Source organism: Macrobrachium nipponense, chromosome 7 (assembly GCF_015104395.2).
Source record: "Macrobrachium nipponense isolate FS-2020 chromosome 7, ASM1510439v2, whole genome shotgun sequence".
In the NCBI taxonomy this organism is placed as follows: domain Eukaryota; kingdom Metazoa; phylum Arthropoda; class Malacostraca; order Decapoda; family Palaemonidae; genus Macrobrachium; species Macrobrachium nipponense.
This window is the reverse complement of record NC_061109.1, coordinates 52,852,553-52,924,641: the sequence shown is the minus strand read 5'-3', so window position 1 is coordinate 52,924,641 and position 72,089 is coordinate 52,852,553. Positions and strand designations below refer to the sequence as shown.

The 72,089-nt window shown below is 46.6% G+C and overlaps 1 long non-coding RNA gene across 1 annotated transcript; it reads left to right on the top strand.

The window, feature by feature from the left end:
* Positions 1–20,627: 20,627 nt before the first annotated feature.
* LOC135217231 (uncharacterized) lies at positions 20,628–54,828 on the top strand. Its single transcript, XR_010315087.1, has 3 exons — positions 20,628–21,136; positions 45,119–45,244; positions 54,808–54,828. It is a non-coding gene; the product is annotated as an uncharacterized LOC135217231 (long non-coding RNA).
* The last annotated feature ends 17,261 nt before the right edge of the window (positions 54,829–72,089 follow it).

The following is a 72,089-nucleotide window of genomic DNA, read 5'->3' as shown; positions in this document are numbered from 1 at the left end:
AAGCACCCGAGCAAGTCACGTGACCTTCGCCTTAAAAGGGTTATGCCAAGAGACTAAACAAATAATTTGTTCGTCACAAATGCCAGAAGGCAAGTGATGACTCTCTTAAGGCATGTGCCCAACAGGCGAAAGTCAATTGCCTCTAGAGACCGAGGTCCTTGATGGCAAGATATAAATCATAGTATAGTTTGATTCTCGGGTAAGGAGAAACAACACTATGTGACGTTGAAGACGAAGGTGTACAGAAAATGCAACTACGTCTTCACAGCTGAACCGAGAGAAGGATTCTCAAGATTCTGAACCTGTGCTACAAAGACTGAGAACGCTAACCGCTATTCATTGCTGTCCGGTGAGGATCATAGTTGCAACTAAAAGCGGAGCGCTTCAGTAATGAAGACAGGGAACTACTGCTGAAGAAACTGCTCTCCATGGGCTGAACATTTGGAAGTAGAGCTGTCAGGTCGGAGAGTAGGCGATGTCTTCTGACATATCTGTTAATTCGGGGCGAGCAATGAATTTGCACACCTACGAATACGAGATATTTTGAAGACAAAACTCAGATGTCTGCAAAAATCATTCGCATTATCGCAGTGCGATGCAGCGGTTGACTAGTACAGACTTCTGTTACCGTGCGGTAAACAGAAAGATGAAAAGATTCCAAGAGATATCTCTGTTGAAAATTCTCGCAATGTCGAAGGCGATGAAATCGAGCGTCACAGCAGTAGATGTCCTTCATTATGCGAGAATCCCCGTTAATCAAGAGCCTAAGTCCATGATTGTTGGGCAGAGATACGGTTCGGTAGTCAATCCAACCAGGGGAGAGAGAGACGTAACCGACCGTGCATCTCCGAGACCTAGCTGATACTGAGCCGCTATCAGCAGTTCAATACGCAGTAGCTCTCGGTGACTCGTCATCCTGAGTTGCCCAGGTAATCCATTTATTCCACGAAGGAATGCGTTCGGCTAGAACCATCGAGCATAAAGAATACGCTCGAGCAATTATATTAACCGAACGGATTTCGGTAAATACAAAGCTGATTTGGTGTTGTCATGACAATACCAAGTATCTAAAATCGAAACTGATAACTGCTGGGAGGTTGCAGGCAACCCCGAGTTGCAGTTCAATTAAGATACAATTCGTCTCGGTCACAAAACCGTAGAGTTAACTACGGTATGCGCCTACCCCACGGACAATTCAACTGTTAAGAATCATGTCGCGAGGGTAATATACGTAGTATATTTGTAGGTTCTGTACCACGACCTCCATCCTAAAATCTTTTCCCCTCGAGGAATGAGAATAAGGATTGGAGATCGACCGCCTTCGTTCTCTAGTCAAGAGAGTGAAGGAGAAGTCTTTCCCAAAGGAAAGCTTCAATGGTGAACAGAATACCGAAGACGATAGTTCAAGCCAAACTGGAAGTTCCGTCCGTTTCTTCTCTATTCCAGGTTAAGCGCCTACTGTGAGATACTCTTCTTTCAGCAGCAGTCTTCTTCCAAATGCTAGAAATTACAGGAATTCGAGCATAAGCGAGGTTCCCGATTATCGTGTAACAATTATCGGGGATTCTCGCTCACTTTGGACCGTGGTCTCGCCTAAGTGTTTGGAGATCGTAAAAAACTCGAACACTCTTGAGTGCGCTAGAAATTCCGTAGAATTCTAAGCACTCTGCGAAACCCCCCACCGAATTCGTCAAACGATATCGCTGGTGGTCCTCTCGATTCCCGTAGAAATCGAGAAAGGGCAGGATCCCTCCTCAATGACCGGGGCTTACGTCAGGTAGGACCCGAAGGTCCCCCCGGTAGCGCAGCCCCTAACGTGGGATCTTACAGAGAATCTCTGTAGGATCCCTCCCCTTTCCCTCGTAGCCGTAGAGAGAGGGAATGGGGGAGGAATTGGAAACTGGCTCGCCTTCCCAGCGGAACTAGCAGTTGGAGAAGAAAAGGAGCAGCCATCGCCTTACGGCGATGGCCTCTCAGAGCCTGGGAAAACGTATCGTCAGGAGAAAACGCTTTTCCGAGGAGGGTTACGAACTCATACTGTAGGTAAGTGTCTGCCGCCACTGTGAACGTCGTCTGGGTGGGTGGGGCTGATCGACACCTGACAGGAGAGAGCCGATACCGCTCCCGACTCATTCCAGTCCTCGTCGAGGTCGAAACCTCAGGAGGACCAAAGGGGTATTTAAATACGGTGTCCGAAGACACGTAGAAACGCCTCTGTCGCAGTAGAGGAGGTGAAGTAGCTTGTTCGACCGGCCAGAACTGAGAGAGCCTTCTTGTCCGGAGACGAGAGACTACCTGGTTCAAACACAGTCGGCAAGCTCCGATCGCGGCAGACCCACCGTCGATTTGGGTTCCCTCTCGGGCCCCAAAACGACTCGAGCCGAGACGTGGCTCTGCTGGTGGAAGCGGCGATCCTTCCCCGAGGTCATTGTGCTGACGAATCAGCGCCGTAACCTCGGCAAAGTTCCTCTGGATCTCGGAAGTCACAGCACTCTTGCAGAGTGGGACCGTTAAGCCCTTCGAACAAGAGCATATTCCGAGAACCTTCCTCCTAAGAAGGGGGGGGGAACAGCGACAGCCCTCTCGGTCTTCCCCATCCACTTGCGCATACGTCCTGGCCGGTCCAAGAACCGTGCCTGCACGTAGGGCGTCGTGGTGGGATCATGAGGGGCGCACCCCTCACGATCACTCCTCAATACCTCGCTCCTCCCGGTGTAACCCGAGGAGGTTGAAGGTACGGGAGAGGCAGACCTGACGCTCCCTCGTTGCTCGCTGGCAGAACCAGCAGGTCTTGGAGGGCTGCAGGCGATCGTCAACCCGCGGTGGCGATCGAGCTGCAGGCCTGGTCGAACCGTCTCGCTGTGGAGAACGGCTGGACTGAGCACAGCGGCCCCGATCTCGAGTGTCAGAAGAGCTGGTGCTGGTTGCCGTACCCGGTCGCTTTCTGTGAGAGCGACGGTCAGGCGACCTGCAGGCTCACTGTCACAGTGAGACCGGTGCTTGTCCTCACGGCACGTCACGTCGCTGGTTCCAGCCGTGGCTGGCACCGGCGAACGGGAGGACCTCTTCCCAGCCTCAGCCCGTGGTCGGTCGTGGACCGTCACGTCCCCGGGTAGCCAGCTGTTCGCGCGAGAGTGAGAGCTGGTCTGGTGAGAGTCGCATGAGCGGCTGTCACCAGTCTTCCGCCCCGTGCCGTGAACCTGACGCTGAGCGGACTCAGAGGTCTGGTTCCTGGCTGCACGGTCGCTGGTAGACGACCGTACACTCGGTACCTCCCGCGAACGAGAGGCCGAGACGGACCCTGATGCAGTGGCAGAACCACTGACACCAGGCGAGGAAGTACCGGTGTTAGCCTGGCCCTACCCCATCTGGTCCCCGTAGTCTTCTTCCTTGCGGAAGAAGAGACGGGCCCCGCTCCCGAAGGAGCAGGAGGACCAGCGGAAGGAACCCTCCCGTCCCACCAGAGGGTGAGACGGGTCCCGAGAAGCTCCCGAGGGAGACTTCTTAGGAGGGAGGAGGCAACCTTCTTCTTCCTCGGCTGTGAAGCCTTAGAAGTCGAAGGGGAAGAGGGGCGGCAGCCGACGACGATGAAGAAGATGAAGACGACGACGACGACACCTTCCTCCTCTTCTTCGTCAGCTTCCTCAGGACAGACGTAAGATCTGCTATCCAGGGCGGAGCCGGGGCTGCTGTAGCCGAAGCCACAGGGCCCGGACGCACTTGTACAGACAGACCAAAGTCTGGGTGGGGATTGTACCACCACGAACAGGGACGACATCAGCAGGTATGGCATCTCAGGAACAGCAGGCACAGCCAGCACAGCATCGGTAGGGACAGCCAGCGCAGCAACGGCAGGGGACAGCCAGCGCAGCAACGACAGGGACAGCCAGCGCAGCAACTGCATGGACAGTCAGCCCAGAATCGGCAGGTACGGCAGGCAGCACCGGAAACACAGGAAGTGGAGCAGCAGCCAGCAACATCCTGGTACTGGCGGCAGGTCCAGGGGCGAGCTCTAGGGCAGCGGAGTGTGGTCGCTGCAGCGCGGCAACCACGAGCGGCGGCGGCACGCCCCCCCCCCTCTCGGTACGGCGAACGGCACTTCACAGCGGCTGTAGGCAAGACTGTTACCACGTGAGGCGAGTACACCAGGTGAGGAGGGACGTCGTCACCTGGTTGCGTGGTCACCACTGCATGGGTGACCGCAGTAGGCCCAGACATAGAACCGCAGCCCCTGGACACTAGCACGCCCTGCAAATGGAAGGACGCCCATACCTCACCAAGGTCCACCCTCGTGGCAGTAGCACCTGCGGAAATAACAGTAGTAGCGATTAGTGGGGGGGAAGTCCCCTCGCGCGGGGGGGCGAGCCCTCTCCGAACGAGTGGAAGACCCCTAATACAATTGTACATCGGGCACCGAGCGCCCTCCTCCCCCGCGCTCGACGGATCGGGCGAGGAGAAGAACGCCGATAACCTCCCCCCCCCCCCAAGACCCCCCCCCAAGGGAAGGGCCATCTGTGGGAGCTGAGCGGGGGGGGGGTCTCGTTCCCCACCCCACCCCCGCACAGAACCCATGTACCCCCCAACAACAATATAAGAGCCCGAGAGCAATCGTGCCATCGGCCCGAATGCAAGGGCATAAGGATCAATTCCCTGACTGAGCGGAACTTGAACCAAATAAATATTGATGCAATCAAAAATAAGGAATAAAATGAAAATGCATCTTGCATACGATTCACTTCACAATGAATAAGGGCTCGGATCGAGCGCATTTGCGCCCTAGGTACCGAGCGCAAGGGTGAAAGGATCAATTCCTTACCTTTATGGATCAAGGTTTCTGGAAACCTTGATCCATAATGAATTGATGCAATCAAAAAATATATGAAAATGAAAAGACTACTGCGCTTGCGATTTCACTTCATACAAATAAAAAAGGGGAAGGATCAATTCCCGGGAATCGCGGAAACATTGATCCCAGTAAACAATGCAATCTCAATAAAAAATGAAAATGAAAAAGAACTGCACTTGCGATTTCACTTCATTCAAAATAAAAAATGGGGAAGGATCAATTTCCGGGTAAGCTCGGAAACTGATCTAAAATGAGTATTGCTACAATAAAAAAAAATATATGAAAATGAAAAAGAATACTGTACTTGCGATTCCACTTCCATACTAAATAAGTTTCCGTGCCGAGCGCATTCGTTCGGCAACGGGCATACAGGTCAAAAAAAAAATATAAATGAAAAGAGCACTTACTTACGATTTTCATCTACACATTTCCAACCCAATATACGCTCGGAGCGAGTGCTCCCGCCCTCGGCACCGAGCATACACAATACGAGGATCATTCTTGGGAAAATGAATTCCCGCACTTACGCCCTTCAGTCCCGGCACTCGGGTAATCGGAGGGCGTGGTGACACCAAGATCTTTAATTCACAATTGAATTCAATGAAATGATTGTACTTACAATTCAGTTTCACTAGATAATTAGAAAAAGAAAAAACACAATCATGCGAAAGCAAAACGACGATGAAGCGGGCAGAGAGCGATGATACACGTCCACACGCCAGCAGGCCGAAAGCAAAAGTGATTTGTTTACCTCCCAGTCGCGCGCGCGCGCCTGTCGGACAAGCAGTTAACTACCGAACCCCTTGTTCGAAAGCTTACGGACCTATCCAGCTGCCGCTAGTACCTTCCTATTGTAAAAGGACCGAAGGTTTTGTATGCCGTGTCGGAACAAATATATATGAAAATGAAACAGAATACTGCACGATTTCACTTTCACATAAAAACGTAAGGATCAATTCCCGGGTAAGAACGAAAATTGATCCAAATTAAATTCATGCAAATAAATAAATGAAAATGTTATTGTTATTATACAATTAAGTTTGTTCATACTTACCTGGCAGATATATATATAGCTGTATTTTCTGAAGTCCGACAGAATTTCAAAACTCGCAGCACACGCAGTGGGCGGCCAGGTGGTTAGCACCCATTCCCGCCGCTGGGAGGCGGATATCAGGAACCATTCCCATTTTCTATTCATATTTTATTAATGCCTCTGTCTCACGAGAGCGACCGCTGGCCCTGGCGAGTCACCTGAGCGGCTCTCACCAGCCTTCTGCTCCATGCCGCGGTCCTGGCGCCGAGCGAACACTGGCGCCAAAACTTTGGCTGCACAGTCTCCTGAGGGAGAGCGTACACTCGGGATCTCTCGCGAACGAGAGGCCGAGCCGGATCCTGGCTTAGCGGCATCGCCGCTAACACCAGGCGAGGAAGAACCAATCGAAACCGGTACTCCTCTGGTCCCTGCCTTCCTCTTCCTCGCGGAAGGGGGGGGAGGGCGGGCCCCTCTCCCGAAGGAGCAGGAGACCAGCAGAAGGACCCTTGTCCCACCGGGGGTGGGACGGAGACTTCTTAAGGGGGAGGAGGCAGCCTTCTTCTTCTTCGGTTTAGGGGCCTTAGAAGTCGAAGGGGAAGAGCGGCAGCAGACGACGAAGAAGGCGACGAAGACCACCTCCTTCTCTCGTCAGCTCACGCAGGACAGTCGTCAGGTCCTCCATCCAGGCCGGAGTCGGGGCTATTGGCGAAGCAACAGGGCCCGACTGCACCTGTCCGGAAGGACCTGGGACTGGGGAAGACACACCGTGGGCAGGACCAGCGTGGACAGGAGCAGGAACAGCAGGAGCGGCAGCAACCAGCTCGGGAGCGGCAGGAACAGCGGCAGCGGCAGACACAGCAGGGACCGCCAATCCAGCAGCGGGAAGAACCTCGGCGGCAGGTACGGCCGGCCCAGCCATCATCCTCGTAGAATCATCGGCAGCCAGCCAGCGGAAACCTGGGTACTGGCGGCCGGTCCAGGGGCGAGCTCTAGGTGCAGCGGAAGTCTGGGGGAGGCAACACGAAGAACCCAGGCGGCGGCGGCATACCCCCCCTCGGAACGGCGGCGGCCGGCCCTTGAACAGCGGTAGACGGCGTCACTGACACAGAGTGAGGAGTCTACACCAGAAGGGGGGAAGCGGCATATGCGAGGGTCGAGATCGTGGTGGTGGTAGTGGTAACTGCTCCATGAGTCACTGCCCCAGACCCCGCCCAATGTTGAAGCAGCCCCTGGATGCTAGGCACGCCTGCAGCCCCAGCGGCCCACACCTGTCCAAGGTCGTCTCCCACGGATGTAGCACCTGCGGTAGCACAGACAGATTAGTGAGAGGGGTTCCCTCACGCACGGGGGGGAGACATGCCCCACTCCGAACGCACGGAAGCTTACAGTTTCATTTTCAACTCAAACAAACCAGAACGAAAACACAATATAAACAAAGCATACGACGAAGAAGCGGGCAGAGAGCGATGACGAACACGTCTCCACACACGCGGCCGAAAGCAAAAGTGATTCTTCGCCTCACAGTCGCGCGGCGTGCGCACTGTCAGACAAGCAGTTAACTACCTAACCCCTTGTTCGAAGCTTACGACCGTTCCAGCTGCCGCTAGTTACCTTCCTATTGTAAAGGACCGATGGTTTGTATAACGTGTCGGAACAAAACTATCTTAGTGCACGCTCCGTCATCGTCTTCTACCAAAACCAGTAGTTTCCTTAAAAAACGTCATGGTTAGGGACCTTTTTTTTTTGTGTTCCGATTATTGTGATGAAAGTGCCCCAGCGTCTGTGGGTACAAGTGGTGTGCGGATTTATCACAGGAAATGGGAAGTTTGTTGACACAAGCGACTCCGTAAACATCGAGATGGCGTCAATCTTCTACAATATTTCAGCGTAAGTAAAAATTTTGAAAGCGTTTTGGTGAGATTTGCACTGCGTTGGGACACCATTTCAGTACCCTCTGTTTAAATCTTAAAATTTGGCCTTAATTTCTAACTTAGGAGAAATACTTACTTCGAAAGGAGAGTAGAGGTCTTTAGCTCCGTCTCTCACCAACAACAAGTCGCGACTGATGCCCATCTCTGGTGTCAGGACGCATTGTAAGTACTTTTTCGGAGGGTGGCATGCTGTGATCGTCGGTGAGGTGATCCAGGCCATGCGGTTGTTTACCCTACTTGCTCTTTTTCTCATGTACTTGGACCCATTTCTGATGCTCATGTTTCCTAGCCTGGCCATCGACTACCTACCTATAAGTAAGACAACAGCCTAGTCTAAGATGACACAAAAATGACAATTTGTCGAAAATTGCATTTTTCCTAACTATACAAACCTGAGGTCCTTTAACAATAGGAAGTAGCTAGCGGCAGCTGGAACGGTCGTAAGCTTCGAACAAGGGGAGAACGGTAGTTAACTGCTTGTCCGATCGTCGCGCGGCTAAACAAATCACTTTTGCTTTTGGCCCATGCAAAATACGCAGAGTGAGGGGTGGCATGAGGAGGGACTATATGTAAAGGACCTCAGGTTTGTATAGTTAGGAAAAATGCAATTTTCGACAAATTGTCATTTTTTTGTTCCGATACGTAATACAAACCCTCCCGTCGGTCCTTTAACAATAGGAAGACTCACTTCTTGGTGGGAGGAATCTGAGTCTTTTGATGAACAGACTGGTGTTCGTCCATCCCTGGAATGCCTCCCTGGTCGTAAGAGCGAGGGAGGGATCCAAGCCTCTGTCCGATGATCGGGGTTGTGCACCGCAGGATCAATGGTCAGACCTCTGGGCCGAGTACTAAGAGAGAGGCAAGCGTATCTCTTTGTACCAGCATTGTAAGAACTTTTTCCTTTACATGAGCAAATGTAAAGTAATGGGTTTGTCTCATGTAGGCATCCACTTTCTCCCCCTTGTTGGAGAAAGTGGTGGATATACACTCCTATCTCTTGTTAAAGAGATAGGATGGAGCTCTGTTGAATAGCTTACCTGCATCTGAAACTCCCTTCCAGCAAGGTAACGACCGTATCCCTCTGCCCACACGGTAGAGGTAGAGAAAGATGGTTGAAGAGAAGCCAGTCACTCTCTCATTCGCACATTCATTCTCCCAGTCATACCAGGAATCGATGCTGTTCTGCCTGCTCGGGTGCTGGGTAAGCTTACACAACGTGTTGAGCAGCCACCACAGGTCCCAAGGAAAAAGTATCCAAGGACTTGTGGGCAATATCCCGAAGGTAGAAGGACGTGAAGGTGGTCTGGTTGGCCCAGACACCTGCCTTCAGGACCTGCGCCACGGAGAAGTTCTTATGGAACGCTAAGGAGGGTCCGATACCTCTGACTTCGTGGGCTCTCGGTCGGAGCGTACGGATGTCGTCGCTACCATCAGCCTCGTACGCTCTCCTGATCACCTCACGCAGCCAGAAAGAAGCGTGTTCTTGGAGATTCTTTCTTGGTAACCCCAGTGCTAACGAAGAGGCGTCGACACTCAGGCCTGAGATGTCGAGTTCTCTTCAGATAGCGCCGTAGCGCCCTCACAGGACAAAGCAGCATCTCATCCGCATCGTTATCGGTGAAGTCCAGAAGGGAGGGGATCGTGAAAGACTCGAACCTGTCGTCAGGGATCGACGGATTCTGAGTCTTAGCTACGAAGTTCGGACGAAATCGAGCGTCACAGATCCCCAGCCTCTGGTATGTTTAACATCATAAGAAAGGCCATGTAGTTCCCCTACTCTCTTCGCCGATACCAGGGCCAGCAAGAAGAGGGTCTTGAGAGTCAAATCCCTGTCTGACGACTCTCGGAGTGGCTCGAAGGGTCTTCGAGTCAAACTCCTAAGTACGAGAGTCACATCCCATGCAGGGGGCCTGAGTTCCCTGGGTGGGCAAGACCTTTCGAAGCTCCTCATTAGCAAGGAGATCTCGAACGAATTCGAGATGTCCAGTCCCCTCAGTTTTAGGACGAGAGCCAGGGCGGCTCTATATCCCTAACTGTGGGTACTGAGAGGAGCTTCTCTCGGCGAAAGAAACACGAGGAAATCCGCTACCTGCTGAAGAGTGGCTCTGAGAGGAGACCAAACCCTGTCTACGACACCAACCACAGAAGACGGCCCCACTTACCCTGGTACACAGCTGCAGAGGACTGTCGGAACGTGTCCAGCCATCTCTGTTGCTGCGCTACGAGAAAAGCCTCTCATTCGCAAGAGATGGTGGATAACAGCCAGCCGTGAAGTTGAAGGGACTGGACTGCTTGGTGGTACCGTTCTACGTGTGGCTGGGCTAGAAGGTTGTGCCAAGTGGGTTAGCTCTCTCGGTGCGTCCGCAAGAAGAGCCAGCAGTCCGGATACCAAACGGCTTGCGGCCGTTTGGGAGCCACCAGGATCATTCTGAGATTGGGAGTGACCAGCGCTCGACTGATCACTTTCCGAATCAGACAGAAGGGAGGAAAGGCGTAAGCGAAGAGGTTGTCCCAGGGGTGTTGGAGAGCGTCCTCTGCAGCTGCCCATGGGTCCGGCACAGCTGAGAAGAAAACCTGAAGTTTTCTGTTGTGCCGGGTGGCGAACAGGTCTACGACCGGTCGCCCCCACAGGTTGAAGAGCCTTTCCGCCACGTCTTGGTGTAGAGACCATTCGGTCCCTATCACCTGATCCCGACGGCTGAGCTTGTCTGCTAACTACATTCCTCTTGCCTGGAATGTAGCGTGCTGACAGCTCTATCGAGTGAGCCGTGGCCCACTCGTGCACCTGCACCGTCAACTGATGGAGCGGAAGAGACACTAGCCCCCCCTGCTTGTTGACAATATGCCACTACTGTGGTGTTGTCGCACATCAACACCACTGAGTGTCCCACCAAGCGGTCCTGAAACTCTTGGAGAGCGTAGAACGCCGCCTTGAGTTCCAGGACATTGATGAAGGTGCTTTTCGTGATGGTCCCACACACCTGCAGTCAGCAACTCCTCCAGGTGTGCGCCCCATCCCTCGGTCGATGCGTCTGAGAACAGAAGCATCTCCGGGGGGGGAGTGCGTATGGGGCACTCCTCTTAAGAGGTTCTTGTCGTCGAGCCACCAGGCTAGGTCCATGCCTCACCTTGTCCGTGACAGCCACGGGAAAGTAAGGAGGATCCTTGGCCTGAGACCAACTCTCCTATTAGCCTCCACTGGAGAGACGCAGGTGAAGACGCCTGTGAGGGACTAACTTCTCGAGTGACGACAGATGGCCGATCACGACTTGCCATTGCTGTGCTGCCTGTTCCTGCCGAGACAGGAACCGGCCGGCTGCCTCCCTGAATTTGCTGATACGCAAGTCTGCGGGAAAGACTTGCCCTGCTACCGTGTCTATCAGCATACCCAGGTACTTCATCTTCTGCTTGGGTTCGAGATCGACTTCTCGTAGTTTATCACGATCCCCAGATCGCGACAAAACTTGAGGAGTCGATCTCTGTCCTGTAGCAACTGCGAGCGGGAGCTCGCCAGGACTAGTCCAATCGTCGAGATACCTCAGAAGACGTATCCCGTTCGAATGGGCCCCAAGCTGATACCAGAGTGAACACTCGCGTGAACACCTGTGGGCGGTTGAGAGACCGAAACAAAGTGCCCTGAATTGGTACACCGTCCCGTCGAAGATGAAGCGGAGGTACTTTCTGGAGGACTGATGGATGGGTATTTGAAAATACGCGTCCTTCAAGTCCACTGAAAGCATGAAATCGTTCCCCCTGATCGAGTCGAGCACGAGCGTGCCGACTCCATCGTGAACCGCGTCGTGCGAACGAAGCGGTTCAGGGGAGAGAGGTCTATCACCGGACGACACCAGCCCCCCGATGCCTTCTCCACTAGGAAGAGGCGGCTGTAAAAGCCCCCGGTGACTGGTCCTCCACGATTTCTACAGCTCGTTTCGCCAGCATGGTCTTGATCTCCTGTCGAAGAGCGTTGTCCTTTGCTGATCCCCGGACATAGGTCTGTAGGTGGACCGGATTGGAGATGAGGGTGGGGGGGGCCGAGACTCGAAGGTTAGTAGATATCCCTCCCGAAGGACGTCTACTATCCAGTTCTCGGCGCCGTAGCGCTGCCAAGTCGCCCAATGGCTCGCCAGGCACCACACTTCCGGCAGCAGGTGAGGGGGAACGCCGTCCCTAGCGTTTTCCACCTCGTTTCGACTTCTTTCCAGCACCCCCTCGGGGAAAGAGGGCTGGGAGGAGGGCTGGTTGCGGCCTCCTCTAGCAGAAGTTGAAACTACAGGAGTCTTCACACGGGGTTTGGACGGTGCAACCGTCTTCGCCGCCGTGGAAGCGCTAGCCAAGCTCTTTGGTTTGGCCGCAGTCGCTCGAGATTGCCCAGTACCCTTCGAGACTGCCTGGTGAACTAAGCGGTCACTCTCGTCAGTGCGCCGCCTTTCCACCGCAGCGTCCACCATCTCTCCAGGGAAGAGAGCTGGGGAACTCCTAAGAGGTCCATTTCGAAGCCCGAGTGCCGCCTCACGCCCGGCCCCCTTGGTCACTCGGGTAAGGACTGCGTCCCTACGTCGAAGAACCAAGTTGGCCCACAGGTTAGCAGTCTTGATGGGCGAGGTAAGAGATTGCTCTTCCTCCAGACTGGCACAGTCTCCTAAAAGAAGCGTCGTCTTCGAGAGCAGAGCTCCCAGAGCCGGCCGCTACTTTGGATATTGTTTGAGGGACCACAAATCCAACCAGGAAACTGCCTGGAATGCTGCCATAGCGGTAGATTCCAGGGCAGTGCCTCCTGCTGCGAGAACCATAGGTTCTCCGACAGGAGCTGCTGCAGGGACACACCTGGAGTCAGCCTCGCTAACTCCGGGTTAACCTGTTTCGGCAGTATCGGGTCTTCCGAAGGCACTAGAATCGCCTCTGCCGCTGTAGAGGAGGAGGAAGCAGCTTAGAAGACCGTCCGGACTTTAGCGAGTCCTCCCGTCCTGAGACGAGATTCTCCACCTGATCCAGGACCGAGTCTGCAAGCTCAGATCGCGGTAACCCCACCATCATTTTGGGTTCCCTCTTGGGACCCCAAAATGATTCGAGCCGGGACGTGGGCTTCTGCCGGTTGGTAGCGGCGATCCTTCCGCGAGGTCATTATGCAGACGCATCAGCTTAATGACCTCCGCCAAAGTTCCTCTGTATCTCGGGAGTTTACAGCGTCTTGTGGAGTAGGACCGTCCAGTCCCCTCCAGCAAGAGCATATCCCGCGATACTCCTCCTTCAGAAGGAGGAACGCGACAGACCCCTGACGGTCGCCCTCCAACTACTTGCGCGTACGTTCTGGTCGGTCCTAAAACCGTGCCTGAGCCGTACGGCGTCATAGCTGGGTCACGAGCGGCGCACCTCTCGTGATCGCTCCTCGGTACCTCGCTCCTCCCGGTATAGCCCGAGGAGGTTGAAGGTACGGGAGAGGCAGACCTGACGCTCCCCCCTCTGCTCGCTGGCAGGACCAGCGTGCGTGGAGGGCTGCTGCTGATCGTCAACCCGCGGTGACGGTCGAGCAGCAGGCCTAGCCTTGCCGCTCGCCGGGGCGATTGGCTCGGCTGAGAACGTCGAGAAACGATCTCTAGCGTCAGGCGAGCTGCCGCTGGTCACCGTTTCCGCCCGGAGGTCCATCGGGAGCGGCGGACGGGTGACCTGCTAGGCTCTCTGTCGCGTCGAGACCGGCCAGCGTCCTCTCGGCGCGTCAAGCCGCTGGTACCGGCCGTGGCTGGTACCGGCGGCCGGGGGGACTCCTTCCTCGCCTCAACCCGTGGCCGGTCAGCGACCGTCACGTCAGCCCGAGCAGCCAGTTGATCGCTGCGAGAGCGTCCACTGGCCTGGCAAGAGTCGTGTGCACGACTCTCGCCAGTCTTCTGCTCCGCGCCGCCGTCTTGACGGCGAGCGAGCGGGCGGGCTCAAACTTTGGCTGGACGGTCTTCTTTGGAAGAGCGTCCACTCGGTGCTTCTCGCGAACGAGAAGCGGCCGAGACGGAACCTGGTTTAGCGGCAGAACCGCTAGCACCAGGTGAGGACGCACCAGCCGAGGCTGGTGCACCCTCTGGTCCCGTCGACTTCTTCTTTTGCAGAAGAAGCGACGGGCCCCGTTCCCGAAGAAACAGGAGGACCAGCAGAAGAGCTCCCCAGCTCGCCTGAGCGAGCCGGCCCTTAGAAGATCCCGAAGGAGTCTTCTTAGGGGGGATGGAGGCAACCTTCTTCTTCTTCGGCTGTTTAGCCTTAGAAGTCGAAGGGGGGAAGGAGAGGCAGCAGACGACGAAGAGACGACGAAGACGACGACGACACTTCCTTCCTCTTCCTCCTTCTTCTTCGCCAGGCTCCGCAGGACAGACGTCAGGTCTTCCAAATCCAGGAGGGAGCCGGGGGGCAGTTGCCGAAGCAACAGGGCCCGACTGCACCTGTCCGGAAAGACCTGAGACTGTGACAGCACCACCAACAGCAGGAACAACAGGAACAGGTCCGGGAACAGCAGGAACGGCAGGAACATCGAAAGTGAATGAGCAGCAGGCCCTGATCTGAAAAGGAATGAGCGGCTGGGACGGCAGGTACCACAGGAGAGCAGGCGTCCTGTCGGCAGCTACCGTCATCCTCGGCACTGGCGGCAGGTCCAGGGGGGTACTCTTTTGGGCAGCGGAAGTCCGGGGTCGGCAATACAAAGAATCCAGGTGGTGGTGGCACCGTCCTCTTTGGCACGGCAGGAATGGGTTTTTGGATCGCAGCCGTGGGTGTCACCGACATGATATGTGGTGTATACACCAGATGCGGTGGCATCTCATATGCTGGTGTCGAGATTGTTGTTGTTGTAGTGGTCACCGCACCATGAGTGACCACTGCCGACCCCGCCAACCGCTGAATCAACCCCTGTATGCTCGGCACTCCTGCAGTCCCAGCGACTCCCACACCTGTCCCAGGTCGTCCTTCGCTGATGGCACACCTGCGGAAGCAACAGTCGGGTTAGTTAGAGGGGTTTCCTCACGCCTGGGGGGAGAAGAACCCCCCCCAGAGCGGACGGAAGACCCCGAGTACAACTGGACGTCCGGGTAGCGGGCGCCCTCATCCACACTCGACGGATCGAGAGAGGAGAAGGACTCCGCTACCCCCCCCGCAGGGGAAGGCGCGAAACATGGGGGCTGGCCGGGGGGCAGGAAAGAGGACGAAGTGTCCGTTACCAAAGGAGTCACTGGACTTTCCGATGACTTCTTGGGCGGCTAAGTCTCTTCCTGCCCTCGTACAGCACCCACTGCGCCTCGGACCAATTCATACATATTACACAGGGCTCGTTGCGGGAGCACTCTCGCCCCCGACAACAAGTACAAACCTCGTGAGGATCTACATCGACAAACGATCTAAATCCCCCACATCTACGCCCCTCCAGCCCGGGACACACTCTACGGGCGACCGGGGGGCGTGGTGATATCTCCATTTCTTCTTCACTCATTGCAATGATCAACAAAAGAAATGCAAAAGTACTTACAATCACTCTGATTTATACAGAAAGGAGGGCAAATACTCAAACTCAAAGGCAAACGACAAAGCGGGCAGAGCGATGACGAGCACGTCCTTCCCACACACGGCCGAAAGCAAAAGTGATTTGTTTACCTCCGCGCGACGATCGGACAAGCAGTTAACTACCGTTCTCCCCTTGTTCGAAGCTTACGACCGTTTCCAGCTGCCGCTAGCTACTTCCTATTGTTAAAGGACCGAGGGTTTGTATTACGTATCGGAACAAACACATACAACAAGTTAGGTTGGCACTTAGTATACGGAAAGCATTCGGTCTCGAGAAGAACAGAACTCGGCTGTACCATAAGAAACTCTGTGGCCTACATACCACCAACTTAGTCTAAGCTAATGTGCTAATGGTCATCACGGTTCAGTTGTGAAACCCACATCATCATAACTACAGCACCTAAACTAAGTAATGAGACTCTGAAAAGCCGCAGAAGGTATTTTGGGCTCTGTTTGGCTAGTTGGGTAGGTAGTGGAAACCAGAAATTTTCTTTTCCCACAAGAAGGGGCTACCTATCTCTCTTCCCCTACTCTGAAATCAAAGTCATAGACCTTCCAAAACGATGAATTACTGCGCATATCCTTTCCCTTAATCTTTCCACGTAAAATTCTGAAATACTTACCGACATAAAACATTTTCTGGCCCAGAGACGGATCCTCCCGGTCCAGTATTCCGGGACCCTTCAAGTTCGGCCATAATGTAAACAAGACAAGAAGAATGGTTGCTTGAGTCAGAGAATTTTAGTATTGCTCCTTTCAACGCTGATGTAAGTAATGTTTCTTTCTTAGGACGTCACGAAGTAAGTAATTATAGATTTTTTTTTATAAAAGGCAAAATTGTCATGCCTCGAAAAAAACATTAATTTATTCACTGGAATAGCGTTGTGTGCTTATTAATCTTTATTGGCATTTCCCTTTACCTCGTCTTACTTATTCCTAATATAAACATAATACCTATTCTTTGAAAGCTTGAATTTTAAGTCAATGTCCCCTGGGGACTTCTTCCATATATACATATCCACAGGTGAAAAATAGTAGACAAGGTGTAGGTCCTGACCGGTTTTGGCTTTATTTTCAAGCCATTGACAAAGGACTGATACATAGTATTAGAATTCACAAGTATATACTACAGAGACAGTACTGACGAACATACACACAACCATTTGAGACTGCAGATCCAACCACAGGCAGGTGTCAAGGTAGGAGTGGCTTTCAAAAATCATTTGGCTAAAATTTACAATAAATTCCCAAGGGATACTACCGATTAGGGTACCCAACAGATAACCAGTCCACACCTGACAGGTGTCAGGGACATCTCATTACTACTACTGCCCCCTTACTGTTTTACATATAATAATCCTAGTTCCGTACATTTCTAATGCCTACCTTAAAATTTAAACAGTTTACAAATTCTTTTGATGATATTTTTCACCTGTGGATATGATGTGATAAACGAATCACGTGCTAAAGTGATTATAATCATACATATATATATATGTATATATATATATATATATATATATATATATATAAACACACACATATATATATATATAGAAAGGCAGTCCCCGGGTTACACGGTCTCGGCTTACGACACTTTTCAATTATATTCATCAGACCATTATTTCCAGGGTTACGACGCATGTTCCAGGGTTACACGTATGCTCCAGGGTTACGACGCCTACAATGCTCATCTGGCAAATGAAATATGGCATCAAAAATGCAAAATAATCATATTTGAAGGTTTTTTTTATGAAAAATGCCATAAGAATGGCAGTTTACATAGTTTTCAATGCACCCAAAGTAAGGTTTTCTTTTTTAGGATTTTTGATGATGTTCCGACTTACAAAACGATTTTCAGCTTACGATACATCTCAAGAACGGAACCCCGCCGTAACCCAGGGACTGCCTGTATATATATATATATATATATATATATATGATATATATATATATATACTATATATAGATAATATATATATATATATATATATGCATAAGTATATAAATATATATATGTATATATATATGCATATATATAAATATATATATATTATATATAGTATATATATATATATATATATATATGTATTATATATATATATATATATATATATCTATATATATCTATATGTATAGTCATTCTTTAATAATTGCGGCTACTTGGAAAACCTATCTTAGCTGAAAAAATAGACAAGGATGAGACTCACTACTTACATTAAAATGAATTGTCTGATTAAAAGCTTCAGTACAACATAAAATAAAACGAACATCACATACAAACTAACAATTAAAAATTAGAAAAAAAGAAAAACTAAAAACAAAACGCAAGTCATACAAAAACAGAAATAAAAATAAAAATAATATGAAAGGTAAACAAACTACACTCAAAATTAAAATGGCTAACGACCCACTTTGTGTACCTACTATGAAACTATATGATAGCTAGTTGAATACCGGGCGAGTTGAACAACAACTCGTCCGGTATTCAACCAGCTATCATATAGTTTTCATAGTAGGTACACAAAGTGGGTCGTTAGCCAATTTAATTTTGAGTGTAGTGTTTACCTTTCATAATATAATTTTTTTATTTTTATTTCTGTTTTTGTATGACTTGCGTTTTGTTTTAGTTTTTTTCGTAATTTTTAATTTTTAGTTTGTATGTGATGTTTTGTTTTATTTTATGTTTTTTACTGAAGCTTTTAATCAGACAATTCCTTTTAATGGAATTATTTTTAGTGATTTCTCATCCGTTGTCATTTTTCAGCCTAAAGATGAGTTTTAAACCTCGAAAGCTCGTAATATTAAAGAATGTTCTTCCTAGTCTTGGCACTATTATTTCATCATCAAGCTATATATATATATATATATATATATATATATATATATATATATATTATATATAAACATATATATATATATATATACATATCATATATATATATATATATTATATATATATATAGATATATATATATAATAATAATAAAAGAACCCATAAAAGCGCCAAAGTATAGAGAGAAAATACTAAGTTTCAGAGACTGCTGTCTCTCTTTTCATCTACCTGAAGAGAGAGACAACAGTCTCTGAAATTTAGTATTTTCTCTCTATAGGTTTTGGTGTTTGATGGGCTCCTTTTATTAGATGGAATTCTGTTGTAATGGAACATTTTTACCATATACTATATATATATATATATAGTATATATCATATATATATATATATATATGTGTGTGTGTGTGTGTGTGTGTGTGTGTGTGTGTGTGTATGTGTGTAAGTGTGTGTACATATAAGTACAGAATTTGCATATACTTAGTCGTCATTAGCATATTGTCTAATAAATAACCTTTATAGGAAATATAAGCCATAAAATATTTATTTTTGCATTAGCTTTATTTATGCACACTTATACAAACACACAAATATATATGTGTGCATATTCTTAGGGAGATGTATATTTTGATATTATTTTAGGGGACCTGAATGATGTTTCTTTTTGATAATCAACAGAACAACCATTGCTAAATTAATGACGATGGAAACAAACAAACGGATTAACCAACTTCTGAAACCATTGCCTATCGAGCAGCTTCAAGGAATGGTCAAGCGTGAGAACCGGTCCAGAAGACGCAATAATGTGACAATATACAGCTAAATCTGGTTTGAGGTGATGTCATGGCCAGAGCAGATGCTCACAACTCCAGATTACAAACTCCATCATCATAAATGATAAATCAGGTGAAGAGGAGCGCTGGTGTTACCGCTGTGGCTCGTAACAGAATACCCTCTGGACGTCTTTTCCTTCTCAAAGCAAAGTTCCATTGGATTGCAAAGGGCCTGTGCATTTGGTGTTAAAAGGTCTTTGCCATTTGATGTAAAAGATGCTTCGCTATTGGATGTCAAAATAGCTGTGTCATTAGGTGTCCTAAGGCCTGTGTCCTTTTGCACAAAGGGGCTGCACCACTGGTCAAAGGGTCTGTGCCACTGGGTGTTGAAAAGTCACTCCCACTGAATGACAAAGGGACTGAGCCACTGGTTGATAAAAGAATTGTGATTTTGGTGTCAAAGGACTGTGCCTTTAGGTAACACAGGATCTGCAACAATGATCGAAGGGGCGGTGCCATATTTGGAGTCAAAGAGGTTGCAGCGTTGGATTTTGAAGAACCTGTGATATTGGATGGAAATGTCAAAGGGTGTTCACCATTGGTCAAAGACGCTATGTCATTGTGTGTCGAAAGGGGTATGCCATTGGCTTTCAAAGGCTCTAATTAGAATGTCAAGGGGACTTTGCCATTGGATGTAGAAGGAGCTGTCGTTGAGTATCGACGGGCTTGTGCCACCCTGGATTTCGAAGGGTCGATGCCCAATGTATGACATGGAGCAGTGGCATTATAGATGTAAAAGAATCTGTATCATTCAGTATCAAATAAGCTTTACCAAAGTGCTTGTTCCACTGGGTGTCAAAGGTGCTGTGCCATTGGATGGCAAATGGACTATTCCCTTAAGTGTTACAGGGGCTCTAAACTTGGCTGCCAAAGCTGTTATGCCATTGGATGGCAGACGGGCTTTGCCATTGGATATAGAAGGTAATGTATCATTGGACAGGAAAGTTACTGTGCTATTGGGTATCAAATGTTCTGTATCATTGTTTGGCAAAGTGTCTGTTCCTTTGGTTATCCATGATTATCCATTGGATGTAAAAGGTTCATTGCCATTAAATTGCAAGTTTGCTTTGCCACTTAGTGTCAAAGGTGATATACTGGGTGCAAAGTGTCCTTGCCGTATGGTGTCAAAGGTGGTTTACCATTGGGTGTCAGAGGCATTGTGCCATTAAAGGGATATCAAAGTGGTTTTGCCATAGTGTCGAAGGTTCTTTTCTAATGATTTGAGAAAGACCTGTTCCGTACAAGGCAAAGGTGCTGTGCCATTGTTTGGCACAAATGCTGTGCCATTCGATGGTAAACGGGTTATGCAATTGAATGGCAAATGAACTGTCAGTAAAATCAAGATGTACCTTTAGTTCTGAGAGGAATCATCTCATCTTTGTTTCTGACGCAGCTAGGAAATAAGCTACACAAGCCGATTTATTCATATAATCTGAATTAATATAACTTATGGTTACTATGATATGAAGCCCATTGCAAAACTGAAAGAAGAGACGCCAGTGCAGGACTCAAGCATGGCGTTCTTTGACAAATTTGGTAAGAATCGCCTTCAGTGTGATTGTATTAAAAGAAAGAACTTCATATAAGAATTGATCCAGAAATATAAGTTTTTGTAAGAACATAAATACGGTAAATTTGTTGAAATGCATTATAGTAGATCCTGATCTCCAGAATCCAAGAACTCAAGTTAACCAATACACAGTAGCCTACAATAATCGGAGATCTTTTGTGCTACATTTAATGTCAATTTTTAATATCGTTCTGCAAACCGTAATAGGTATGATTCAGATTTACAGAAACAGAGATGAAAAATCACTGTCTCATGCATGAAAAAAACATACAAAATTGAACGTATCACTGAAATTTGAGGTGCCGTTGAAAAGGACAATAAGTTGACGGAAGTACGCTCCCCAATTTGGCGCCAAGCATCAATGGCAATTATCAGCTGATTTTGTTGATTTTTTGATGGTCGTTGGTGAGAGTGGGTGACGCGAAAAGAATTGAGGAGTTTTTGTTTTTCGACTTTTATTTCAACTGCATTTCAAGATGGACGAGTACCCTGATCCAGATGACATGTTTGAGATGATGCATCAAGAGGAACTGGAGGCCATGAGAGAGATGGAAGGTAAGTTCCCGCGCCCTAGCTACCTAGCCCTAAATACCTATTCCTCCATTTACCTAGCTACTACTATACTCTGTTTTTTTCCATCTGTCCATCCGCCTGTGGTGCTTTTGTATGGTAACACTGCGTCCCGAGATTTAGACAGTTAGCTACATTCAGCTTACATTCAACGATTATAATGATATCCTATTTTGAATACCTATTAGGCTAACGGTGTAATTTGCATACAGTAAATTATTAAAACACTTTTCAGTTGCAAATGTACACCCAGATAAACTTACACATAGCGTAACTATCTAAAGCCCGGGACGCAGTGTTACCAAACAAAAACACCACAGGCGGATGGACAGATGAAAAAAAAACAGAGTATAGTAGCTAGGTACCTAGCCTAGTAGCTACCTATACCTACGTAGGGTAGAATATCACAGCAGGCCAAGCAGGCCACCAACAATCAACGCTAGCCACCCTCCGAAAAAGTACATTATAACGCGTCCTGACACCCGAGATGGGCATCAGTCGCGGACTTGTTGTTGTGAGAAACTGAGCTAAAGACCTCTACTCTCCTTTCGAAGTAAGTATTTTCTCCAAAGTTAGAAATTAAGGCCAAATTAAGATTTAAACAGAGGGTACTGAAAATGGCGCCCACGGCAGTGGAAATCCACCAAAACGCTTTAGAAAATTTTTAAACTCCACTTACAACTAAAAATGTTTCGAAGATTGACGCCATCTCGATGTTTACGGAGTCGCTTGTGTCAACAAACTTTCCATTTCCTGTGATAAATCCGCACACCACTTGTACCCACAGACGCTGGAGCACTTTTATCACAACAATCGAAACACGATTTCTCACCAACAACAAGCCAGGAGTAAACAGCTGTTTTGGTAGAAGATGACGAGAAGCGTGCTCTTAGCTAATTTTTAAATAAGTAGTAAAACATCAATATTTTACATATTTATGATGATTAATTTGAAAATATTCGTTATTGAAAAAGTAACTCGACTCTGACTCAAATTTAAGTAATTATTTTTCTGAATTAGAACGTTCTTTTAAGTTCTGTATTATGACGTCACAACATCTTGATTTTCGTACCTATTGTAAATAATTGCTATACTCAACTGTCATTGCAGAACAGTTTACCAGTTATTCATGCAGATTGTTATCAGCTATACATGTAATTGTTATAATCGTAATGCGCATATATATCTTTATTATTTACTTTTGGATATATGAAGATGTTTTACTGCTGGATTATCGCCGTAGTGTGACGCAATCGTTTTTTCGGGGGTCCATGGGCCTCTGTCTGTTTTCGCACCATAAGAAATTATGGGGCCGAATTTGCAATGACCAGAAAGTCGTTAAAAGAGGAAAGTTAGCATTGAGGGGCATATGTTTGACTGAGAAAAATACAAATTTATTCAATAGCTAGCTTGTAAAAAATACTTGGTTATAAAAACTTGATTGACAACTAAGCAGCATGTCTACTATGGGTTTCAGAGACAGTGCAAGCACGTTTTTGGGCAATACCTATTTCTGTAACGAACACTCGTAACAGAACGAGATTTTGCTATAGTGCATTACACCCAGTGCCAGTAATTTATAAGGGTATCGTGAATCACTAATCGTAAAGAATAGCGACACTTGTCCTTGTACCAAGAGACAAAAACTCCATTATGCAGAAATGGATACGAACACGTGTATAAAGCTCCACCTACCCTCTCCCCACCCACCCACCCCCCCCTCCACCGCAATCCCTTTTCTTCTTCGTTCCTCCAGCCTTCCTTCTCTCTCTCTCTCTCTCTCTCTCTCTCTCTGTTGCATTCGGTATGTGTTGACCCTCCAAACTGGGTATAAAGACTACACACAAAACGTTGAAATTGGTGAAATTAGGCTATGTATTGGAAGTATATATACATAAATATTAAAGTAATTTTATCATTATTGCATTACTATGACAACTAGAATTCATGGAAACTGTTTATAATAATGGAACGGGCGTATGTGTGAAACCTCCACTAATGTGGCAACGATATTTAGCCCATTCTTAGCATGCAAAAACATTAAGGTTACATTTATTTCTGGCATACGATTATTAAAGAATTCAAAATACTAATAAAGACTGAAATCAATGGAAAAGTGCTAGCAAAAACAAAAAAGCAAAAAAAAAAAAAAACGTAGTCGTTCCTCTGCACTTTTCCGTATTTGTTCCTCTATGGTTTTCGGCAGCCAGATGTACGAAAACGTTAGAAACATTTGATTTTATCTACTTTAGAAATATCTGTAATTTTTCGGGGTAAGTTTGGTTGCAAAAAAGGGATAATATACATGAATTAATATGTTATTGTTATAATACAATTAAGTTTGTTCATACTTACTGGCAGATATATATATTAGCTGTATTCTCCGAAGTCCTACTGAATTTTCAAAACTCGCGGCACACGCAGTGGGCGGCCAGGTGGTAGTACCCATTCCCCGCCGCTGGGAGGCGGATATCAGGAACCATTCCCATTTTCTATTCATATTTTATCAGTGCCACTGTCTCCTGAGGGGAGGTGGGTGGGCACTTAATTATATATATCTGCCAGGTAAGTATGAACAAACTTAATTGTATACCAACAATAACATTTTGTTCATGAAACTTACTTGGCAGATATATATTATAGCTGAATCCCACCTTCGGATGGTGGGAAGAGGACAGAATAGGATTTGTAGGAAACTCAAATTAAGTAGATGATATACATTCCTTGGTTCCTTACCTGTTAGCAAAGTAGACTCTGTGATTACTGTCACTTCAGCCTGCTTGTGCTTAATCAGAGTTGCCAGCCAGGTGGAGACCTGTAGTGCTGGTGCGCTCTGGATGCTCTGTCAACGGGGACGTGACCTCAATGTGACAAGAGCATAGAGCCATACAAATGAGGGCAACGAAGCAACTGACCACCACCTGACCAACTATCCAAGACCCCCTGAACACTAAAGCTAGAGATGGGAGGTCTTCACCAAAGCCTCACCACAACCAAAAAACACAACTAAAAACTAACCTAAACCTAACTAAGGAATAGGGAGAGAGCTACCTTCAGCCCCAAGACTGTGTCCTTGCAGAAACGTATGGCCCAAGAGAACAACAGTCCTCGTATATCGTTCTCACATCTCTCAAGTAGTGTGAGGCGAATACTAATTGCTCCTCCCAAAAGGTGGCGTCAAGGATGTCCTTGATCGACATGTTCCTTTGGAAGGCAAGCGAGGTTGCGTCAGCTCTGACCTCGTGAGCTTTCACTCGCAAGAGGCTCAAATCAATCTGTGTGGAAGACGAATGAGCCTCTTTAATGATGTCCCTCAGAAAGAACGCCAAAGCGTTCTTGGATAATGGTATATCGGGTCGTTTAAAACCGAACACCAGAGATTATCTGAGGGACCTCGTACTTCTTTAGTCTTGTGGACATAAAACTTTAGAGCCCTGACAGGGCACAGGACTCTCAGGTTCTTGGCCCACAAGGCTTGTCATACCCTTGATTTCAAAGCTCCTTGGCCAAGGGTTCGACTTGGGTTTTCATTCTTTGCTAAGAAAGTGGGACTCAAAGAGCAGACAGCATTGTCCCCTTTGAAGCCCACTCTCTTACAAATGGCCTGAATTTCGCTAACTCTCTTCGCCGTCGCCAGAGCAGTTAGGAAAAGAGCCTTCTTAGTCAAGTTCCTAATAGACGCTTCATGTAGAGGTTCGAAAGGACTCGACATTAACACTCTAAGGACTAAATCCAAGTTCAAGAAGGAGGCCTCGCCTGAGGGTATCTTGGATGTCTCAAATGATCTCAGGAGATCGTGAAGATCCCTATTATCAGACAGGTCTAGTCTCTGTGTCTGAAGACTGCCGACAGCATACTCTTATACCCTTGATGGTCGGGACAGCCAGCTTCTGTACATTTCTTAAAAATAGAAGGAAATCGGCTATCTGGCTCACATAGGTAGTGGAAGAGGAAATTCCCTCCTTTCTACACCATGCCCTGAAGGAAGCCCACTTCGCTGGTAAACACGCTCGAGGACGTTCTCCTAGCATTGGCGATCGCCTTGCAGCTGCTTTAGAAAAACCTCTCGCTCTGGCCAGCTTTTCGATAGTCTGAACGCAGTCAGACCCAGAGCGGAGAGGTTTCGGTGAATATCTTGCGAAGTGGGGCTGTCTGAGTATATCTTTCCTTCCAGGGCAATGTCCTCGAAAGTCTATGATGAATGACATTACCTCCGTGAACCATTCTTTCGTGGGCCACATCGGGGTCTATCAGGGTCAACCTCGTCCCCTCGATGCCGCGAACTTCCTTACTACTTCCCCCCCATGATCTTGAATGGCTGGGAAGGCATACAAGTCCAGGTTCGTCCAGTCCCAGAGCAGAGCGTCTATCGCGATGCTGCCCGGATCCAGCCACAGGGGAGCAATAAAGAGGCAACCTCTTTGTTCTCGACGTCGCAAAAAGGTCGACTAACGGACACCACCACAGTCTCCAGCTCTCGACAGAACGTCCTGGTGCAACGTCCATTCCGTCGGCAGGATCTGATCTTGTTCGGCTGAGAAGGTCTGCTCTGACGTTCTGGACTCCTGCGATAATCTCGTCAGGATCCTTATCCGTCTCGCATCTGCCCACAGCAGAATCTCCCTCGCTAAATAAAAAAGAGGACGGGGAGTGTGACCTCCCTGCTTCTTTAGGTAGCAAGGGCTGTGGTGTTGTCCGAGTTGACTTTGGTGGACTACTTTCTCTGCAACCTTTTGTTGGAAGAACTGTAGCGCCAGAAAAAACCGCCGCTAGTTCCTTTACATTGATGTGACCAGACACCTGTTCCCCCCCCCTCCAGGTGCCTGACACTTCTCCCCTCCAGGTGTTGCTCCCCCCATCCCGACACAGAGGCGTCGGAAAAACAACACTAGGTCTGGGCCTCAGAAGCTTTAGGGACAACCCCTCTCGAAACTTCCGAGGATCTAACCACCATCTTAGATGGTTCTTCACCGATTTGGTGATGAAAAGGGTCGCATTCAGATCCTCTCTGACTCTCCATTCGTCTGCTAAGAAAAAACTGGAGAGGTCTGAGGTGTAGTCTTCCCAGGGCAACAAACTTTTCCAGCGAGGAATGGTTCCCAGCAGACTCATCCATTCCCTCGCCGAGCAGCTTCCTTCCCCAGGAAGGCCGAAACTCTCTCTAAAGCCTTGCAGCTGTCGTTCCTGGACGGAAACGCTCGAAAAGCCACTGAATCCATCTGAATCCCCAGATACACGATGGACTGTGTTGGGGTCAGATGCGACTTTTCGAGGTTGACCAGAAGTCCCAGGGACTTCGCCAAGGCCAAAGTGAAGTGAAGGTCCTTCAGACACCTTTCTTCTGACGATGCTCTGATCAGCCAATCGTCGAGATACAGGGACACTCTTATTCCTGCAGAATGTAACCATCTCGCTACGTTTTTCATGAGCATGGTAAATACCATCGGAGCCGTGCTAAACCGAAACAAAGGGCTCGGAATTGCCAAACTTTGTCCCTTAGCATAAAACCTCAGAAACTTTCTTGAAAGAGGGTGGATAGGCACGTGAAAGTATGCGTCCTGTAGGTCCAAGGACACCATCCAGTCGCCCGGTCTTAAGGCTCCTAGAACCGACTGAGGTGTTTCCATCTTGAATTTTTTCTTTTCTACGAAAAGATTCAGGCTGCTTACGTCCAAGACTGGACGCCACCCCGACGACTGCTTTGGTACCAGGAAAAGTCTGTTGTAGAATCCTGGTGACCCCAGGTCTAAGACCTGCTCCACCGCTCTTTTCCATGATCATTTGATAAAACCAAAAAGATCTAAAAGAACCTGATGTTTCTCCCCTTGATACGACGGGGAAAGATCTTGGGAGTCGTAGAAAGAGGAGGAGGGTCCACAAAGGGGTTATCTTGTTACCTACCCCTGTTCCACTATATTGAGGGACCACGCATCTGTATCTCTCTCTCTCCACGCACCCGCAAAGAACTTTAGCCTGGCTCCGACAGGCATCTGAAGGACTTTCTTCTCACTTAGAGGATTTAGGTTTGAAGGAACCTCTTCCTCTTGGCAAGTTAATCCTCTCCCTCGAGGAGCAGCTCTCGAGGGAGGAGCGCTACGAAAGGGTTTAACCTTCCTAGGAGGGTCGTCCAGACGACGACGCGGTAGGGACTGCGGGACGTCTTGAAGACTGGGACCAAGAGATTCCTGGGTAGCCTTCTCTTGTAGGCTCACTGCCAGGTCCCTTACCATAGCCTGGGGGAAGAGATTGGCTCGAAAGAGGTGCAAAGAGAAGCTCTGCTTTCTGCGATGCAGAAACAGACCTCGTTGTAAAATTGCAGAAAAGCGCTCTCTTCTTGAGGAAAGCAGTGCCGAAATGAGACACTAACTCTTCCGAACCATCCCTGAACGCCTTTTCCATGCATGACAACACATTGGACAGCTCCCCCAGACTCAAAGAATCAGGACTCCTAGATTGAAGATCCAGGACTCCTAGGCACCAGTCTAGGAAGTTAAAGACTTCCAGAGTCTTTAACAGACCTTTCATGTGATGGTCGATCTCCGTTGGTGTCCATGAAATCTTAGCGGACGATAAAAGGGATCTCTTCTGGGCGTCTACCAGACTAGCAAAGTCCCCTTGGGAAGAAGACGGGATCTTAACTCCTACTTCAGCTTTGGTCTCATACCAAATGCCGCCTTTCCCACTGAGTCTTGAAGGAGGAAGGGCGAAAGTCGACTTGCCCTGATCCTTCCGACGTTCCATCCAATCCTGCAATTTCTTGAATGCTCTCTTAGTGGACAAGGAAGTCTTCATCTCCACCACTTCCGAAACCTTGCCCGACTTCGAAGACGAAAACTGAGAGACAGGAGACTTAGGAGCTGCAGGCTGGAACTTCTCACCAAACAAAGAACGTAAAAGACGAACCAGCACCTTGTAGTCGGAAACCGACGAAACTGACGGCTGTTCTTCCTCCACTGAGTCCGCCGGACTACTAAGCTCTCCTTCCTCCCAGAAGAGGCAAAGGAGATTGAACCTCTGGACCGAGGGCGTGCGCCCAAGGAGGGTCTAGCCTTCAACAGGCTTTCGAGGATGACTATATCAGCCTCTTCAAAGCGACCGACCTTCTGTCGATCTTTAGAGCTCGAACCACGAAGAGCGTCCTGACCGCGCTGCGCGTCAAGAGAGGTTACTCTTAGTCTCTCAGGAGCGCCTTACGTTTCAGCGTCAAGCGTCCAGCTTTCGCTTTCAAAGCGTCCTTTAAAACTTCTGAGCGCTCTCGAAAGCCTTCTCCACAGGCAAAGCGTCAAGCAAAACATCCCGACGAGCGTCTTCAAAAGCGTCCTGCCGAGCGTCTTCAAAAGCGTCCTCCAAGGCGTCCTGTCGAGCGTCCTCAAAGGCGTCCTGACGTGCGGGCGGAGACAGAGACGAACGAGGAGACGGAGAAGGAGACTGCCTCGTCCTCTTGACAGGCAGTCTAGCGTCCTTCCTTCGTTTAGGCTCAAACTGCTGCTGGGCGAGTCTTCCGAGCCATTAAGGCGACAATTGGTCTTGAAGCGACGCAAGAATACTCTTCGCAGGTGAAGAACCGAGAGGAGGTGAAGGGCTGCGCCTGCGAGAAGACGAGGGGCGACGCCTCCTTCCTTCTCAAAGGTACAGCAACCTGCCTCTCCGAGGCGCGAGAGAAGCGCTTCTCAGCGTCGTCCTCGGACGACGTCCTACCTCTCTTCTGTGGAGGAAACGCGTCATACGACGCAGGCGAAGACCGCAACGAGAGCGGAGAGAGGGGACGTAAAAGCGTCCTCCCTAGGGAAAAGTCCTTTTCAACGGACGCGAGTCACTCCGAGCGCTCCACCCCTTGCGCGGGGAGGGCGCCTCGGAGGACGAAAAACAGTCCTTAAGGATGCGAGCCTGAGCACGCTCCTTGGCAGCCTGGGAAGTAGCAACAGGTCCTGCCGAAGGGACGCCAGATCGGTGGGGAGCCCCGTAACCTCTTGCGGCTTTTTTCGACATGCCCACTCCCTGAGTTCTGGGAGTCCGACAGAGGTCTAGACCTAGAGGCATTATGGGGCCGATCTGACGCCCCCTCCACAACACTAGGGGCACGATCACACACTTTACTCGAGCCGTTTTCAAGGGCCAACACTTTGGACTCTAGAGTGCGTAATGACTCTAGAATCAGAGAAAGGCATTACCTTCTCCAGACACAGAACTAGGGCCCTCAGGCAACAACACAGGATTAGGTGAAGCAAATTCTACTGGTGTTAAAATAGGAGAAATGTTACTTCCCTTACCTTTCGTAGAACCGCTCTTGGAGGAAGACCTCCTGATCCTATCGCGCTCCAACTTACGCCGATAGGATTCATACACCTTCCATCATCCTCAGTCAAACTTTTGCATTCATGCAACGATCAACCAGCAAACAAACATGCCCCCTACACCCATACATACTGTGTGGGGGTCTACCGATGATTTCGGTAGCCTCACCTTGCAATCACTTCTACACACACTCTGAAGCTCACTGAACTTGATCCGACATCACGTTCATAGAAAAGCCAATCCAAAATCCAAAAACATCCACTATCGCGTATGCCAATCCAACAATCCAGAGTCAAAACCAAAGTCAAATCCAGATAATTATAACGAGTCAAAATCCAAAAATCCTGGGCGGAGGTCTGTAAACAGGTGTTTACCGACTGGCGACAGAAAAAATATGAATAGAAAATGGGAATGGTTCTGATATCCGCCTCCCAGCGGCGGGAATGGGTACTACCACCTGGCCGCCCACTGCGTGTGCCGCGAGTTTTGAAATTCTGTCGGACTTCGGAGAATACAGCTATATATATATCTGCCAAGTAAGTTTCATGAACAAACAAAATTTTTAAATAAAGTAAATTTAAACTAAATAACGAGTAAAGTAAACAGTTTAGGGAATAAAACTTTGCAGTTTCGTCGTCTGTCGTCGTCTGCTGTTTGTAATTGTGTTTATGGCGCGCGCGCTTAGAAACCAGGAACAGCAACGGGTTTAAAGTGCAATGTGGAGTGAACTGAGACCAAAATGTGTATAATAACAATCAAATAAGCACTGTGGAGTTTCAGTTGTGATGGCAGTAAGGATAAAAAAAACGCCGATTACAAGGTAAGAATGAATCAGTTCAAACCATAACCCGGGAATAATAAGTTTCATACTTTCACTAATATAGGCAACAAAAATGTTGTTTTGTTCATGACACTTACCTGCCAAGATATATATAACTATAGCTGTATTCTCTGACGACCGACAGAATTTCAAAAACTCCCGGCAAACGCAGTGTCGGCTAGGTGTTAGTACCCATTCCGCCGCTGGGAGGCGGATACCGGGAACCATTCCATTTTTCTATTCAGATTTTCTTCTGTCGCCGGTCGGTAAACATCTGTTTACAGACCTCCGCTTAGGATTTCGAAACTTCATTTGTCACTTGAGTATTTGGATTGTCTTTTGGTTTCGGACTTGGCTTAGTGATTTGGCATACGCTATTGTGTTTGGATTTTGATTTTGGCTTTGATTTTTCTTAGAATTGAGATGTCTGGATCTAGTTCTACTAGTTTCAGGGTGTGTGGTGTAGAAGAATGTAAGGTGAGGCTACCAAAAGCCTCGGTAGATCCTCACACAGTGTGTGTGAATTGTAGAGGGCATGTTTGCTTGTTGGATGATAGGTGCAAAGAAGTGAAGTGTTAACTGATGTCGATGGAAGGCGTATGAATCTTACATTCGTAGACTTGAGCGTGACAGAATTAGGAGGTCTTCCTCCAGGAGTGCTTCTGTTAAAAGTCAAAGTAAAGTTGCTCAATCTAACATAAATGTAGAACATGCTACGCATAACCCTATAATTTCTCCTTCAGATAAGGAAGTGATGGTTACCGAAGGGAATGCCCTTTCTACCATTTTAGAATCGATTCGGAACCTTGAATCGAAAATGAAAAGTGCTACAATCTAATGTGCAAAAGTGTAGTGATAATGTTAGTGCCCCTAGTGAAGTGGAGGGGGCGTCAGATCGGTCCTATAATGCCTCCAGGTTGAGACCTCTGTCGGACTCCCAGAACACAGGGAATGGACATGTCGAAGGCCGAAGGAGGGTTACGGGAATTAAACACCGGTCTGGCGTCCCTTCGGCAGATCCTGAAGACGCATCCCAGGCTGCCAAAGATCGCGCGCAAGCTCGAATCTTGAAGGAATGCTTCTCTTCCTCCGAGACGTCCTCACCTCACCGTGGGTGGGAATCTCGGAAGACCTCTCCGACGAGAGTGGTAAGGAAGACGTAAGGTGTCGCACAAGCGGCCATCGTCTTTCTCGCCCTCTTAGGAAAGGTCTTACGGAAGAGTACGCAGCCTCTCCAAGTGAGAGTGGTAAGGAAGACGTAAGACGTCGCACTGGCGGCCATCGTCTTTCTCGCCCTCTTAGGAAAGGTCTTACGGAAGAGTACGCAGCCTCTCCAAGAGAGTGGTAAGGAAGACGTAAGACGTCGCACTGGCGGCCATCGTCTTTCTCGCCCTCTTAGGAAAGGTTTGATGGAAGAGGACGCTTCATCGGGAGATCGAGAGCGTCCTCCGCCTCGATTTACGCTTCAGTCTCTCCGGAAGACTTCGAAGACAGTATCCCGCACAAGAGATTTAGGACGCTTTCTGAGCGTCCTGATTCGAGTCCGGAGAGAAGGAAGAAGGCATCCCCTCGCCCATATTCTTCTCAAAGGTTCATTCCATCATATGGTTCTTCACCATCAAAAAAGACTCTCGAAGCGATTCGTCAACAGTTGGATACGTTTTCGCCAAGAAAGAGGAAAGATCACGTAGTCGTAAAAAAGATCTTTGGCTACCCGTCAAGAAATCTAGACGTTCTCCTGCGGTCTCTTCGTTCTTCGTTCTTCGTCTCGCTGATCCGTCGCCTTCTAGACCTCATCGACTCAATCAGGAACGCGCAAGCAGTCCTGCTGAGAGAGTCTCTAGAAGTAGTGGCGGTAAAGAAAAGACAATAGGTGCGCACGGGCGGCCGCCGCCGTCGTCTTTTCCCAGAGTCGAAGAACGTCAGAAGGATCGCTCAGAAATAAAATTGGGAGGAATTGATCTTGACTTACAGGAAGAGAATATTCAACAAAACAAACACTTTGCTAACCAGGACGCTCGTAAGGACGCTTCTCGGGACGCTCGGGGTCGGAACGTCGGCTGGAAAGACTTCAGACGCACGATATTAGTTCAGAAGAAGGATATGAAGATGAATATGAGGACGTTTTTGAGGACGCGAGGCGTATGCTAGTAAGGAGCTCGTCGTCCTTCATATCAGTACGCGTACCAGGACGCAAATGAGGACGCTTTCCAGGACGCAAATATTTCCAGTAGGCGCTTTCCAGGACGCAAATGAGGACGCTTTCCAGGACGCAAATGAGGACGCTTTCCGTTAGGCATCGTCAAATGAGGACGCTTTTGAGGGCGTTAGGCGTCCGATGCTAAAGTCACCCTGAGAAGAAAAGACAGGTCGCAGTCAGAAGGTTAACGCCATATGCTTCAAGGAAGTAGGAACTACAATATCAGTGCTCGTCAAGAGAATCATATGACGTCAGTTTGGAAAAATTAAAATTCGGAGAGAAAGTCAAGGTTAGGAGAACATAGCAGACTCTCCTCTTCAAAATTGTTTTCAAACACAAAACCTACGGTTCGAAAGGGAGGTGAAACTTTGGTTTCTTCTCGTTCAATGCAGAATAAGGCTATGTCTCCATTAGAAAATAAATCGTCAAGCGAGGCTGTTTCGGAAGAGGAGGAGGATCCTACAACCTCATCCTCGGTGGATTATAAGACTTGACTCGTCTTTTAAAAGATTTGTTTCCCGAGAAGTTTCCGAGCTCCAGTTCCTCTCTCTCCACCTTCGCAACTAACCTCTTCGAAGGCAAGGAAGACTCCAAATTTTGTCAAAATGGCCACCTCGCTCTCGACTAAAAGGGCTTTTAAAAGAATCCATGATTGGATGGAATCCAAAAAGACAAAGGGCAAGACTTCTTTTGCACTTCCCCCCACAAGGCTTAGTGGAAGATCGGGGAAGTGGTACGAGCAGAAGAGGAAGCAGGTTTGAGAATCCCGCTTCCGCACAAGGGGATTTCGCCAACTTAGTGGAAGCTCCTAGAAGATCTTACCTGGCATCAGCGAAAGTTTCGTGGACAATGTCGGAGATAGATCACCATCTCAAAGGCCTTTATAAACTTTGGAAGTTTTTAACTTTCTAGATTGGTGTTTGGGCGTCTTGGATGTTCAGTCTAGAAGCCCAGATTCCATCTCATTGGAGGACTTAGCGAGTATTTTGTCATGCATGGACAGAGCAGTAAGAGATGGCTCCGACGAACTGGCATCACATTTGCGTCGGGAGTCCTGAAGAAACGCGCACTCTTCTGTAGCTTCACAGCTAAGTCAGTGTCGCCAGCGCAAAAAGCAGAATTGTTTGTTCGCTCCCTTTTCTGTCTCTTTTTCCACAATCGATGGTAAAGGATTTATCAGTAAATCTCCAAGAACGAGCGACGCAGGACTTATTGTCTCGGTCTTCGAAACGTCCTGCTGATCAGATGTCTTCAAGAACCACACAACTTCTAGGAAGAATTATAAGCCCTTTCGTGGAAGAGCCTCTTCAAGAGCTGCTGCTCGAGGGAGGAGTTTCCCTAGGGGCAGAGCCCCCTCAAAAACCAGGGAAAGAAATGACTTTTCAGCCCTCCAGACACCAGTCGGGGCGAGGCTCGCTCTATTCGCCGAAGCATGGAGGATAAGAGGGGCGAAACTCTTGGTCACTCGAAGTGATCGAGAAAGGTTACAAAATCCCGTTTCTATCGAAACCACCATTAAGCATAGAGCCAATAGACCTTTCGCCCTCTTATCAGGATTCAAAGCAACAGATCTTATTAGACCTTTTGGATCAGATGTTGGAAAAGAGAGCAGTAGAAAGAGTCGTGTCACGGAAACTCTCCAGGCCTTCTACAACAGGCTTTCCTGGTTCCGAAGCACTCGGAGGATGGAAACCTGTCCTAGACGTAAGCAGGCTGTATCTTTTTGTAAGGAAAATAAAATTCAAGATGGAAACTGCACAGTCTGTTTTAGCTTCCTGAGACCAGGAGACTTGGATGGTGTCCTTGGATCTCCAAGATGCCTATTTCCATGTTCCGATACAATCCTCGGTCCAGTAAGTTCCTCAGATTCGTTCTGAAAGGACAGGTGGCTTCCAATTCAGAGCTCTCTGTTTCGGGCTGAGTACAGCCCCTATGATATTCACGCTTCTGATGCAAAATGTAGCAAGATGGCTCCATCTCTCAAAGATAAGAGTTTTCAACTCTATTTAGACGATTGGCTGATCCGGTCCACGTCAAACGGAACAGTGTCTGGAGGACCTACATACGACATTACAGCTGACGAAAGACCTGGGCCTTCTGTCAACTTCGAGAAGTCATCTGATTCCCACACAGTCCATCTTGTATCTGGGGAGGTTCAGATGGATTCAGTGGCTTTTTCAAGCATTTCCATCCATAGAACGTCAGCTAAAATGCTTAGAGAAAGTATCGGTCTTCTTAGAGAAGGAAATATGCTCGGCGAGGGAATGGATGAGTCTGCTGGGGACCATTTCCTCGCTGGAGAAATTTGTTTCTCTGGGAAGGCTGCACCTCAGACAGCTTCAGTTTTTCCTAGCAGACAACTGGAAGAACAAGAAAGACCTAGACGAGATTTTGAGAATCCCTCAATCGATCAAAGAGCATTTGAAGTGGTGATCCGATCCCGTCAAGCTATCGGAAGTGATGTCCCTCAAAGTTCTGAGCCCAGACCTAGTGTTGTTCTCAGACGCGTCCATGACGGGCTGGGGAGCAACACTGGGGGAGGAAGAAGTGTCAGGCCTCTGGAGAGGGGGGGGGGGGGGAACAGAGGTCCTGGCACATAAAACCTCAAGGAGTTAGAGGCGATTCGTTTGGCACTTCAATGCTTCGAGTCAAGGATTGTGGGAACGAATTGTACAAGTCAACAATCGGATAAACACCACGGCGCTCGCATATCTCAAAAAACAGGGAGGAACTCTATCTCGCTCCTGTTTCATGATAACGAGGGAATCTTACTTTGGGCGAAGCTGAGAAATGTAACGATTCTAACGAGGTTCGTTTCAGGACAGCAGAACGTGCGTGCGGATCTCCTCAGCCGTCAACATCAAATGCTTCCAAACGAATGGACTCTCCATCCAGAGATCTGCAAGGAGTTGTGGAAACTTTGGGGACGGCCCCCACTGGTAGACCTCTTCGCGACAGCAAAAAACGAAGAGGCTTCCTATTTACTGCTCTCCGGTTCTAGACCCAGGAGCAATAGCAATAGACGCCATGCTTTGAATTGGAAGGGGATGGATCTCTACACCATTCCTCCATTCAAACTCCTGGGAGAGGTAATAAGGAAGTTTGCGGCGTCGGAAGGAGCAAGAATGCATTGATCGCCCCCGGCCTTTTGGCCTGCAAGGACTGGGGTTCAACAGAGGCCATGTCATTTCTGGTAGATTTCCCAAGGACACTTTCCAGAAAAATCGATCTACTCAGAAACCCCAACTTCGAGAGGTATCACGGAAACCTCTCCGCTCTGAGTCTGACTGCATTCAGACTATCCAAAAAAGTTGGCCAGAGCGAGAGGTTTTTCAGATCGGTGGCAAGAGCTATTGACCAGCGCTAGAAGAACAGCTTCCCAAGCTGTCTACCAATCGAAGTGGGCTGTTTTCAGAGGTTGGTGTAGAAGGCAAAATATTTCCTCCTCCACGACCTCTGTGAGCCAGATTGCTGATTTTCTCTTACATCTTAGAGAGATAGATAAACTTTCAGTGTCAACGATTAAAGGCTACAAAAGTATGCTATCAACGGTCTTTCGACACAGAGGCTTGGATTTATCAAATGATAGAGATCTTCACGATCTATTGAGGTCTTTTGAAACATCAAAGCTCCACGAGACAAGATTCCCTCATGGAATTTAGATGTTGTCTTAAAGTTTTTAATGTCAGCCCCATTTTGAACCTATGCACGCTGCCTCTTTGAAAGATGTAACCAGGAAAGCTATTTTCCTAACCGCTTTGGCAAACAGCTAAGAGGGTTAGCGAAATCCAAGCTATGAGTAAACATGTGGGTTTCAGAGAACACAATGCAGTGTGTTCGCTGAGCCCCTCGTTCTTAGCGAAGAACGAAAACCCATCCAACCCCTGGCCTGAAAGAACTTTGATATCAAGGGGTTATCAGAGTTCGTCGGACGAGAGCCGGAGAGAGTTTTGTGCCCTGTCAGAGCTTTCAAATTTTATCTGGAAAAGACCAAACAATGTAGAGGCCCGTCAGACAACCTGTGGTGTTCGGTCAAGAGGCCGGAATTACCAATGTCTAAAAACGCACTGGCGTTCTTCTTGAGAAATACCATCAGGGAAGCTCATTCATCCTGCACGGATGGTGATCTTAAACTGCTAAAAGTTAATGCTCACGAGGTTAGAGCGGTAGCTACTTCGGTGGCTTTTCAGAAAATATGGCACTCATGATATCCTTGGTGCCACATTTTGGCGAAGCAACTCTGTGTTTGCTTCACTACCTCAGAGATGTGAAGGCGACATATGAGAATTGCTACTCGCTTGGACCATACATTTCCGCGGATACAGTATTGGGGACGAGAAAGCAATACGAACCCCATTCTTTAGAAAATGAATGTGTGTGATTTTAATTATGGGTGTTTTTTGTACGGTCGTAGGTTGGCCGCTTGAGGCGGTCTTCCCTTTAATTAGCCTGAAAGTTATGAAAACTAACTTTAGTGAGGCTATGGTAGGTGGTATTTTTTATGCTTCGTTGTCTTCAGTATGGTCAATATGGTCTAGTCACATTGTGGTCACGCTCCGTTGACAGATCATCTAGAACTATCCAGCTATACAGGTCATACCTTGCTGGAAATTCTAGTTAAGCAGAAGCAGGCTTGGGTGACAGTAATCACGAAGTCAGCTATGCTAACAGGTAGGGAACCAAGATGTCAATCATCTGCATGTGAAATGGTTTCAAAATCCTTCTATTCTGTCCCTTCCCACCTCCAATGGTGGGATTCAGCTATATATATACTGGCAGGTAAGTGTCATGAACAAAATGATATTGTCATGATACAATAAAGTTTGTTCATACTTACCTGACAGATATATAATCAAGTTACCCACCCACCTCCCCTCAGGGGACAGTTGGTAAGAAAATCTGAATAGAAAATGGGAATGGTTCCCGGTAATCCGCCTCCCAGCGGCGGGAATGGGTACTAACCACCTAGCCGACCACTGCGTTTGCCGGGAGTTTTGAAATTCTGTCGGTCGTCAGAGAATACAGCTATATATATATCTGTCAGGTAAGTATGAACAAACTTTATTGTATCATGACAATATCATTTTATTGTGCTGATTACAACTGCAATCTTGAGTAAGATCAATAAACGTTACATACATACGCTAACATTGTTCAAATGAGTGCTGGGAAGGCTGGGGAAAGATGGTGGCCGTCACTGATGAGAACCGTCCCATGCAAACGTAGCCGCCATATTGGATTTCAAAACTGCCTTGAAAACATATTTTACGAAGAGCTCACATGCTTATTTTAGTTCGTATGGGGCTTTCATATATCACAATATGTTGACGAAACTTCAGTCTTTTAAATGGTATGCTTAGAGTTGCAATTGTATTCATGTTTCACCAATTAAATATCGAGTGAATAAGACCCGTCCACCGTGATGAGGGTTGGCCTGTCGTGATATTCTACCCTAGTACTCCCGGACTGTGGCCTCTAGGCTAGTGCGATAGTTTAACTAAGGTACCCCATCCCAGGGCTACATGTGGCTACCCCTACTGGTAGATTTTTAAAGAGATGGGTCAAATAGGGTAAAAAACCGTAGGGTACAGAGTGGCCATGCTGAGCAAAGGAGCTGTGAAGATCATATGGGATCAGTCGCTGGGCTTCTACAGTCTACTTTTCCTGGTGGAGAAGTCCTTGGGGGGCTGGTGCCCGGTGATAGATCTCTCTCCCTTGAACCGGTTCGTTCGCCAGACTCGGTTCACGATGGAAACAGCACAGTCAGTGCTTGATTCCATCAGGGAGAATGACTTCATGCTTTCTGTGGATCTGAAGGATGCGTATTTCCAGATACCCATCCATCAATCCTCCAGGAAGTACATCTGCTTCATCCTCGACGGGATGGTGTACCAATTCAGGGCACTTTGCTTCAGTCTCTCAACCGCCCCACAGGTGTTCACGCTGGTGTCTGCTTGGGCCCACTCGGTAGGGATACGTCTTCTGAGGTATCTCGACGATTGGTTAGCCCTGGTGAGCTCCCGCTCACAATTGCTACAGGACAGAGATCGACTCCTCGAATTCTGCTGCGATCTGGGGATCCTAGTGAATTTCAAGAAGTCAGATCTTGAGCCCAAGCAGAGGATGAAGTACCTGGGTATGCTGATCGACACGGTAGCAGGGCGAGACTTCCCCGCAGATTCGCAGATCAGCAGGTTCAGGGAGGCAGCAGGACGGTTCCTGTCCCTACAGGAGCATCCAGCTCAGCAGTAGCAGGTCGTGATCGGTCACCTGTCGTCTCTCGAGAAGCTAGTCCCTCACGGGCGTCTTCACCTGCGGTCTCTTCAGTGGACACTAAAGGAGTGTTGGTCACAGGCAAGAGCCCCACCTTTTACTTCCCCCATGTCTGTCACGGAGGCGGTGAGGCAGGACCTAGCTGTTCTCAGACGCATCGACCGAGGGATGGGGCGCACACCTGGAGGAGTTGCTGGCTGCGGGTGTGTGGAACCATCACGACAGGCACCTTCACATCAACGTCCTGGAGCTCAAGGCAGCGTTCCTCGCTCTCCAAGAGTTCCAAGATCGTCTGGTGGGACACTCAGTGGTGTTGATGAGCGACAACACCACGGTTGTGGCGTATGTCAACAAACAGGGGGGCCTAGCGTCCCTCCTGTTGCATCAGTTGACGTTGCAGGTGCACAAGTGGGCCGTGGCACACTCAGGAGAGCTGTCAGCCTGCTACATTCCAGGCAAGAGGAATGTGGTAGCCGACAAGCTCAGCTGTCGGGATCAGGTGATAGGAACTGAGTGGTCCCTTCACCCAGACGTGGCGGAAAGGCTCTTCAACCTGTGGGGGGCGTCCAGTAGTAGATCTGTTCGCCAACCAGCACAACAGAAAACTCCAGGTTTTTTACTCGGTTGTACCGGACGAGCGAAAGAGAGTGTGACTGGCTTCTCTTCCTCCTTCGTTCTTCCTTCTCTACCTGTGGGCAGAGGGCCGCGGTCGTCACTACGCTGAACAGGAAGAAGATGCAGATAAGCTACACAACTGAGCTCCATCCTATCCCTTTCAGTAGGGATAGGAGTAATTATCTACCACTCCACAACAAGGGGGGGGAATGGAAGCCAACAAGAGACAAACCCATCACATTTTGGCTCTTGAAGTAGGAGCTAGTTCTTGTGTTTTTGCTATTTATAAGAGGTACCCTTGCCTGCCCCTTATGAATTTGGTTCAGAAGTCTGACTACTGATCTTGCGGTGCACACCCCGATCAGCTGGGCAGAGGCTAGGATCGACGAAGACCAGTCTGTTCATAAGACTCAGATTCCACCCACCAATAAGTGAGTCTTCCTATTGTTAAAGGACCGAGGGTTTGTGTACGTATCGGAACAAATAACAATTTGTAGAAAATTGTATTTTTCCTAACTACAAACCTGAGGTCCTTTACATATAGCGCCACCTCATGCCACCCCTCACTCTGCGTTTCCTGATCCTAAAGCAAAGTGACTCCTCTCCTCGCAGTTGGGGCTGACTGCCAACTGCTGGACAAGTAGTTAACTACTGAACCCCCTTTTTCGAAGCTTATGACTGGTTCAGCTGCCGCTAAGTACATTCCTATTGTTAAAGAACCTCAGGTTTGTATAGTTAGGAAAAAAAGGGATTTTGACGTAAGGAAAAATCTATTTCTTTCTGGGCGATTGGCTCGTGTCGCCAGCGAAAACCCTATTTTTATTAAGCTTGGCCTCAGGAGCTAGAATCTCAGAACTGTCGGCTTTATCCAGAGATCCGGATCATATTCAGTTCCTTCCCACAGGGGAAGTGCTACTTTCCCCGGAACGTAGCTTTTTTAGCTAAGAATGAAGATCCTTTGATGAGGTGGGAACCATGGAGGTACTACCCCTTCCACAAGATGTATCTCTGTGCCCAGTTTCAGCCTTACGAGCCTTTCTATCTAGGACCTCCTCATCCTCATCGGGTCCTCTCTTTAACCTTTGAGAGAAAAAGGTGGTACTTTATCTATTAAAGGCATCAGGCAACAAATCCTGTACTTCATTAAACAAGCCAATCCTGACTCTTTCCCAAAAGCACATGATGTCAGGGCAGTAGCCACCTCAATTAACTATTTCCAACATATGAACTTCGATGAGTTGAAAAAGTATACTGGATGGAAATCGCCGACAGTGTTCACACGTCATTAGTTAAAGTCCTTGGAAGCCCTGAAATTTTCAGCAGTTGCAGCGGGTAACATAGTTTCCCCTGACTCTGACTAATCCTTAGTAGAAGATCCAGTCCTCCTTTTTCTACCTGCCTCACCCAACAGTTCGTCTATTCCTGCCTTGTTCATTTACGGTCACCTTGTGTCTTAGCTGCTTGATGATGATATAGTGGGTGTCCCTTCTTTTCTTGCTAGGGACACTCACATTTGTGATGATTACTGATCTCGTGGATGTCATCTCCTTATTTTTATGCTAGGAGATACATCTTATTATAATGGTTACGGGTTTTGTATATTAAGTCATATACATTCCTTTATATTTTATTATTGTTGAGTTTGTTTTATTCAAACTTTTATGTTAATTGCTTTAGAATGTTTTGATACATAGATTTACACAGATACCGTTTTTGTACATATATGATATATTTCTACTGTATATGTATATTACTTAAGTTAAGAAATATTATAGCATTAAGTATAAATTAAGTAATATTTCTATTTTGTCATCACTGTGTATATGTATCTTATTAGCAATTATATTGATTTTTTTTATTTTATTTTACTTTTTATTTGAGACCTCTTTGTATTTTTGTTGAATTTTTACAATCTTGTGCTATTTCTCTGGTACGATTTCGCGCAGCGACACGAGCTGAGCCCAGAAAAGGGATTTTGACGTAAGTAAAAATCTATTTCTGGGCGATTGGCTCGTGTCGCCAGCGAAATCCCGCCCTACCCATCCATCGCCCAAGATTGTCTGCTAACTTCAGGATGGCCACCAGAGGCGCAGCAGTCGGCAGCATGGGATGGAGTAGTAGTAGTAGGTGCTGCCCAGGGAGGCGGATATCAGGAACTATTCCCATTTTCTATTCATATTTTTTTCTGTCGCCGGTCGGTAAACAACTGTTTACAGACCTCCGCCTAGGATTTTGAAACTTCATTAGCCGCTTAAGTATCCTAATTATTCTTTCGATTATTGACTTGGATTTGTGGCTAGGCATACGCTATCGTAAATTTTTCATTGCATTTGATGTCTGAAGCTAGTTAGCCTAGTTTCAGACTTTGTTGTCTGCTTGGGGTAAGGTGAAGCTACCGGAACTTTCGGTAGACCAGATTCGCTTAGTATATATGGCGTTTATTTACAACATGCTTTCTTTGCATAAGTTTCAATGTTAATTAGTGTAATGTGTGCTGATTACGGAAGAAGTAGGATTCATGTACGCATTTTAGAGCGTGTTAGAATCAGGAGTTTTCCTCCACAGTAAACAGAAGTTAGAAATAATGAACCTTCTAACCTCCTGTAGATTTTATTTTGCCTAAACCCTGTGGTATGGCTTCGGGCCTAAGAAGAAGTGTGCTAGAGGATTACATCAAGTAATCTTAGACTAAAGTGCTCGCTCTCCAATCAGTGTTGTGAAGTGTAGTGCCCCTTGTGTTGTGGAGGGGGCGTCAGATCGGCCCGTAATGCCTGTAGGCCTGGACCTCTGTCGGACTCCCAGGACTCAGGGAGAGGGCATGTCGAAAGCCGCAAGAGGGTTACGGGGGCTCCCCACCGATCTGGCGTCCTTCGGCAGAACTGTTGACGCTTCCCAGGCTGCTAAAGATCGTGCACGTGCACGAATCTTGAAGGATTGCTTCTCGTCCTCCGAGGGTCTCACCCCGCGCAAGGGTTGGAGCTCTCGGAAGGACTCGCGCCCTCTAAGAAGCTTTAGAGAAGAGGACGCTTCACGCCTCTCTCTCGTTAGGAGGGAACGTCAGATCGGCCCCATAACGCCTCTAGGCCTAGACCTCTGTCGGACTCCCAGAAAACCAGGGAGAGGGCATGTCAAAAGACGAAGGAGGGCTTACGGGTTTCATGCTGATCTGGCTTCCTTTCGGCAGGTCTTGTAATAATTCTAATTTTCTCTCAACGCCTTGAGGATCACCTCGGGTGATAGCGAGAGGGTGCCAGACATCCGAACAGAGGAATAGATGTTCTGGCACATTGTCTGAAAGAATTGGAAGCCAAACTTGGTCGGCTCTCCAGTTCGAATCGTACGGATGAGTTTGGATCGAGTGGCCCAAATCATCTCGGATAATTTCTCAGCTCTCTCATAGCTCAAGAAGAGAGAATTAGTTATGGGCTTGGGCACAGAACGTAACGATCCTCAAGAGGGTTTTCTTCTCTCGTTTTTTTTTCTGTTCGTTCGTTTGTTTCGTTTTTTTTTTTAATTATTAAACTAGTGCACGTCCGTGCGGGTCTTCTCGATCGAAGGCAAACAACTACTGACGTCTGAGTAATCCTCACTTAGAAGTATGTGAACGAAAGTGAGGAGAGACTGAGGGCGTCCTTTCGTTAAATTTTTCGTAATATTGAAGACGAAGGAGCTTCCTCTTAAGTTGTTCCCTTATTCATGATCCTAGAGGATTAGCTTTAGTCCACCACATGTTGGCCTCTAAAGAGGTTGGATCACAGAGGTCAGGTAATTCAGAGAATTGTCCAAAGACCCTTCCCGAGAGAATCGGTGTAATCTAACATCGTCACTTAGTGAAGTATCAATATCTCTCCTCTCGGAGTCTGAAGGCGTTCAGACTATCGAGAAGCGATAAGATCTTCAAGACTATGGCAGTCTCTGGCCAAGGCAAAAACAGTGCTGCCTATTTTCAGTGTTCAATCGGTGCGGGCCGTTTCTGGAGATAGTGAAGGGAAATGACTGTTCCTCCAACTCGACCTCTGTGAATTTCTTTATGGTTTCTATCTTTCCGTATGAAGTATGAGATAAGATAGAAGTCCTAACTATTGTAGATATGCAAATATGTTGTTGACGGCCTCTAGGCTCAGAGATTCGGTTCTGTCAAACAAAACAAAGCTTCACGATCTTTGAGGTCTGGGGAGATCTTGAAATTCTCTGGATCGCAGGTTCTGGCATGGAACTTAGACGTAGTCTGAGTTTCTGATGCCAAAAAGCATTTCGAACCTATCCTTTCTGCGAACTAATACAGTGACCAGAAAGGCTAAACATTCTAACCGCTCTAGCCACGGCAAAGAGGGTTAGTGAAGCTTTTTAGCCATCATCAGAGGTTTTAGCTTTAAAAGGACATAATGCGGTCTGTCCTCTAAGCCTTCCGTTCTTGATAAGAACGAAAACCTGTCTAACCCTTGACCCGAAGGCTTGGAGACCAAGGGTATGGCACAAATTATTGGGCAAGGGCATTAGAGAGTCCTGTGTCCCTGTCGGGTCTCTCAAGTTTTATCTTGATAAAACTATAGAAAGTCGAGGTCAACGGACAATCTGCGGTGTTCCGTAAAAAGACCAGACTAGTTCATGTCCAAGAACACCCTGGCATTACAGTCAAGGAGTTCTTTTAAGAAGTCTCATTCGTTATGTTTGCATAAAGATTTGAGATTTTTTCTTAATATGAATGCTCAAGAGGTGAGGGCGCGGCCTCGGAAGCATTTCAACAGGGCATGACACTCAGTAACATCCTGAGTGCCACGCTTAGCGAAGCAACTCTGTGTTCGCTTCACACTCCCGACGGGATGTGAAGATGACATTTGAGATCTGTAAGTCGCTAGGACTACATATCCGTAGATATATTATTAGGGGCAGCAAGCAACACGAATCCTATCCTATTAGAAAAGGGATAGGTGTGCTTTTAACTTTGAAGGGTTGGTCGCTTGAGGCGCGTTCCTTTTCTTTAGCTAGAAGTTATGGAACTAACTTTGATAGGTTAGGTCAGGTGGTGGTTTTTTAGCTTCGTTGCCCTCAGAAAGTATGGTCATATGGTCTAGTCACATTGTGGTCACGCCCCCGTTGACAGATCATCTAGAGCGCACCAGCATTACAGGTCTCTACCTCGCTGGCAACTCTAGTAACGCAGAAGCAGACTTTGGTGACAGTAATCACGAAGTCGGCTATGCTAACAGGTGAGGAACCAAGATGTATATCATCGACTTAATTTAGTTCCTTTCCCAAAAATCCTATTCTGTCTCTTCCCACCATCCGAAGGTGGGATTCAGCTATAATATATCTGTCAGGTAAGTTTCATGAACAAAATGTTATTGTTATAATACAATTAAGTTTGTTCATACTTACCTGGCAGATATATATAATTAAAGTGCCCACCCACCTCCCCTCAGGAGACAGTGGCACTGATAAAATATGAATAGAAAATGGGAATAGTTCCTGATATCCGCCTCCCAGCGGCGGGAATGGGTACTACCACCTGGCCGCCCACTGCGTGTGCCACGAATTTTGAAATTCTGTCGGACTTCGGAGAATACAGCTATATATATATCTGCCAGGTAAGTATGAACAAACTTAATTGTATTATAACAATAACATATTTTCAACAAATTGTTATTTTATTTTGGTTACCAATCACACCTAACAGCATGAAGATATAAGCTAACTTTAGCAGTAGGTAAGTGTAGTATATCCAAATAATTTTATAATGAAAATTTCATTTTTTTTATTTCAGATTTTGATATAGAAGCAGCTGAAACAGAGGCTGCAACAATCCCACCAAGCATCAAAAGAAGTCTAAAATTCACTAGTCCTGTTCCTTCTACATTGGCCAGCAAAGATGATAATTCTTCAGCAGTAGGTCAGTGTGGATTTTAAACTTTGTTATTAATATTCCTTTCATCACTAAAGTAAATTTTAGAAATAAACCTTACCTCTCCATTATATAGCTTTTGCTTCCATGCTAGAGGTAGTTCAATAGATTAAAACAAGAAGACTTGCTTTTCTATGAATATCTGTCTTCTTTTCATCTACTTCCCCCACTCACCACCAGGAAACTGATAAGTATAAATACTCGTAGCCAGTCAGTCTACTTCTCTTGTTGGTTTTTCTAGGTCAGCAGATTGTTAAATGTACTCAGTTTTCTGGTGGTTTGTTTTTGGACATTCTTTTATTTTGAATATTTGTTTGGTAAGAACTGTAAAGTTAGAGTTGCTGCAAGAGGCGTTACTGTATTCCAACTTTATTGACCTACATGATCCGTTTTTTGCTGAGGAAGGGTCATGATTGGGTAACTGTGCAAATCATAGTTTAACTAAATACGGAAATTGATCACTAACAGAGAGTGTTTGTTAAGTTGTAGAAGCAACTATAGAGGATAGTCTTGTAAGACTTGAGTTAAAGGGATGCATGTCTTGTCTGCCTCCCCATTTAGTAATTGGTTATTCCTCTGCTGCTTCTCCAACGTTACTCCAGCTGAGCTTCTTGTCAATTCAGGGCATTAGATCAGATAGGATGGAATCATTATATGTTCACTTGGTGTATTTCTCAGGATGATTATTATTATTAATTTTTATTTTCTGCGCTACCCTCCCGAGAGTCTTTAGTTTGGGTTTTCCCCAGGTCGGAGGAATGGTCAGTGCCCCACTTTTTCCTTGTCTTGTGCTTGTCACATCCTGTCTTACTCCCTCATGGCTTTGAGTAACAGGGAACTGTGGACATGTCAGAAAGTGGTGCGGATCTGTGCCCGTTGGCTCCTTTCTCTGCTCTATCTGGAGTCTGCAACTCTAGTTACAATGTTAGCGGTGCCAAGCAGAACCAAGTTTGGCATTCACAGCGCCAGTTCAAGCACCAGAATTTGTTCTCAGTTAGGATCACTTAGGTAAGAAGAGGAGTCTCCATATGTTTCTTCCTCATTTAATTTTTCAGTAACGGATTGGCTTGGTATGAGTGATACTTGGACACTTTCTGGTAGCATTTAAGGGGTGCACTGACTGCCGAATTTCAAGGAATTATGGAAATTTAGTTAACAGTTTGTTCATGAAAAACTTACCTGTCAGATAATATATAGCTGTATTCTCCGCACGTCCGACAGAATTTCAAAACTCCCGGCACACGCAGTGGGCGGCCAGGTGGTTAGTACCCATTCCCGCCGCTGGGAGGCGGATATCAGGAATCATTCCCATTTTCTATTCAGATTTTTCTCTGTCGCCGGTCGGTAAACAACTGTTTACAGACCTCCGCCTAGGATTTTGAAAACTCTTGTGCTAACTTGAGTATTCTGATTGACTTTTTTGGTTTTGATTTGGCTTGTTGGCTTGGCATACGTGATAGTGGATTTGATTTGAATTTGGCTTGACTTTTCTTTGATTACGATGTCTGGATCTAGCGCTGCTAGCTTCAGGGTGTGTAAGGTGCATGAATGTAAGGTGAGGTTGCCGAAAGCTTCGGTAGACCCTCATTCAGTGTGCTCGAAATGTCGTGGTCATGTATGTATGTTGAATGATAGATGCATCGAGTGTGAGCAATTGACTGAAATTGAATGGAAGGCATATGATTCTTACCGTGAAAAAGCTTGAGCGTGATAGAATCAGGAGGTCTTCCTCTAGGAGTGCTTCTGTGAGTAGAAGTCCAAGGTAGAATTGTATCTCCATTAAATCCTCCTGTAGATGTAATTCAACCAGATCCTGTTGTATTGCCTCCGAACAATCAGGAAGTGTCTGCAGAAGGAAGCGTATTAGTTACGATCATGGAGTCGATTCGCGCCTTGGAATCTAAAGTGATTGCTCTACAGTCAAATGTGAATTGTGATAAAAGTGTTGTGGCATCTAGTGTAGTGGAAGGGGTGTCAGATCGGTCCCATAATGCCTCTAGGCCTAGGCCCCTGCCGGACTCCCAGGCCTTAGGGAGAGGGCAAGCCGAAAGCCGAAGGAGGGTTTACGGGATCTAATGACCGTCCCTGACGTCCCTTCGGCAGAAACTGAGGACGAATCTCAGGCTGCCGGTGTTCGTGCACGGGGCACGAATAACTTAAAGAGTGCTTCTCTTCTTCCGAGACTTCCTCTCCTCGCCGAGGTTGGGACGCTCGGAAGACCTCTCAAGGGGAGAGCGGCAGGGGCGCAAGTTGTCGCACAAGCGGCCGTCGCCCTTGTCGCCCTCTTAAGAGAGGTTTCAGAGAAGAGGACGCTTCACGTCCTTCTGATCGTTATGTAGATTCGTCACCTGAAGATTTTGAAGCTTTTCCGCCACAGAAAAGGAACAAGGCTTCATCAGGGGAGGACTCTTTCGAGCGTCCATTTTAAAGTCGCTCTAAGCTTGTTCCTGAGTTGAAGAAAAGGGCATCCCCTCGCCATCTTCCTCGCACAGGATGAGTCCTTCTCTGATCGAGAACTTTCCCTTCAAGGAAAATGCTTTGGGAAATGCAGAGACAGTTAGCCTCCTTTTTTGAGAGAAAGGAGGCAGAAACTAGTCATAGAAGGAAGGATAGGTGGCTGCCTGTTAAGAGAACTAGGCAGTCCCCGGCTCCTACTCCGCGTTTTTCGGCCTTTGAGTCTACTCCTAGTAGCCGACGCATTAGAGAACGTGATTACGTTCCTCATGAAAGGGCGTCTAGGAGAGACGAATTTGACAGAGACGTGAGTTGTCGCACAAGCGGCCAGCGTCTTTGTCAAAAGGCCGAGAACGCTCAAGAATCAAGATCGGAACGTCAAGCTTTGCATGTTGATGATCACGCTCGGCGTCTTAAACAACGAAGCGCTTACCAGACTCGAGAAGACGCTTTTCAAGACGCGCGGATCGCTCGCCAAGACGCTCCAACTGACGCTGTTCAGGACGCACGGCGTCCTACACATCATGACGTTCAGCAAGACGCTCAAGCTGACGCTGTTCAGGACGCACGGCGTCCTTCACATCATGACGCTCAGCAAGACGCTCTTCAGGACGCACGGCGTTCTTCACATCAGGACGCTCTGCAGGACGCTTCTCAGAACGCACGGCGCCTTGCATATCGGGACGCTTTCCAGGACAATCAACAGTTGAGTCCGAAACGTAAGGATGTTTCTCAGGTTAAAGTGTCGAAGTCATCGCGATCTTTGAAAGGCGCTGATGACCAAGAGAAGGATTCGTCTAGTGATCGCTGCCCTACTGATGATGACGAACCAAATGCGTCAGCGTCGTCAGACTATAAGACGTTGACGGATTTACTTAAGAAATTATTCCCAGATAATTTTCAAGCGCCAATTCCTTGCTCTCCACCTTCACAATTTGCTTCATCGAAGGCCAGGAAGGCCTCCCCTGGCTTCGTTAAGATGGCCACTTCGCTCTCCGCGAAGAGAGCGTTTAAGAGAGTCCAGGATTGGATGGATTCAAGGAAGGTTAAAGGGAAGACTTCTTTTGCACTTCCTCCATCTAGACTGAAAGGGAGAGCCGGGATCTGGTACGAGACAGGAGAAGAAGCAGGATTGAAGGCACCGTCCTCTTCTCAAGGAGATTTCGCCAATTTGGTGGACGCTCCAAGGAGGTCTTATTTGTCATCGGCTAAGTTTCCTAGACATGACGGAGACGGATCATCAACCTCAAGGGGTTATATAAGACGCTAGAGGTGTTTAACTTTTTAGATTGGTTGCCTCGGGGCGCTGGATGTACAATCGAGGAGTCAAGACTCAATTTCGCTAGAAGAGCTTTCGATGTACTAGCTTGTATGGATAGAGCAGTTTAGTAAGGGATGGCTCTGATGAGTTAGCATCTCATTTTGCTACAGGTCTGCTTAAAAAGAGAGCTCTCTATTGTAGCTTTACGGCGAAAGCAGTTTCTCCCGCTCAGAAAGCGGAGTTATTATTCGCCCCCTTCTCTACGCATTTATTTCCGCAGTCCATGATTAAGGATCTGTCGGTAAATTTTGCAAGAAAAAGCAACAAGGGACCTCTTGACTCAATCTTCAAGACGACCTACTCCTCAGGCTTCTACTTCAACAGCTCCAGCACCCAAGAAGAAATTTAAGCCCTTTCGTGGAGCACCTTCCTCTAGAGGTTCCTCGAGAGGAAGGGGGTCCTTCAGAGGTAAGATCTCTTCTACCAAGAAGGGAAAAAATTGACATTTCTGCCCTTCAGGCACCTGTAGGTGCGAGACTCACCTTATTTGCTCAGGCATGGAGGACGATAGGGGCGGACACCTGGACCCTAGATGTGATCGAGAGAGGATACAAGATCCCTTTCCTCTCTACGCCTCCTTTGAGCACGAAGCCGATACCTGTCGCCCGCATACCAGTCAGAGAAGCAAACAGATCTTACTCGACCTTCTTTAGATCAAATGTTGGAAAAGAAGGCCGTAGAGGAAGTTCTGATGCTGGATTCCCCAGGCTTCTACAACAGGTTATTCCTGGTTCCGAAGCAGTCTGGGGGATGGAGACCTGTCCTAGACGTCAGCAGACTGAACAATTTTGTAAAGAAAGAAAAATTCAGGATGGAAACTTCTCAGTCTGTGCTAGCCTTGGAGCCTTGACAGGGATTGGATGGTGTCATGGACCTTCAAGACGCTTATTTCCACGTCCCGATCCATCCCCAATCAAGGAAGTTCCTGAGGTTCGTCTTAAAAGGACAGGTCTTCCAGTTCAGGGCTCTGTGCTTCGGTCTGAGTACAGCGCCGATGGTTTTTACTTTCCTCATGCGGAATGTGGCGAAATGGCTTCACCTATCGAAAATAAGAGTCTCGCTCTACCTGGACGACTGGCTAATCAAGTCGCCTTCGAAGTCAAGGTGCCTGGAGGACCTTCAGACGACATTACAGCTGACGAAGGCCCTGGGCCTTATAGTAAATTACGAAAAGTCCCATCTGATCCCCACGCAGTCCATCGTGTATCTGGGGATTCAGATGGATTCAGCGGCTTTCAAGCTTTTCCATCAAAGGAACGTCAGCAGAGATGCTTAGAGAAAGTGTTTAGCCTTCTTAGTGAAAGAAACATGCTCGGCAAAGGAATGGATGGTGAGTCTGCTGGGAACCATTTCTTCGCTGGAGAAGTTTGTTTCACCCTGGGGAGGTTGCACCTCAGGCCACTCCAGTTTTTTATGGCAGAAAAGCTGGAAAGACAAGAATCTAGACTCGACTTTGATTATATCAAAAACGGTCAAGGATCATCTGAAGTGGTGGCAAGATCCGACCAAAAACTCTCGGAAGGGATGTCCCTCAAGCTTTTGAGCCCCGACCTAGTGTTGTTCTCAGACGCCTCCATGGTGGGCTGGGGAGGAGCAAACACTAGGAAAGGAGGAAGTGTCAGGCCTCTGGAGAGGGGAACAGAGGTCCTGGCACATAAACTTAAAAGAATTGGAGGCTATTCGGTTGGCTCTTCAGTTCTTCGAAGAACGATTGGTGAGCCGAGTTGTCCAGATCAACTCGGACAACACTACGGCTCTCGCTTACATAAAAAGCAGGGGGGGACACACTCTCGGTCACTGTTCGTGATAGCGAGAGACATCCTTCTATGGGCGAAGGCTCGAAACATAGTGATCCTGACAAGGTTCATTTCAGGAATTCAAAATGTTCGAGCGGATCTTTTTTAAGCCGTCGACATCAGATGCTTCCCACAGAATGGACCTACATCTAGAAGTTTGTCAAGAGCTATGGAAGTTGTGGGGACGGCCGCTAGTCGACCTCTTCGCAACCTCGAAAACGAAGAGGCTTCCGATTTATTGCTCTCCAGTTCTCGACCCGGAAGCAATAGCGGTAGATGCCATCCTATGGAACTGGACGGGGATGGATGTGTACGCCTTTCCCCCGTTCAAACTCTTAGGAGAGGTAACAAGGAAGTTTGCGGCGTCGCCAGGAGCGAGAATGACTCTGATCGCCCCCTTTTGGCCCTCAAGCGATTGGTTCAGGAGGTCATGTCTCTTCTGGTAGACTTCCCGAGAACCTGCCAGGAGAGAGTCGATCTTCTCAAACAGCCCCACTTCGAGAGGTACCACGGAAACCTCTCCGCTCTGAGTCTGACTGCGTTCAGACTATCAAGAAGTTGGTGGCCAGAGCGAGAGGTTTTTCAAGATCAGTGGCAGAGGCTATTGCCAATGCGAGAAGAGCTTCCTCTCGAGCAGTTTATCAAGTCGAAGTGGACTGTCTTCAGGAGATGGTGTAGAAGAAAGGTATTTCCTCCTCCACGACCTCTGTGAACCAAATCGCTGAGTTTCTCCTGCATTTGAGAAATGTGGACAAATTAGCAGTGACCACAATAAAAGGATATAAGAGCATGCTGTCAGCTGTCTTCCGCCACAGAGGATTAGATCTGACAAATGATAAAGATCTCACGATCTTTTGAGATCGTTTGAGACAACCAAAGTACTACAACCAAAGGTTCCATCATGGAACCTTGATGTAGTTCTAAGATTCTTGATGTCGGCTCCCTTTGAACCTATGCATGCTGCCTCATTGAAAGACACTACTAGAAAGGCGATTTTTCTAACTGCTCTTGCCACGCAAAGAGAGTTAGTGAAATTCAAGCAATTAGTAAAGATGTGGGTTTCAGAGGACACAGTGCAGTGTGCTCCTTGGATCCTAATTTCTTAGCGAAGAATGAGAACCCATCTAACCCCTGGCCAAAAACCTTTGAAATCAAGGGGTTAACAGAGTTCATCGGACAAGAGCCAGAGAGAGTCCTGTGCCCTGTTCAGGGGCTTCTTCAAATTTTACATGCAAAAGACCAAAGATTGTCGGGGTCCTTCGGAGAACTTATGGTGTTCTGTTAAGAGACCCGACTTTCCTATGTCGAAGAATGCACTGGCATTCTTTTTGCGAAACACCATCACGGAGGCCCATGCGTCCTGCTCGGATGGTGATATGAAGCTTTTGAAAATAAAGGCCCATGAAGTGAGAGCGGTTGCGACTTCAATGGCATTTCGAAAGAATATGGCACTTAATGATATCATTAGCGCTACTTTTTGGCGCGAAGCAACTCTGTGTTTGCTTCACATTACCTGCGGGATGTGAAGACGGCATATGAGAACTGCGAGTCGCTTGGACCATACATATCCGCAGAAATGGTGTTGGGGGCAGGGAGCAGCACAAATACTACCCTATAGAAAAGGGGTAGGTGTGCTTTTTTAATTTTGGTGTTGGTTTATGGTTGAAGGGTTGGTTGCTTGAGGCGCCTTCCCTTTCTTTAGCCTAGAAGTTATGGGACTAACTTCGATAGGTTAGGTCAGGTGGTGGTTTTTTAGCTTCGTTGCCCTCACAGTATGGTCAATATGGGTCTAGTCACATTGTGGTCACGCCCCGTTGACAGATCATCTAGAGCGCACCAACTACACAGGTCACTACCTTGTTGGCAACTCTAGTAAAGCAAAAGCAGACTTCGGTGACAGTAATCAAGAAGTCAGCTATGCTAACAGGTAAGGAATCAAGATGTCAATCATCTGCACTTGAGGTGTTTCCTAAATCCTTCTATTCGTCCCCGTCCCTTCCCACCTCCAATGGTGGGATTCAGCTATATATATATCTGACAGGTAAGTTTCATGAACAAAATGTTATTGTTATGATACAATAAAGTTTGTTCTACTTACCTGGCAGATATATATAATTAAAGTACCCACCCACCTCCCCTCAGGGGACAGTGGTATGAAAAATGAATAGAAAATGGGATGATTCCTGATAGAAAATGGGAATGATTCCGATCCGCCTCCCAGCGGCGGGAATGGGTACTAACCACCTGGCCGCCCACTGCATGCCGGGGAGTTTTGAAATTCTGTAGGACGTCGGAGAAACAGACTATATCTTATTCTGCCAGGTAAGTATGAACAAACTTTATTGTATCATAACATAACATTTTTCAACTGTTTTATGTCTAAATAAACATTTCCTGAGGCGATAATGGTAAAGAAAAAATTTTAGATAGTTTTTTTTGACAAATTTATTCATTGCTTGTATGACACTGAACCACAAATTGTGAAAAAGACTTGTAAAAAACTTCTCAATGAGAAAAAACTTCTGTATGAATAATTCAGGATAGGATCAAGTTATTCACTTTGCTGAAATGTTTTATTTGTAAGTAAACATAGTGGGTTCCTACATGATATACAAACCCTGGGATCAAGTTTGAGGTATACACTATTTTGGACTGTTTTATGTGTAAATAAACATATATCTTGAAATGTTATTGCTAAAAGAAATCTTAGATTGGTTCATGGATAACTCTGTTCATCCCATTTTTGGTGCCGTGAATAACAAATTGTTAAAAAAAAGAAGCATGAAAAATGAACATGAAAAATTTTTAATGAAAAATAATAGTTCAACATTAGAATATCCCATTCTCTCTTTGGGATGCGTCAGAGAAAACAGGCTATATTGATCTATAGGGATAACTTGATAAAAATTTACCGATTGTTTCTAGGTTGTTTCAAGATTAAACATCCCATGTTCCTATACAGTATACAAACCCTCGGTCCTTTACATTAGGAATTATTTTCAGCAAAGACTGGAAAAAGGCTGTTGAACTATCAAACAAGGTAGATAAGCAGTTATCTACTGTCCAGTAGTTGGGAGTCCCATCCTGACTGGACATAAACATTCCAATTTGCTTTTGGCCACTGTTGAGTGATGACGTGTCTGCGCCTCTGCCTCTTTTAGTTTAGGGAGAGTTCCTCTTCCTATATGGCAGCTTTGTAATACCTGTTAGTTCACTCTTTCTCTTTATGACTGCAGAAACTACTAATCGAGGGAGTGCATAGTTCAGAGACTTGTCATTCTTTTGCTTTTCTTGACCCTTAGCTTATTTCAATTGTAAAGGCCAAGTCCGTCAATTCTTTCAGGGTTTAACCCATATCTCATTTCCATTTCCATTTATTTAGTTGTGATTTTGGGCCAGGGTGTGAAAACATTACAGGCAGTCCCCGGGTTACGTCGGGGTTCGGGTTACGACGTTCCAAGTTAAGGCGCTTCTCAATTATATTCATCAGACATTATTTCCAGGGTTACGACGCCTACAACACTCATCGGGCAGATGCAAAAAATGACACCAAAATGCAAAATAATCAATATTTGAAGGGTTTTTTTTATGAAAAATGTGATAAGAATGCATTTTTACATAGTTTTCAATGCACCCAAAAACATTAAAAGTAAGGTTTTCTTAGGATTTTTTTACAATGTTCTGGCTTACGACACGTCTCAAGAATGGAACCTCTGTCGTAACCCAGGGAGCTGCCTGTATTTATTTGTGATTTTGGGCCTGGGTGTGAAAACATTGCTACCGTATTTGGTTTGCTGTTTCATTGGCCCTTGTGCTAAGGAAAAGAGGCGTGTAGTTTGTATTGATAAAACATGATGCTCCTTTCTTATAGTTTTCATACTGAAATTATCAGTAGAATTAAAGTTTTTGTTAATTTATTCTATTCATGGAAAGTTTTATTTGCTTGTTTTCATGTTATTGTGTAAATTTCTTCATTACAGGAGTTGTTGGAACATCCGGAAATTTGATGAGGATTCAGTTTTCCCGTTTCCTCAAAGGCCCAAAAGACCCATTATGGTATGAATTTTGAAGACGATGTAGCACAATTCATAAATGAAGATTTCCAAGGAAATAGTATGTAACACCCTCAGATATGTATTAATCTAGTGTTAAGCATTAATAGCTTCCTATAAAAGCTTTGTGATATTATGTGATATGATGGGAGGTGATTTGGAATATAGTGTTTACAACTGTATTTTTAGATTGTTTTAGTTATATACTTGGCTTGGTGATTCATGTGTTTCAAGATTTTTTTCTACAGTAGGTGGATTAATGCATCAACTTTTTGGGTTTGAGTTAAGTTTGGTCTTTTAATTTTGTTAAGGGCCCAAATGTGGTACAAGGTAGTAAATAGCAGTGTTATTGCAATACACTCCCTGAACACCTAGTTAGCCCTGGTCACTGACCAGTCTGAACTATATCCCCATAATTTTGCCCACAAAGTGGGTAATTAACTGTCAGCGCTACCAACGCTGCAGGTGAAATCTTGTCATATGAATTACCTCAGGTACCGTTGGTAACGCTGCTGCAAATACCGGCTGACTGAGGCTGACATCCCCAATTGCTATCAGTTCGCCGTGCTGTGTGGATGTGTTCCCGCATCAGGCAAACTTTTGGTCATTTAGCCTGACCCTCATTAAAAGAATTTTTGAATTTGGATATCAGACTATGACTTTGGCCTGTTATTAATATCTTTTCTCCTGGATTTTGAAACTTCCCTCCCGGTTTTGACTTTGGATTGGTACTTTGGACTCGCTATGGATAAGTTAGACAAGAAAATGTTGTCGTCTGCTAGCACCTCTGCTTCCACCTCCAGGTACTTTGCTTCGGTCTTTCAACTGCCTCACAGGTGTTCACACAAGAATGCTCACCCAATTTCAACCTGGACCCATTCTTACAGGATATGCATCTTGAAATACCTTGACGACTGGCTAGTCCGGGCAAGTAAAAGCTAATCCAAGACAGGACCATCTTTTCCAATTTTGTCACAGCTTAGGCATCATGATAAATTTGGAAAAGTCAAATGTCTCTCCCATCCAAAGGATACTTGCTTGGGTATATCCATCAGACCAATGCATTGACAAGTTCAGGAGCACCATCTAGTTCCTTTCCTGCCCAGACAGAAGGAAACCGGTCATTCTAGGTTACTTGTCGTCCCTTAAGGAAGCTTGTTCCACACAGGCGTCTCTGCCTTCAGTCTCTCCAATGGAGACTAAATTAGTTATGGTGCCCTTCAAAGTTCCTCTCTTGAAAGAAGTGAGACAGGACTTAGAATGGTGGCTGGAAGACAAGAACCTGTTCATAGGAGTGCCCCCTTTCACCCTCTTCCCATCAGAGATTCTCCTGTTCTTGGATGCCTCACACGAAGATTGGGAAGCAGACTTGGAAGATCTAAATTCAGGAGTGTGAGATCATCAGGAGATAGTTTCACATCAACATCCTGGAGCTGAAAACACCCTTCCTGGCAATTCAGAATTTCAAGAAAGGGTGACAGGGGACTCAGTGGTTCTCATGTCCAACAACACTACAGTGGTAGCTTATGTCAACAACGGGTGGGGTGGGGGGGGGGGGGGGGGCTAGTGTCATGTCAGCTTCATGAATTGACAATGCAGTATCACCAGTGGGCAATTTCTTACTCAGTGGATCTTTCAGCCAAATACATTCCAGGAGAGAGAAACACTGTGGCAGACAAGCTGAGTCATCAGGGTCAAGTTTAGGGGACAGAGTGGTCACTACATCAGGAAGTATTGGAAAGGTTTTTCCATCTGTGGGGAAGGTCGACAGTATATTTTGTTTAGCTGTTCCAGCCCAAAGGGCTGTGGCAGAAGGCACCCTGAAACACCCCTAGAATAACCTGGACAATTGCGCCATTCTTCCCTTTTGCCTAATCTGTCAGGTGATCAACGGAGTGATGATTTCTCAGAACCTCAGGATGACCCTAGTGGCTCTCTTAGGCCACATGCAGAATGATCCCAGATCTCCTAGCTTTACTTACTGAGGCTCCAAGGGAGATTCCCCCATAGCACTACCTTCTATGCCAACTGCACATCAAGAGGTTTCACCGATCGGTAGGGTCCCTATCTCTTCACGACTGGAGAATATTCATTATCTCTGGCAAGCGAAAAGCTTTTCTGTGTTACCAAGGGAAATGGGCCATCAGTTTCATGTTTGACTATTTTATTCTCGAACATGGTTATAGCTTTAGTTTTTGTAGGGCTTGATTAAGCAATTGCTTTGGAAAACCATAACTTAATGGCCCAGAATTCTTAGCAGCTGCAACATGCCACTGTGCAGCAGGCTAGAGGTGAGTCATCTTTGATTTGCTTATAGTTGTGGACCAAGAAGAAAACATTCTGAGGTTGGGTGAATCTATTAGTCAGTTCAGAGAGTACCCAGATTTCACCACCCAGTTTGGGTAAGTCTCCTATGTAATGAAGAAGGTTTGTATTTGTTTAGGAGCAAACAGTAAATTTTAAAAGAAATTTGTATTTTTGTACATTCAACTTCCTTGTCAGATATATACTTAGCTATAGACTCCGTCGTCTCCGACAGAAATTAGAATTTCGCGGCACACACTACAGGTAGGTCAGGTGATCTACCGCCCTGCCGCTGGGTGGCAGGACTAGGAACCATTCCCGTTTTCTAATAAGATTTTCTCTGTCGCCTGGGGTTCCATCAACATCGTTGTTGGTTCCTCTGACTGAATTTCGTTTTTCCTCGCAATTGATCTTCTTGTTGGCTTATTTGGTGACGTATTTGGATCGTTGGTATTGGCATACGCTATTGTTGGGGGACTGTTTTCTTGGGATTTGGTTTTGGATTTTCTTTAAAATGTCTGACTCTGGAATTGTTTTGAGAGTGTGTGTGAATGAGGGCTGTAACGTGAGGATGCCGAAGGCTTCGGTTGATCCTCACACTGTATGTAGGCGTTGCAGAAAGTATGAATGTTCTTTTGATAACACTTGTAAAGAATGCAAGAGTTTGAGTGCAGAAAGATGGAAGACTCTGACTTCTTACTTGAAGAAGTTAGAGAGAGATAGAGTGAGGAAGGCTTCTTCCAAAAGTTTAAGTAGATCTAGATCTAACGATCAAGTTTCTGATTTGGTAGCCTCTACCCCTCTTGTAGAAATTGCTCCTTCTACTTCTGTATCAGCCCCTTCCCCCTTTGCAGAACCTGCAGATACGGCAACGGAACTTGCAGATCTGAAAGCTGCCCTTAAGAGAATGGAGCTTAAGATGGCAGCTTTAGAAGGTAAGCAAAGTGACTATACAGTGAACAGTGCAGTGGATAGTGATGTGAGTGTCCCCAGTGTAGTGGAGGGGGCGTCTGGTTGGCTCCACAACGCTCCCAGGTCTAGACCTCTTCCAAGCTCCCAGGCCCAGAGGAGAAGGAATGTCGAAAGCCTTACGGAGGTTGTGGAGGATCCCCACCGATCAGGCGTCCCTTCGGCAGGATCTGTAACGCCTCAGACTGCCAGAGATCGCTATTGCAAAAGCGTTCTTCGCGAGTGCTTCTCGTCTTCTGAGACATCGTCGCCCAGGCGCGGGTGGAGATCTACCGATCATTCTCGCCCGTTGAAGAGGAGCTGGAAAGCGCCTGCGCTTGATTCGAGTCCGGAGCGTTTCCCAGAAGAATCGCCATCGGACAGGAAGAGAGCTAAGAGAGCCTTGCTCTCTCCCGCTGGTGACTGGGAGCCCCCTGCGCCCTACAGATCTCCTTCCCCTCCTTCTGACAAGGACAGGGATGTTACGACTATGAGAATTCTCCTGAACATGCAGGAACAGATCGCTTCTCTGGTTGGGGTGCTCTCCAAGGATCCTCCTCTTAGAAGGATTCTTCTCTTCTTATCAAGAGATCCAAGTTCCCCTCTTCAGATCCTCGATCTTTCAAGGAACATGAAGATATGGCCGAGCACCCTCATTCCTCCAGACGTGTTCCGCATTCCAACAAGCGCGAGGACTCCTGTCAGGGAATTTTGTCTTCGTCTTCCGATAGTGAAACGTCAGCCAGGAGCGAGTAGCCAATCAGGGGCGCCAGGCGCCAACCAGGTGTTTGTCGCCAGACAAGTGTGTTTCTTCCGTTGAACATCGGACTTCCGCTGAACCTTCGAAGAAGACGACTGTAGCTCCTTCAGTTCCTGAGGATATTTCAAAGAACCCTTTAGACGGCGTGCAAGAGAAGGCTTCTGTTCTTCATTCTTCAGTGGTTAGAGCTCCTCTTTCGGTCAGCTCTTCTCCAGCTAGAAGCCTTTCTCCTCAAGAGAGAAGGAGATCTACAGAGGACTTATCCTCCAAACGTGAACGTTCCCCGCCTGCTGGTCTGGATCTGGAAGATGTGTCAGACGACGAGGCTCCAGTTAATGAAGGTCTTTCTAATTATAAGACCTTGGCTGCTCTGTGACTCCAGGAGTTCGTGGATTCTCTTAGCCCCGCAGCTCCTCCTTCTCGTTCGCTATTCTCGAGTACAAAGGCCTCGAAGTCCTCTTCCTTTTTGAAGATGAAGCCTGCGATTTCTATGAAGAAGGCTCTTCAATCTCTGGGTTCGTGGATGAACACGAAGAAAGAAGCGGGGAAGACAGTGTTTTTCATGCCTCCCTCCAGGCTTTCGGGGAGGAGAGGCATCTGGTACGAGACAGGAGAAGCCTTGGGTCTGGCTCTCCCTTCATCAGCGGAGTCAGACTTCTCTAGTCTGGTGGATTTGTCTAGGAGACACGCCTTATTGTCCACCAAATTGACTTGGAGCATGTTGGAACTAGACCAGCTCCTCAAGGGACTTTTCCACGTCTTAGAAGTCTTTAATTTCCTGGACTGGTCCCTTGGGGTGCTGGCTAAGAAGACCCAGGACCCAGACTTTTTCAGCCCAGATGTTCTACACAGCATTCTATCCTGTATGGATAAAGCAGTACAAGACGGCTCGGGTGAGGTTGCTTCCCTTTTTGGATCTGGAGTCATCAAGAAGAGATCGGTGTTTGGGTCGTTCCTTACCAAAGCTGTTTCTCCGATTCAGAGGACTGCTTTACTTTACGCTCCTTTGTCAGATCATCTGTTCCCTTCTCAGTTAGTGAAGGATATTTCTCGCTCGCTATCTGAGAAGGCGACTCAGGACCTTCTGGTTCAGTCAGCTAAAAAGAACCGCCCTGCTGTGACCGCTGCTAAGAAAAACACTCGGGCGCCTCAACCGCCCTTTCGTGGAGGCTCTTCTACACGACCCTCCTCGAAAAGGAAGAGTTCAGACAAGTGAGGAAGGTCAGCCTTCCGACCTTTCAAGAAAGGCAAATAATGCTCATGTCCTCCAAATGCCTGTGGGTGCCAGACTTCTGAAGTTTGTAGAAGCCTGGGCCATGAGAGGAGCCGATTCCTGGTCGCTGTCGGTTCTGAGGAAGGGATACCTCATCCCCTTCGAGGACAGTCCTCCCTTAACTACGACACCGAGGGAACTGTCCGCGAGGTACAAAGACCCTGTTCTGAGAGATACTCTCCTTCAGATGGTGGAACAAATGTGGAACAAGGAGGCCATCGAGTTGGTACAGGACCCCCACTCCCCGGTTCGTGGAGAAGAAGAAATTCTCCATGGAGACGTCCGCCTCGGTTCTGTTGGCTCTACGTCCTGGAGACTGGATGGTCTCCCTGGATTTACAAGATGCTTATTTCCATGTTCCCATTCATCCTTCATCGAGGAAGTATCTTCGCTTCATGATACAAGAAAAGATCTATCAGTTCAGGGCCTTGTACTTCGGCCTGTCTACAGCTCCTCAGGTATTCTCGTACCTGATGAGAAATGTAGCGAAGTGGCTTCATTTGAAGGGAATCAACATCTCCCTTTACTTGGACGATTGGCTCATCAGGGCAAAGTCAGAAAAAACCAGTGTTTGGAGGACTTGACTTCTACGTTAGACCTGGTTTATGGTCTCTAGGATTACTCGTCAACCTCGAGAAGTCCCAGATGATCCCCAGCCAGAACCTGGTTTATCTTTGGGGATTCAGATGGATTCTCAGGGTTTTTCGGGTTTTTCCTTTGCAGGAAAGACTCATTCAAGGCTTTCAAAAAGTCTTGAACTTCCTAGAGAAGGAACGCAGCTCAGCGAGGGAATGGTTGAGCCTACTGGGGACCCTTTCCTCGCTGGAGCAGTTCTTTTCCCTAGGGAGACTTCACATTCGCCCCCTTCAATTCTTCCTTTGGAGAGTGTGGAATTGGAAGACGGGACAACTGACAGACTTTCACGATTCCCCTGGGATGTAAAGAATCATTTAAAGTGGTGACTGGCCCCTCTAAAGAAGAACGAGGGCTGTCCTGGCCATTCGGAGCCCCAACCAAAGTGTTGTTCTCCGACGCATCGGAGACAGGATTGGGAGCAACACTAGGAGCAAGGGAAGTGTCAGGCACCTAGACAAAGGAGCAGGTGTCCTGGTATATAAAACTCCAAAGAACTGTTGGCAATTCACTAGCCCTAAAGTGCTTCGAGTCAGAAGTCAGAGACCGGGTGGTCCAAGTCAACTCGGACAACACCAGCGGCTCTGGCTTATATCAGAAAGCAGGGGGGGACCCATTCTTTCTCCCTGTACGAACTGGCGAGAGAGCTGTTAGTTTGGGCGGAAGAAAGAAAATATTACCCTCCTGACGAGATTTGTCAAAGGAGAGAGGAACGTGAGAGCAGACAGACTAAGCAGGAGGAATCAGGTCCTTCCCACAGAGTGGATCCTCCACTCAGAAGTATGTCAAAGCCTCTGGTCTCTGTGGGGGAGGCCTCAGAATGACTATTTGCCACGTTCCTCTCCAAGAGGATAGACAACTTCTGCTCGTCAGTAGAGGATCCAAGAGCAATCGTGGTCGACGCCCTTCTCTTAGACTAGTCGGGCTTAGACGCCTACCGCCTTTCCCATTCAAGCTTGTAGGGGAAGTGCTTAGGAAGTTCGTGGCCTCAAAAAGGGGACGAGATTGACTCTCATCGCCCCCTTTTGGCCCTCTCAAGATTGGTTCACAGAGGTACTGGAATGGACGGTGGGACTTCCCCAGATCTCTTCCAAAAAGGACAGATCTGCTAGACAATCACCCACTTCAAGAGGTTTCATGAAAACCTCCCCGCTCTCGCTCTGACTGCCTTTCGACTATCGAAAGACTTGTCAGAGCGAGAGGCTTTTCACGCAAAGCTGCCAGCGCTATCGTGAGAGCCCGCAGATCTTCAACAATACGGGTTTACCAATCGAAGTGGGAAGTCTTTAGGAGATGGTGTAGGTCAAAGAAGCTGTAACTCCTCTATACCTCTGTGACCAAACAGCCGATTTCTGATTTTCCTAAAGAGGAATCACACTTATCGGTATCCACCATCAAAAGGGGTATAGGAGTATGTATCAGCGTTTTTCTTTTCAGGGAATAGGGGCCTGAAAATTAGAATGCAGGGTAAAAGACCTCCTCCACGATCTTATAAGGTCCTTCGAGACTTCTAAAGCTAGAACTCCTCGTACTCCGAGCTGGAATCTTGATGTGGTCCTGAAATTCCTGACATCGGACAAGTTTGAACCTCCTCACCTTGCCTCTTTTAGAGATTTAACTAGAAAGTGTATATTCCTCTTATCCCTCGCTACTGCTAAGAGAGCGAGCGAACTCCACGCTCTAGATTCACGTGTTGGATTTAAAGGAGATTCAGCTATCTGTTCTTTCCAGACATTGTTTCTGGCTAAGAATGAGAACCCTTCAAAGCCCTGGCCCAGGAGCTTTGAAGTGAAAAGACTTTCTAGCCTGTTAGGAGAGGATATAGAAAGATCTCTTCGCCCAGTCAGGGCTCTTAAGTTTTATCTTAAGAAGAAGCAGCAGCTTGAAGGTTGTCAACAAAGTCTCTGGTGTGCGGTAAGGAACCCGAAGAGACCCATGTCTAAAAACGCCTTGGCCTTCTTTGTAAGAAGTGTGATTACAGAGGCTCATGAAAAATGTCTTGACTCCTTCAAGTTGCTCAGAGTAAGGGCTCATGAGGTGAGAGCAGTTGCTACTTCATTGGCTTTTCAAAGAAATATGTCTATGAAGGACATCCTTGATGCAACGTATTGGAGATGCAATTCAGTCTTTGCATCTCATTACCTAAAAGATGTCAGAGTAACGTACGAGAAATGCTTCTCTCTTGGTCCGTATGTTTCGGCGGATACGGTGCTGGGACATGGAGCAAATACTGATCCTTAATTTTTATTAATTTAGTGTGTACGTTAACCTCTCCTGTTAGATATGTTCGTGGTTTTCTCCTGGCAGGGGCGCAAGATGTTGCGCAGGCGGCCGTCGCCTTTGTCAGAAAGGAACTGGGTATGTGTCTGACAGGTGAGGGTGTACAAATTTTTTTTTTTTGTGTATTATAACTGTTTAGTATTCGTTTATTGTTATGGTTTTGAGTTTTTGGTCGTTTGTTAGGAGTTTGGGGATAACTCTTTTCAATTTATAAGACTAACCCGGGTGTTAGGATCAGGTGGTCGGGATCGGTGTTGTGCTCCTTGATTATGCTTCTAAACAGGTGTGTTGTCATGTTAGTGGATTAGCACCCATTGACAAATGCCTTCAGGCTCTGCCGAGTAAGTGGATAAGACCCCATTGACAGACCCACAAGAACTCTTAGCCATTGTTCACTATATCGCTGAGGCTCTTGAGGCGAAGCAAACTCCTGGGCAGTAGCCACGAAGTCTTCCGCCTAATCAGGTAGGAACCAAGGTTTTTATTATTACCTACAACGTATGTTGTTTTCCTGTCTATTTCAGTAATTAGCTGTCTCTTACCCTCCACCAATGGTGTGAATCAGCTAAGTATATATCTGACAGGGAAGTTGAATGTACAAAAATGATTATTCGGTTATATGATACAATAAAGTTTTTGTATATACTTACCTGGCAGATATATACGATTAATTGCCCACCCTGCCTCCCCTAGGAGACAGGTGGAAGAGAATAAAATGATTAGAAAATGGGAATGGTTCTTAGTCCTGGGTGGTAGAAAATGGGAATGGTTCTTAGTCCTGCCACCCAGCGGCAGGGCGGTAGATCAACCTGACCTACCTGTAGTGTGTGCCGCGAAATTCGAAATTTTCTGTCGGAGACGACGGAGTCTATAGCTAAGATATATCTGCCAGTAAAGTATGTACAAAACTTTATTGTTGTATCATAACAATATCATTTTTCCTAACAAACATAACAACTAAAAGTTCTTTACTTTATTGGCCTTAGTTCAGCCACCTCTCTCAATTGTCACCTGGATCAAAAGGTAAAGTGGAATGTTTAGACTGACAGTTTTGTGGGTGGGGTATTCCCCACCGGTCGAAGGTTAACTAGCTTGGAAAAAGAAACCGACAAGGTTAGTGAGTATAACTTGCTTACTTGTAAGTCTTAGGAGGGTAGTGGAAGGAGCACTCATCAGATATCAAGGTAATAGAAGGAAACAAAGGTTTTACCTCAGAAGATCCCATAAGCCGAGCTTTAAATAAAATAATAAAAGAAGCTAAGATTGACTCTTTTGACCTGGAGATTAGGTTTTCTACCCAACATAACTGATGGTGACCACTCACCTACCTCAAGGGATAATCCCATTGACCATCAGATCAGGATATCAGAATGCCAGGAGGGATTAACAACTCTCAAGAGAATGGAAACCATGACAAACCATCATATAAATGATAGCACAAAGAAGAAGTTCCAGAAGACTGCTAGACCTTGACCCAGTTTGATCACTTTACATCTCTTGAAAAACGGACCACAGTTAGGGCCTGAAAGTACTCGAGTTTTTAAGTAAAATACTATGTAAATACTACAAGTAAACAAGTTATACTCACTAACCTTGTGGGTTTCTTTTCCATCTTAGAAGAAAACTAACAAGTTAATTTGGGTTAATAACTTGTCAGGAAGTTTGAAAGGCCATATCCAGTCTACTTATGAACATTCATAGATATGAACAAATGTGGTTGTATATTAAAATTTTGTCTGGAGTGCTCCCCTTTGCCTCCCGTAAGTTCAGGTTTTGTTTTGTGTGGCTATTCCAGCTTGAGCTCAAAGCTGTATTCAGACACTGCTCTACTTATGAACATTCCATAGATATGAAACAAATGTGGTTGTATATTAAAATTTTGTCTGGGAGTGCTCCCCTTTGCCTCCCGTAAGTTCAGGTTTGTTTTTTGTGTGGCTATTCTGCTTAGTTAAAATTAATAAAATTACTGTACTCCATAATTTATAGTACTGTGTGTACAGTGGTACAATATTACTGTTTTGTGTTATAGGATGAAAAATGCAGTTTACTGTATTGACTTTTATATGCAGGAAGACCATCTTCTGAATAATTCAAGATATAAATAGCCATTCAGAAATTAACTTGCTCATATGTAGGGTAGTGTCTGTGTGAAGAACTTCAGGTTTTTATCTTATGAAAAATACAAATTACTTTTAAAATTTGACATATTTCAGGAAAGAAGAGGCAAAAGCCTTTAGTTCCTATTGTACAGCTCCTGTATTTCAAGATCCAACTCTTGATCTTGTTGCCCACGAAGCAGATATATCTTTGATAGAGCGGGATTGTGGAGATGAGAAAAGCCAGCATGTCAATGAGTTTTTGGACCGCACCAACTTCACTCAGCGTTTACCAGGTATATATATTTTTGGGGGTGATTTTTATTCAGTTTACCCTCTTCAATAGAGTTTTTTGTACATATGGTGTTAAAATGCCATTATTGAAGATTGAGACTGATTATGTAAATACTTTTTTGATCAAATTGATTATGTAATATGGTTTGTTAGTGTTTCTGCATATAACGTAAGATATGCAGCTAAATAAAAGATTAATTTTGTATATGTATATTCGTTATTCGTTTTTATACAATGTGCGCCATGTATCACGTGGTACGTCACGTGACATGCCATGACGTCATCACAAAGAATGTAGGCCGTGAATGATTGGACCTGCAGCAGTCTTCTAGGAACAGCGAGTTAGTAACATTCAGTTGGATAGATTTTTGCGTTTAACACTGGTAGCAGAGCGTGGTTGGAGAGATCATAATGGCGTCAAGCAAGTGGCCACCTAAGTTCAGTGATGAAAGCGCATATGAAAGCTGGAAGAAGGACATAGACATATGGTGTGAACTGACCGAACTGCCGAAGAGCAAACAGCACTAGCTATACACCTGTCCTTGGTAAGGGCGCGCCAGAGTGGCAACCTCGGAACTGGAGACAAGCGATCTAAAAAAGAAAATGGTGTGAAAAACTATCATAGAAAAAACTTGACAGTTTGTTTTCTTGCTGAAAAAGGGCGTCGGCAGTTTACGGCCTTTCAAGAGTTGTATAATCTCAGAAGATCAGAGAATACGGAAATAAGGAAGTTCGTTTCTGAGTTTGAGCACACATACTTTAAGTTCAAGAAACAAGAAATGGAACTACCTGATCCCGTAATGGCGTTTATGCTTCTTGCATCATGTGGTTTTAAGTGACAGTGCAGCAGCAAACTAGTGATGTCAGCAATCGCAGAGGTATCGTATGATAATATGAAATCTACTTTAAACAGAGTGTTTTCAGTCAAACATCGGAGAAAAAAGATAGTAAGGGTGTGCAGGGAATTAACAAAACCAGTCACTGAGATAAAGATGTGAGCAGGTCTTCATGACTAAGGACGAGGGTGGCACTGCAGAAAACACCAGAGAGTGCTCTGTATGTTAGGGGGTACCAGCGTGGAAGAGCCAGACAAGCGTGGTGAGGGTGGTGCGTGAGAGGAGGCGTGGAGGATGGGTCACATTCAGCAAGAGGACAATCACGGAGGAAAACAAAACCAATTGGTCCAGATGGCAAGGTGTCAAGGTCGTGTAATAATGTGATTCACGATTCCATTGGGCTCGTTACTGTCCAGATGCGTACGAAAATTCCGGAGGTTCGGAAGGCAACGAAAAAAGTGAAAAATCTTCGGAAACAAACAGTGAAAGTGTTCACTTGTCCCTGTTTGTTGGGTACACAGGAAATGGCGATAAGGAAGGAAAACTTAATAAGCTTGTAGATGAGGCCAAGGGCTGTGCGTTATTGGACTCAGGTTGCTCAACTACGGTGTGTGGAGTTGACTGGTTGAGTAATTTGTTTGTGGTTTAAGCGATTTATGAATGAAAAAAGATTGTGAAAAATGAATCATCATCCACATTCACGTTTGCAAGTGGTAATACTGTGGTCTTCATCAAACGTGTTTGTCTTCCTTGCTCTATTGGCGGAATCAGCGCTATCGTGACTACAGACGTGGTGAGTTGTAACATACCACTATTGTTGAGTAAACGCTCAATGAAGAAGGCTAAAATGATCATAAACTTTGGAACAGATCAGGTAAATGTGTGTGGGAAATTGATTGATTGAAGACATCGTCATCGGGTCATTATTTAATGCCGGTGTTCAGCTTTGACTAGAGGAGTGTTGCCAAACCATAGCGCTGGCAACACTGTGTGGGGAAGCGATTGTGAGAAAAAGACTTCTTTGAAACTACACAAACAAGTTTGGCCATCCTACAGCTTCAAGGTTAATTAAACTTGTGAAAGATGCTGGCATTAATAATTTGGAAATTAAAAGCCATTGAAAGAGTAAACATAGAGTGTGAAGTGTGTCAAAAGCTAGGAAAGAAGGCCAGACCACGTCCGTTGTGTGCATCCCCATGGCGAGTAAGTTTGTTCATGAAACTTACCTGTCAGATATATATATAGCTGTTATTTTTCTGAAGTCCGACAGAATTTTAAAAAACTTCCGACACACGCAGTGGTCGGCCAAGTGGTTAGTACCCATTCCGCCGCTGGGAGGGCGGGGGTATCAGGAACCATTCCCATTTTCTATTCATAATTTTTCTGTCGCCGGTGCTGAAAACACCTGTTTTCAGTACCTCCGTCTTAGGATTTTTGGAAACTTCATTGCCGCTAAGTATCCTAATTGTCTTTTGATTTATTCACTTGGATTTGTGGCTAGGCATACGCTATCTTAAATTGATTTGAATTTGATTCATTTTTGCATAAAATATCTGAATCTAGTTAGGCTAGTTTCAGACGGGTGGGGGTTGTCTGCAAAGATAGGGTGTGGCTACCGTAAGCTTCGGTAGATTCGCACTTGGTATGTACGAGGGGTATGGGTCTTGCTTCTTGTTGAGATTTGTCATGTAAGGAGTGTGAGACTTTGTCTATTCCGTAAAGGAAGACGTATGATTCGTATGTACGCAATTAATCAGTAAACATGTCTAATTCCGTAAGGAAGACGTTATGATTCGTATGTACGCAATTAATCAGTAACAAAAAGTAGGGTAGTGAACCTGCTAACCTTCCTGTAGACTTTATTTTGCATAACCCTGTAGTATGGCCTACGGGACTATGTATATGTCTACGAGAGGTGCTCGCTCTCCTCATTGCTGTGAAGTGCTACTTCTGTCATTGTTACTCCTAAACCCTGCAGTTGTTGCCTTCGGGGGCCCTAAGCAGTGTCTTGTAGAGAAATGCCCTTTCTCTGATACTCCTTCGATTCGTAACTTAGAATCGAAAGTGCTTGCTTTAGAGAGTAAAAGTGAAGTGCAGAAGTGCAGTGATACCCCTTGTGTAGTGGAGGGGGTGCGTCAGATCGGCCTCGTTTCGCCTCTAGGCCGGGACCTCTGCTTGACTCCCAGAAACCAGTGAGAGAGCATGTCGAAAGCCGAAGGAGGGTTACGAGGAACCCCCCCCCACCGATCTGGCGTGCCTTCGGCAGTTCTGATGAAAAATCCAGACTGCTAAGTGCGTGCACGTGCACGAATCCTGAAGGATTGCTTCTCGTCCTCCGAAGCGTCCTCCCCGCGCAGGGGTTGGAGCTTTCGGATGGACTCGCGCCCTCTAAATAGAAGCTTTATAGAAGAGGACGCTTCACGTCCTCTCTCTCTCTCTCTCTTGTTATGCGTTTCAGTGAGAAGTAAGAAGGCGAACGTCGCCTGAAACTCGTGTCCGTCTTTCCACCGAGAAATACGTAAAAAGAAGTCATAGTAGCAGTAAAGCTTTGAGAGCGGACGCCCAAGCCAGGGGCGCGCGGGGGGGCAAGCCAACGCGCGCGCAGTGGACGCCGAGCGTGCGCGCCAGTGGACGCCGAGCGCGCTCCAATGGACGCCCGGGGGGGGGGGGGGGGGGGGAGAGCGCTCCAGTGGACGCCAAAGCGCGCTCCAGTGGACGCCGAGCGTGCACCAGCGCACGCCAGGTGTGTCGCCTGGCTGAACGTTTCTGTGAACTCTTCAAGCTCTTGTTTCAGATTTGGGCTTAAAGAATTTTTACCTCTACCTTCGATGATACCTTCTTCCTCACCTGCAAAAGAATGTGAAGTAGGCAGTGCTTCGGAGTAAGCTTAAAGTGAAACAGACAACTTCTTCGAAACCCAGCAAGACATCGGGGTTTCTGTGAATTCAAAGAGGTCTCTGTCAATTAATATTGCTTTTCCGCCATAGGTGGATGGAGTTAAGGAAAAGCTCAAGGGAAGTTTTAGTCTCTTTGCTCTACCGCAAGCTTTGCCCCATTCTGCCAATAAATTTAAGTTGCCACTACCGCAGGTTCAAGACTTTGCGATAAGGCAGTTACGGTTATAAAGGGCTGATGTCCTGCACGTCAGGACTCTCGGCAACGTTCAGTAGGATTCTTGCAAAGGCACTCATCAAAAGTAGCTCTTCAGGAAAGCGCAAGACAGGACTGCCTTTGCCATATGCCAATAAATTTTAAGCTTTATTTAGCAGGCATTAGTTGTGATACGGGAGAGGAAGCTGGTTGGAGAGTTTCTCCTCTTCCCAGGATAATTTGCCAGCTTTTTTAGCCCATCTGAAAGGGCTTTTCAGATGATAGATTTTGTTAGTTCCTAGTCGGGACTACGCTGCCGAATTGAAACATCGTCGTAATACTGACGTAAGCCCAGTCTCTTAACAGGATTCTTGCCCCTTCTCGTTTGAGACGGGAATCGGAAAATAAATGCGCGACTTCCGGGATTACGTTTGTCATTCATTCGACTTTCCCCCATTGACAATATACTATCGTTTTTGTCAAGTAAGTGGGTATCCCTCATTGACAAATATCTCTTGTCCCGTAAATTGGGTTAGTTCTCATTGACAAACATCTCATTAACTTGATTATTCGTAAGCGAATAAGCTCTATTTGACAAGATTCGGAAGAGCCTCTCATTCGTCATTCGCAGGGAAAACTCGTACAAGAAATAGACTTGTAGACTAACGTCATGAACGCTTATGTCCAATAACATAGAAGCTTGAGCTGACTGCTTCGATTCTCCTAAGTTTTGTTCATGAAACTTGCCTGTTAATTGATATGAGTAGCTGTATTTCCGAATTCAGCTATATATGTCTGCCAGGTAAGTATGAACAAACTTTTTATTGTGATAAATAATTTCATATTTTGCCTTGCGTTATTTTATTTCTGGGTTTTGGTTCAAGTAATATTTTACGCTTGCTGTAGTTACCTCTTCGGATGGCAACGAGAGGGGTCTTTGGTCATTTTAAGGACATTTAAATCGTTTACTCCCTGCAGCCTTCCAGGAGTTTCGATTTATCTTTTACCGTTGTATGGTAGTGTTCTGACGACACAAAACGATATATATTTAGCGTTTTTCTGTTTCGCTTAAAGAAAAATATACCAGCTTGAGAGTCTCTTTATGCTAAAAATAACGAACCTTTTTCTTCATAGAATAGGGTAGCTGGCAACCCCAGGCATAAAGTAAAGAGACGACGATGACGGACGATCGGAAGGCGTAAGCTGCTGCTGTCACTGTCCTGACTCCTCTCCTCCAGTCCAAACGAAGCCCAGTACCAACTCGTTCGCTGTCATGCCTGTAGGTTAAGTCTCTCTCTCCTGCGGGATTTGACTGACTAACCGTATCTCTGTGCTGGCAGTAAAACGTCTCTGCTCTCCTGCGGGATTGACTGACGAACTGTATCTCTGCCCTACAATCACGGACTTAGCCTAAAATTGAGGGGATTCCTTACATGAATGAATAAACATTGCATTCGTGTTGGCCTTAATATGTTCTACAGAGATATCTACTCCTTTCGGTGCGCGTTACCGCACGGTATAGGGCGACTACGAGTCTACCACAACATTGCACTATTATATGCTCTCTTGCTTAGGCCAAAGCGCAGCCTTATTAGGAAGTTAAACATACTGTGTGAGGGAATGGATGAGCTTGTGGGGACCATTTTCCTTCCTAAAGAAGTTTGTTTCCCTGAATAGACTGCAATTCAGACCATCTACAGTTTTTTCCCTACCGGGAAACTGAAATTTTATTAAAGATCTAGGAATGATTTCTGAACATCTCCTCGGTGCGTTAAGATCTCTTGAGGTGATATAGAAAAAGAAGTTGCCGGACATATGGAGGAGGGTTTCAGTGTCCTTGGATCATAATCTGAAAGAAGTGGAAGCAATTCAGTCGTCCCTCCAGTCCTCGAAACGAGTTTTTGGAACCATGGTCCATATCAACCTCTTGATCTTCCACAGCATCTCATATCTTAGGAAGTATCTTCTCTCGTCCCGGTCTCGGGTTTACGAGAAAAAAGAGCCTATTATAACAACAGGCGTTAGAATGGAACATCCTCTAGAGGTTCGTTACAGGATTGCAAAAGTCCGTTCGAAATCGTCTCGATCGAAGGCAGCAAACTACTGACTTTCCGAGTGGAATCTTCTTTAGAAGTATGTTGAGAGTTGTTTGGAGACTTTAGGGACGTCCTTTCATTCATCTCTTCGCTAGGTTGAGGACGAGAGGCTTTCTTCTTCTCTCTCTTTTTCTCGATCCGGGAGCGGTAAACATTAAACGCCATCCTATGATATTGACGGGGATGGATGTTTAGTCTCTTTTCCCCTTTTTCAATCACTTAGGAAAATGTAATAAGATGATTTATATCATCACAGGGAGCGACAAATGACGCTAATCGCCCCATGTTGGCCTCAAGACCCTAGATTCACAGAGGTCACGTCCTTTCCAAGGACCTTTCCGAGAGAGTCGGTCTCCTTTTAACACGAAAAGGTACCTATAACCTCTCCGCTCTGAGTCTGACTAGTTCAGACTATCGAGATGTTGGACAGCATAAGATTGCAGTTTCTTCCCCTTTCCGTTTGAAGAAGGGATAAGCTGGCAGTCACAACTATTAAGAATACGCAAATATGTTGTTGACGCCTTTGGGGCTCAGAGATTGCTTCTGTCAAACAACAAAGCCCTTCACGATCTTTGAGTTCTGTGAAATCTCGTAAACTCG